The sequence below is a fragment of the Squalius cephalus genome (assembly GCF_949319135.1).
Source record: "Squalius cephalus genome assembly, chromosome: 13".
Classification (NCBI taxonomy): domain Eukaryota; kingdom Metazoa; phylum Chordata; class Actinopteri; order Cypriniformes; family Leuciscidae; genus Squalius; species Squalius cephalus.
In genome coordinates, this window is record NC_137134.1 from 12,066,769 (window position 1) to 12,138,857 (window position 72,089).

Below are 72,089 nucleotides of genomic sequence, written 5' to 3' on the forward strand. Positions count from 1 at the left end.
GTTAAAATGTTTACCCTATTCACGTAAGAAAAAGAATGAATAGGCGTATGAATAGGATATATTTGGGTCTTTTTCGAAACTTTCCCCTAATGGGATTCTTCTGGGCTTTTTATTCCTTACTCAGGACATATTGAGGATACAAAATCAGTTGAGTTTGCTTCTGTTGCAATTTGTTCAAGGTTGACCCCCATTTTGGCTTAAAATGACTGGACTAAAAATGCTTATCAATACTTTTGTTTTTTCCCACATTGACAACTGCAATGCACTTCTTGCTGGGGTTCATAAAACCACACTCAACAAATTGCAATGCGTGCAAAATTCTGCTGCTATGATCTTGACTAGAGTCAGGAGAAATGAACACATCACTCCAATACTGATTTGGCTCCGGGTCAGGTCCAGGTTTTTAAAATCCTTCTGCTCACACATCAGGCACTGCATGGTCTTGCCCCTCAGTATCTGTCTGCGTCATTTGTGCTCCTCTCAAGCTGGTTAGCTTAAAGGTATAGCGGAGGATCTTTCCGAATTTTAGATAAGACCCGCCCTCTCCACTTTTTGAAAAGTTTGATTGATTCACCAGAATGATTGACAATTAGGAGGACCAATAGTATAGGTCACCCACCCGGAAGTAAAAAAATCCTCCGCTATACCTTTAAAGGTGCCGTAGAATGGATTATTTTATTATTTTATAATGTTTCCTGGGGTGCCCTTATAATGTTAGTATGTTTTTTAGATCAAAATTTGTTATAATTTAGAAATAAAAGGCATATTTCCTAGCCTGATTTCATTCCCTGGATTGAACGCTCTGTTTGAAGGGGCGTGTCTGCTGTGAGACTTCAGTGTTGTTGCCCACTGCTGTGATTGGCTGACATGCTTGCATATGAAATATCTGGCATTACATGTAGAGCTATCTGGAAAACTTTTACTATTACAGCTTTTATACGTTTTTACTATTACAGCTATCGGGATTAACGAATCATGAGAAGTTTTTTAAGTATTTAGATCTATTCCAGCATTGAGCAGATGACAGCCCGTTGATCGCGTGAATGAAGATCTTATCACTGCAACGCGATCTACTGATGCATAAACAGTGTTGAACGACTTTGAGAGAAAGATTATCTGTCTGAACTTGAACAATTACACATCAGAAATTCACATAACCCACTGGTTCTCCAGGGCCCAGTTTTTCAAAAGTAATCCAGTGGGATTTCGGATCACGGATTGGATCAAATCTTGGAAATGGGTTTTTCAAAAGCAAAAGAGGGATTCTGAACTAAGATCAGATCATGTAATCCGATCTTAAATTTGATCTGGATCAAACCTGCCCTTTGGGTTTTTCAGAACTTTGAACTCGGTTTGGGATCTATTTGATCCAAAAAAACAGGATTATCCTGATCCCATCAGAAGGGTGGATTCAGTTGTGATTTTTCGAACCAAATAAAACCAGAGAGGTTTTTTTTTTAAGTGAATGATCACAAAATCAATGTTTACTGATGATATATACATTTCTTCATATTTGAAGCATATATGAAGCATGTCACATCTAATGAGATATGGTAAAACAACAAAATCTACAATTTAACATTATAACAAAATAAGGAAAGTAAAATGTTTCTGTTTATTACAGTGTTTCTGTTTCTTAAAATTAAAATAAACAATGGTTATTTGTGGCCACCGGTATTTTGCCAACTGTTGTTCTTTGCTAAGCCAGTAGGCTACACTGTTGGTTCCATTTAAGGCTCTAGTAAACAGGATTTGGTGATCCTGAAAAGTTCCTATCCGGATCAGATTGATCCAATCCGATGTTGCTTTGAAAAACTGGCTCAAAAGTAAGATGGATTACGTGATCACGGATCGCAAAAAAAAGGATTACTAAATCCGGATCAATTTTATCCGGATTAAACCTTTTGAAAAACCGGGCCCAGAGGCTCGGATGAAGGAGCTAAAAAAATACTTTTGTGTTCATTTGTACATCCAAACACTGAGCAACTGCCATCGTTCGCTCGTTTGCAAGCCACGATGTCTCTCGAGGAAAAAACAATATCGCGCTGGATCTAGATAACACAGTGTAAATTATTGTTAATAAAATCACTACTTACCGCTTGCGGGAATATAACGTTAGTTGAAATTGCCCCCTTCGTCCATTTGAGACGCCAAGAGAAGCCTGGCTGCTTGATATATGTTCCAGGTTAGAAAAACAGTCCGTGGTGAAACGGGCAGAGCAACTAACAACTTCGAATTAAACTGTAGCGGTATCAGATTATAGATAGATCTGCCATTTTCCCTATGATCCTCCTCCTGCTTGTTTCTTCACCTGCAGAACTTCTGATGATTCGGCTGCGCAGTTTCGCCTGGCACTGAGCATGGGCTGGCATATGCAAATTTTTAGAGGCGTACATATTAATGATCCCAACTGTTGCGTCACAGTTGGTGTTATGTGGAGATTCGCCTGTTTTTCAGGGGTGTTTTTCAAAAACGAGATTTAAATAAGAAAGGGAAAACTATGGTGTTTGAGACTCACTGTATGTCATGTCCATGTACTGAACTCTTGTTATTTAACTATGCCAAGATAAATTCAATTTCACATTCTAGGGCACCTTTAACTTTTTCTTGATGGCTTTAATTATTTGTATTCCAGTGTTTTCCTTTGTTTTTTAACGCTTTGTATTTCTATCTTTGTATTTTTATTTACTTATTTATTTTTCTCTCTCTGTATTTTATATTGTGTAAAGTGCCTTGAGAAGCTGCTTTAAAGGCACTATATAAATAAAGTTTATTACTATTATTATTATTACAGTTACACATGAGATTCATACTTTTAGCAAGGCATTATCTAAGTGTATGAACGTATAGAATAAAAGACTGCACTTGTGGCCAGTCTAAACTTAACTTTAACTTCCTCTTGATGTGGGTAAAATGAAGCTCTTAGTCTGAGGTGAAGTTCATCTCCAAAGAGGTGTGAAACAAACAAGACTGCATCAGGAAGTGCTCTGGCAGTTGATTAAACAAAACGAGGATTATGCAGCTTCCACTCTGTGAGTATTACAAATAATAAATATCTTTTTATATACTTTGTAATCATGTCACTGTATATTTATGATGTTTTAACAGCCTAATCATTTCATTTTCAAGAATACTCCTAATGTTTTTATATGTATGATTGTTTATTTCCTGCAGATTTACTTGCAGATTGTATATGGTGTCAAGCTGCAGAGACTTTAACAACATAGTTTGCAGATTTGGGTCAAACTTTGACTATAAACTGTGAACTTGGTTTAGATGATGTGACATGGCTGTTGCTATAGAGTACTTGTGATGATTCCATTCCAACCTGTGTTCCCCTGTCTTGTGTGTTCCTGGACTTTTATGTTATTTCCTGTCTTGCTCCATATTTTGTAGTCCTTTGTAGTTTTTCTTGTTGATTAGTTCCTGATTGTTCCCAGTTGTGTCTTTGTCTTTGTATCTCCCCTTGAGTCAGTGTATATATACCCAAGTGTTCCAGTCTTGGTTTGTTGGTTGTTGTCTTGGTACTAGTGATGGTGAAATGAAGCTTTGTGAAGCACTGGGGCTTTCCCCCTCGACTGTATCATAAAATGGTTCATTACTCGAAGCTTTTCAATACGTTGAACACTAACGACATCTTGTGGTCAAAAGGTGGAAAAGCTGCCTTTCTGTCCCAGATGACCAATCCAATTTTTTTATTTTTTATTATTGTTTCATTTAATAAATCACTTTGTGCTCTGTAAACCACAAAGCAATACAATTAATCCTCATAATTGATGTGTTAGTGTTGATGTAGTTCTTATACAATGTATGAACAAACAACTGTATGAATTAATTTATGAAAAATAATAATAAATAGGACTAATTAACTTGTACAGAAACAATTCTTATGAATCTGCTTTGATCAACAAATGCAACCTTATTCACATAAACTTTAGCTTCAGTCATAATCCTACGAGTTCATAGGCAAGGCTCATGTAGGCATATATAATCAAAATAAAAGAAAATTGTTGTGGAATGGTGAAGTGCTTGTGAACTAGGTAATTTGAACATATAATTTGGTAGTAAAAACATAAAGTGTTGCATATTTTATTGGTGCAAAGATGAGTATGGCATGTGTAGGCCTTTTTTGTACAACATTTGCAACTGTTTTTATCACTTAATAAGAAGCACCACAATTTTAAATGTGTGTCTTCTGTTAGTTACATAGCGACTACTGAACAGACATGTAGAAGTTTATTTTAAAATGCAAAGTATTGAAAATATAATAAATAAAAGCTCTGTAAACAATTGCATTTTTTGAAAGACTACAAGTGTTTCCTATCGAGTAATCAAAAGTTAGCCTGACATTATAGGAAGTTCTTTGACTGCATGGCAACCACACCTCAGATGTGTGAAGAAATTGTAACGAGAGCTGCAGATGCTGTGAAGAGAGCTGCTTATGTGTTGTATTGAGAATGGTATGCATGTATATTTGGAATTCATGTTTATTAAAAATAAAGACTACTACACAAATGGATGTTTACAAAATGAATGCCAAGTAGATTGAGCAACGGATTGGACAAAGCAATGAATGGGTAATTAGAAATCTATGGGGGAGTCTATTGCGATCTTTCTGGATGCAGGAATGAAATAGTAAATAAGCATTTACTATGAATACAGATAACGTGTCTAAAGTATCTATCTGTATATTCTGACCCTAGATAAACAGTCTCTACACAAAAAGCAATCTCATATAGCAACAACCTTGGCTTATATTTACGTTTCACATGGTCAGTTGATCAGTGTATCTTTCCGCTCACAGTGGCAGTAGACTGGATTGCTTTCTAACCGTTGAAGAGCCGCACTGAGTACTGGAGGTTTGTTGCTGGTTCTTGTGTAATCCGGAGAACTGTAGGTCAGGCGGTGGTCAATCTGCAGGATCCTTTGCAGGCTAGAGGTTACAAAGGCAAGAGTCGTGCAGGACAGATGTTGAATGTTGAAGTCCTCTGCAGATGCGGTTGGGCTGCTTGAAGGTACGTGCGGTTGAAGGTTTACTTGCGAGAGTATAACCTTGGTCGTGCTGTTGTTCCTTCCCTCGTCAGGTCAGAAACTCAGAACGAGGGTGTGTTTGCTTGGGAAAGCTTTTATTCCTTCCAGTTGGGGAGGGGATTACTAATTCCCGCCTTTCTACTGTAATGCTGTGGTTGGGTCGTAGCATTCCAAGTGTCCGCCCATCAACGTCCCACCTTTCCATCCTGTGGAGCTTGTTGCATTATCCCAAAATACACAGTTAAATAAAACAGTGTCTTTAGAACCTTTCTCAAAGCCCTTGTGGCAGTGTCCTGAACTCGTAGAGTCCAAACTTGATGCAAATTGGTTGAGGTAGATCACCCAGATGTCCATTTCTGTGTCAGTGAGTGAGATTACATTGGCGGTTATTCCAGGAGCGGTTTCCACTGAGTGCGCACAGTTCCCTGGATGAATAAGGAGATGTATATGACATGTTCCTTATAGTTTTCTGTCCTTTTTTGTGGTTTCAAGCCAATGTTAGTATAGAGACTGTATTTATCTTTGGGCCTTTCTTTGTTCTTACTGTGCTCTAGCCAGAAACGGTTAGGTGGCCCTGGGCAGTACATGGTCATTCACACCTTGGTTTCAGGAATGGAGGGCTGAGCTGAACAATGGGCAAATGGTGATGAGATTAGTCTGTGATCAGTGGAAAGTGGATGTCCTCATTCTTGCTATTCACCTCTGACAATCCTGATCAAAATGGTCACTTGTGTCGGCACTGATGGCCTTGTGGGCAGCGCACCGACATATAGCGCTGAACAGCAGAAGTACAATTTCCAAGATGTTCATGTCTTTCTTTCTTCAGTCGATTTTTCACCATATAGTGGACTTCAACAGGGACCAACGGTGTCCTTAACACCAGGATTTCAACACTAGAGATTTCGTCACTGGCAACGGTTTCTCATATTCAAAATATGAGAGTGATGGCGGTCCAAGGCAGCTCTCTGGGCGCGCTCTTCAGATGTTTGCACACAGAAAACTTATTGAAATGTAATTATTGTATCGCCTACCTGTAATAATATCAGCTCTTGCACAGCTGCTATAGTGTGAATATTTATATTATGTTCATTCGATACATTTACTTCATAGACAGCCTTCTCTGACATATCCATTCTACTCTCTGTTTGCTCTGTTGTTGCTGGAGTACAAGTACAAATACACAAGCGCAGTATCGGACCTGATACCGAAGTAACTGGTATCGGTCCATCCCTAATTGAAAGATATAGAAACGAAGCTGTTCAATATATGACATATACATCTATAATGTGCATCTAACACTCACACACAGAGTAATTAATAAAAGTGAAAATGAAAAATGAGTTCAGATCTCGTCTGTGTGGTCGAGGTTTGTGTTTCCACTCACAGTTCGAGATGTGTGAATGATCACATATAGCAGATATTATTCATCTGGATCAGACAATGAAGATCATACAGCTGCAGATCTGTGAGTTTCTCATATCTCATTTGATTGAGTCAGTTTTCTTTTGATTTTATATCTTAATAAATGTGTTTTTCTTTCTCTCATAGATCTGTTCATGTTGTATCAAGCCACAGAGAGTCTAACAAACACACCAGTAACTTTAGGATCTGATGTGATTATAACCTGTGATCTTGATATAAAGGAGATTTACTGGTACAAACTGAAATTACCGGATCCTCCAGTGTTGATCTTACGCACTTATCTTAGCACAGTTGAAGGAAGTGAATATGAAAACAGCAGCTTTAAACAAATACTCAGTGAAAACTAACAGTCGTCTGTTCATCAAAAATATCACCATTGATGAATTAGGAGTTTATTATTGTGTGAAAACTAGTGAACCACTAAAATTCAACAACGGCACCAAAATCTACATCAGCGGTGAGTTATTTTCTTACTTTGATGTTCAATGTTGGAATTTAAAATTACTTATTTTAGTATTTATTATTATACTTACTATATTACATATAAAATTATAAAAATGTTTTAATACTTGTTTTATTGTTTTGGATCAACACTAAATCGATTTTATTATTATTATTATTATTATTATTATTATTATTATTATTATTATTTTGACAGAATTTGTCCACAGGAATCAGACTCCAGAATCCGAGTCACATGACGCTCCACAACAGCAGAAATCCTGGAGGAATCTGACCATCATCATCACATCTGTCCTGCTCAGCACTTATCTCATCATTGCAGTTATTGGTACTTTTTACTTATTTTACTGTTAAGATAAACTGTATATATATCTATACAAATATAACACTTACTACGTGCTTTTTGTTGGCTTTCTTTAGATTAATATCACGTCTTTTGTTGGTCTTACAGTATATAATAATAATCTGCTCATGTTTGATTCATAACTTGTTTAATGAGTCTGTGTGATGTTTAATTCGCTGCTGTTTCAGGTTTGGTGAAGATATGCTCAAACTCAGCATGTAAAGAAAGTAACAGTGGAGACGTGAATGAGACGCAGGTGAGAACAGACATTTATAGAAACGGTAACTTACCGTCATCTCACATCTTCACTGCTGTTTTTAATCGCAAGCGTGGGTTAGTACTTCAGATCATGTGAAAATAATCTATAATTACAACTATGCTGTGCTAACTATAGTTTAACATTAATATCTTATCTCCTTCAGTTTGCTGAAAGCGTCTTGCTGAAGCATCTCAGTGGAAGCAGGTTTAGTCAGACCGAGTGCAGCTTCTCTCTTCTACAGTCAATGACAGATGAAGGAGGATTTACAGAACAATCAGACCATCTCAATGATTTATGATTTATTTATTAACACTTCAGATCTCAATAATGTTAGTAAATGTCCTTTTAGTTGTGCTTTGAAAACATGTTGGCTTGAACAAATTACTTGCTGTTTTAGAAACTGCAGTCGAAGGCTAAACCTCCACTCTAGGTGACAGACTCTGTTCATCACTGGTTGTGAACTGACCAAACCACTGGAACATGTTTCTGGTTTTGGTTTGTGCTTCAGTTGAGTTTAACCACATGGTGTAGCCTTTAAATTATTTAATTAATATAAAATTATTTAAATTATTATTAATTATTGGACGATCACAACTTAAAAACATTAAAAACAGAGTTCTTGTTCTTGTCACATCAACATGAAATCTGAAATATTTTATAAATGGATCTTTTAATTATTAATAATTTTTTTGTAAATTAAACTGCCTGTCCACATATGGAGAGCTGTTGGAGCTGCGTGTCATTTCTTATGAAAATACTGTTTCATCAGGGAAGTAGTGTAATTTACTGTATTGCATTTCTTTCTTTTTTGAGTTATAGTTTGGTCTTGGTTTGTTGTCTTACCTCTGAAGTTGTGTTTTCACTGTTAACAAGAATATTGTCGTCTGTTCTGGTTTTTGCAGGGATGGATTTGACTCTTAAAGGGGACATATCATGCTAAATCCACTTTTTTAGCCCTTAAATGCATTTTGTTGTATATTTGGAGTGTTTAGAAGTACAGAAAAGTTGAAATTATTCTCTTCAGGTGCTTCGTTGATATCTTTATATTCTGTTTTGGTCATATTTTTCAACCTGTTCAGATTTTTCTTTTATCTATGACGTTTTGTGAACTATTACGTCACAGTATTTGCAGCGGAACTGCCAAATAAGGACATTGACTTCCAGCCCAACACTTCGAGCAATCCGCCATTTCTATTTCTCGCTGCAATTTTGTAGTCCAAGCTAAAAGATGCAGAAGTTACGAGAGGGTAAGTTAAAATGTTCGGTTGTTGGATGTAGTAACCCACACGCTTCATTACACCGTCTAATGTAGATGAACTGCAGCGCTTGTGACAGGGCACATGTTTAACTGAAAGAACGAGCAGAGAGAGAGAGACCCGGTCGCGCGCATGCACTCTCTCTCTTTTCGGAGCCAGGCAAAAATGTAAACAAGACACCGTCTCCAAACTAGACGCTGTCTTGCTCTCTCTCCCTCGCACATATTAATCAAAATAAATCGACACGGTGGTAAAAGGTCGGAAGACCAAAGTTTCATGTGTAAATACAGTAACACACCATTGCGATACATCCATATGAAGACGTTGTTCTGCAGGTTTGTCGTCTTCATTTTCATCTCGCTCCGGCTCCGACTCTGGCTCGAACATGTAAGGCTGGCTGGACAAGTCTTCCGTTGTTGACATTTTGTTAATAACGTGTGAATAAAAAGTTTCTGTGCCACTATAATCGTATCTCTGCTATCAAACTACAAAAATGGCCGAACGGGGTGGAGTTGAACCTCTGCATCCTGGAGAGGGGCGGGGTATGAAGTGTCTCAATTGTATTAAAAGAGACCGCACCAAAACGAGTTGCTCTCAGACGCACATCAGAAAAGGGGTAGAAAAGGGGCCTGTGGAGCTATAATAATGAGGAATTCAGACCCAAGCATTGCAGTTCCGCTTTATATAGACTACAAATGTATGATTTATATGTTAAAAGGAACGATTTAAAAGCATGATATGTCTCCTTTAAGGAATTGTTATTTTTCTCACTCAAGTTGGAGTTAGCAGTTTTGTTTGTCCATATAAATTTGGATTCACATTCACAATATTTTAATAGGCTACTGTATATTTAGACATTGTCTTGTTGCTGTAGGTGGCTTGAATTGACTTTAGGCTGACTTACAAATAAGCTAATAAAAAAATTCAACTCAGTATTTCATGTTACCACATTTATTTGGAATGAAACCATAATAAGTGGCGTAATGCAGTCGTTATCCAATTGATGTAAAAATGAAGTAAAAATCAATACGTTTTCTACATGAAATTATTCAACCTATGAAATCATTTGTACTACACACAAGTGTTAGGGGGTAACAGTTTAGGACCCAAGAACCAGATGTTAGAAAGAAGAGCCGGAGTCAGAATTATAATAAATTGAAGAAAAGTTTTACTGAAGATAGTTTGCAGTTTCATCAGCAGAAGTTCAGCTTCAAGACTCACACAGGAGTTCGTAGGCTAAAAAATAGATAAACATATACATTTTCCACACATATACAGATAGACAGAAGCATATCTCCATAGATTAGGCAGCTGACACTCAGACCCTGAAGTTAGACTCGTCGTGACCTTCCAGGTCGCAGATTTGGGTTGCTGGGTGCCAGCATGTCCTGAACAACAACTCAGTCAATCTCCAATAATGGAAGTGGTTCCCTAACCTGTAACCAAGAAGACTAACACACACACCGACACACAGCTTTTCCAAGGTTGGATTTGGCCAAACTCTAACTATAAACAGGAGAGTCCTCTCAAAACATCAAGATAACAAGTTCTTTCTCTCAAGGAGAGCTAAGGTGATGATACACAGGGCAACTTTTTGAGCAATGTTGCTGGGCAATGTTGCCGTCAACGGGCAACCAGATGAGACACAGGGCCCACGACTGATCTAAATTATCCAGATAGAAATGTATTGCCCATTTTCAATGGGAAAGTGCCCAAGCAACAATCGCTCGGCAACATTGCCCAGCAACATTGCTCAAAAAGTTGCCCTGTGTATCATCACCTCTACACTTTAGTCTCACTGGAAAGTAAGGCTTTAACAAAGAAATGGTCCCTTAAACTATTGGCTTCAATGACCCCTGTGTGTTATAACATGTTAAAGACCTTTCTCAAACACAAAACGAGTCCATATTTCATTTCTGGAAGCCAGGCTAAATAAGCAAGCACTGTTACTGCATTCAGATATCAAATACATACATTAAAGAATACATGAAAAGAACATTTCAGTATTCACACTGGTGGCTTCTATAACAAAGTAAAATCTTAAGAAAGTCATTAAACTCATGTGATATTTAGAAGGAAAAACATTGATTAATACCTTGATTATAATCACTCATTACATATAGGCTACATTGAACCTATACACTTTCAGTCTGAGTTAACAGTCAAATAAAATAAGAGTAAAATATTCAATACATTTTTTATCTTATAGATAGTCATTTAAATACATTTGAAAATATATTCATATTAAAAAGCAGATGTTTTTATCAACGACATGAAAATAATTGACCAACAAAATACATTGTATCACTAGAGACACAGCAACAGCAGTCCTGTAATAAAGCAATTGAAACAAGAGTTTTAAAACACCTCACAAAAGATTTTGATATAATTGTTAGATTGCTACATCCTGCCGACTATGCCAATGGATTTCCACATCAGAAATATCAGATCCGATCCCGGACGGCAGATCCTGTCAAATTATATCTGTTTGTGTCCAAAACCAGTGAAACCTGTTAACCCTAAAACAGGCAAGAGTGGAAAATGATCATCAAAAAATTATTTCATGTCACTTTTAATATCATCTGGACTTAAGTAAAACATTTCCAAAGAATTGTTTTTTTTAAATATGTGATATAGTTTGGATTTTATGAATAGTATCTCCCAGGACACGTTGCCCTATTAGGGTATAAAAAAAAGCCCAAGTCATCAATGTTTCTGTTATTTGTTTGATGCAAAAAAAAAAAAGTAATGCTAAATATGCTGAACGTATGACATGTCTAAGTGTCCTAAAATTGAGGCATATATATTTCTTGTATTTTTTCACTGCAGAAGAGTACACTAGCCCTTGAGGTCCTCTGTCTTGCTGGCATTAGCTCCATCCCTAATCAATCATATAATGCGATTTATGATACAACTTTTAATTTTCTAAGTAACCCTGAAGACTTTAGTTAGACTTTTCAGGTGTGTTTGATCAGGGTTGGAGCTCAACTCTGCAGGACAGTAGGACTGGACACCCCTGTTTTACCATAAAATGAGCTGCAGTGAAACATAGCAGAAAATATCTTGTTAAAAATACAAATATGTAGTCAACTAAATGTAATAATATCAGTTTTATTTTAATATTAGAATATTCTATTTTTATATTCCAATTAATCACAATTAAATAGCATCCAAAATAAAAATTTGTGTTAACATAGTGTGTACTGTGTATAATTATTTTGTATATATAAATACACACACATGCATGTATATATTTAAGAAAAATGTGTTATTTATATATAAAATATTTATTTAATTATATAATATAAATGATGTATAAATATACACATGCAAATATTTGTTAAATATATACATACATGTGTGTACACTGTTAGACTTTTCAAGGGTTTTTTACAGTAACTTACTGGTACTGTAATTGTGTAATACAGTGCATTACTGTACAAACGAAGCTAATCAGTACACTACTGTAATTTTTTTTATTTGTACTAAATATAAAATAGATTTCATAATTTTGATATATAATTAATTTTATTTTTATCCTACATAAATACTACTGACATACAAACCAATTAGACAACGTTATCACAAAATACCATTTTTTTATTTAAAGGGGACCTATTATGCAAAATTCACTTTTGTATGGTGTTTGAACATAAATGTGTGTTGGCAGTGTGCGTACACAACCACCCTACAGTGATAAAAATCCTCACTCCTTTTTTTTTTAATCCCCATAAATCATAAGCAGTCTCTCCAAACGACCAGTTTTCAGAATGTGGCTTTAGTGACATCACTAAAGCCACAGGCCCCGCCCACGAGTGTTGACTGACATACCATTATAACTTAGACCCGCCCTGATCGAGTTCACTGCGAGTTGTACACATCAGCCATTGCTGCAACAATACACTCACGAGAAGCGTTGAAGCATCTCCCAAGCGTTGAAGGTGTTGTAGCTGGATGTATTCATTCACATAGCTCTCTCTATTTACTCTTGAAATCTGCCAGCCACTGAAGACGAGGTGGATTCATTTTGTTTTCAAAGAAAAGGTTCCCTCAACTCTACAGAAATGTATGCAAGTTACTTATGCACTTCTTATACTGTTTACTCAGCTCTAATAGTGATTTCCTAAAGAAAAACTGATGCTTTATCTTTTTTGTGACATACAGTAAGTAAGGAATAATTGACGACAGGCCGTTGAATTATTAGAAAAATAATGCACACCCGAGGTGGTAATGCGGTCAAGACGCGAAGCGGAGTGGCCGTACACCTCGGTGTGCATTATTTTTCTAATAATTCAACGGCCTGAAGTCAATTATTCCGCTTACTACAGTTACCACACCTCGAAACATTGTTCAGATTATGTATTTCAAGACGTTTGTAAAGTTTTTGTCATTAAAACGCTCTTGTATGTAGGTCTAATTTCTTACGCATCTAATCCCATGCCTCCGTTACTAATTCCAAAACGTCATTTTAGAGTTAGTAACGGAGGTTTGAGCCACTGATAGCAGACTAATGCTGGGGACACACGACTAGCTGACACATTCTCTGACTGTTTTCATCGACTGCAGCAGATTTTAAACACCGACTTTGAACACAGACTGAACGCGCTGAACACGCGTTTGGGCATGATCAGTCATCAAATTACATTCATAACCGGCCTTAAAGTGTGTCCCCGGCTTTATGCAGTTATTAGAGAGAGATGTTGCAATAATGAGACAGAAAAGCATGTGCGTCAATATTATTATTTATTTATTAATTTAATTCGTTTTAATTAATTCGTTCATTCTTTTTTTTTTTTTTTCATTGACAGATGACAGTAGGCTAGACTAGCCAAATAAATGAAACACAAAGCCCTTTTAACAAGTGGGCCTATCAATAATTATTTATTTGATATTATCTGCAATAAAAATCCATACTGCAGGACTATCCATTTATTTAGCCTATATTCAGTTTAATTTTCTATTGATTATAATATAGATAGGACTATATACTTTATTTATTAAAATTAAACTGCATGTTTCTATTGATTGTGAAGCTAGACATTGAAAATTGTAGATGAAGCGCATGGGGCTAAATGCTTTTTCTTGTTATGAATTGTATCCTATTTTCCGTTATTACAGTTGACTACGCGAAGTGATATGGAACTGTAATGCGGTCGAGACCTGCCTGGAACTACTTTAGCCGTGCGTTTCCCTGAAAATAATGCACACCTTAGAACGTTCGTCAACCAATCAGATTCAAGCATTCAACGGCCCTGTAGTATAAACTTTATTAAACTCATAAGTATATTTTGTGTCATCATTCAGACAATTCAGATCGTCAGACGGAGTCCTACAGCAGGCTTGCATTAATAGTGTATACAAGCAATGCCAAATAGGTTCAGGGTTCTCAAGTTTTATCAAAAGCTTGGAGTGAGATCACATGCAGTTGGGGGAGGAGCCATAATGGAGCCACGCCCCCATCTGTCCCCGCCCCCCAATTTTACCCAGCACAAATTGAAATTATAACAATTGGTAAATCTGATAAATGACAGAGCAATTCATCACATCAAATATACTCTTTAATGTTATATTTCAAAACTACAAATAAGTTATACAAAAATTACAAAAATATAACAAATTTCTCCAAACAGTTTTTGAAAAACAAATATTTTTTGCATTTTGAATGTGTCTAGTCGAAATGGTATAATGATTTATTGTGTGGTGGGACATTGTGAACAAATGACATACTAGAGTATTATTAAGGTGTGTGTGTATGTGTGTGTGTGTGTGTGTGTGTGTGTGTGTGTTTGTGTGTGTACACAAGAGTACACACTCCAGCTTATGAAATGTGTTTTGTGTTGTAAGTGTTTGAAAAATACAAATGCAATGGCAATGATTAATGTATGTTTTGACAGGATATAAAATATTACCCAGAGCACTCTGCTTTAATACATGTAGCCTTAATGTAACTAGAAAGACTATTAATACAGTATCATTTAAAATAAAATAAAATAAACAAATTTAAATGTATTTAAAATAAAATGAAGAAATACATCTTCATTCCTTCCCATACCCACTAACATTTCCCCTTAGTTTCAGATAACGTAAGCTAGCCAAACTGAGCCAAAGCTTCTGGCCTGGTTGCAAAGTAGTTGTAGAGTTTTTGACTGCATCAATAATTATGTATACGATGGGCTATATATTAAATGTTCTAGCATAAACATGTTAGACGAGCTTTCTTCCAACTTACCTTCTCCATCATTCACGAGTGTTCGCGCGATGTTGTTGGTTACCTAGTAACGAACGTACGGCGGCCGAGAATGTTCCGTCAACTTCCGTGTGTTCGCGACTTCGCGCATCTGTGTTGCCTATTAACGAACGCAATCTGGCCGAAATACGTGCTGGCGGCAGAAAACTTCACTTTGTGTGCCCGCGCCTCGTATAAAACGTTATAAAGCTTGCAGGACAACTTGGTTGACATTGCCTTTTTAGCGTGAGAAATACACGGTGTGGCGTGTGAGCGTGTGAACTGGTTGAATTGCGTGTGTCTCACGGCCAATGCGTGAGACTTGAGAACCCTGCTTAGGTTATAATCGTAATTAAACTAAACTATACCTTTTCCAACACCATACAGCATATTCTCTGACTCTGTAGGCATTTTTATGGTCGAAATGAACACCATTACTGTGACTGTCTGTTTTATTATTATCATCTTCCCTGTTCTGTCTCTGATCGCGGCTGCTTAGGCTCCGCCCCCTGTGCCGTGAACCAGCAGCTCATTAGCATTAAAGGAGAAGCAGTAAAACAGTGCGTTTTTCACAGACCCAAAAAATGATGATTTAAACGTGCTGTAAATAAAATTCTGTTGGGTATTTTGAGCTAAAACTTCACATACACACTCTGGGGACATCAGAGACTTATTTTACATCTTGTGAAAAGGGGCATAATAGGTCCCCTTTAAAACATTTCATATATATCAAAAAATAATGTCTGCCAATGCTGGAAATTATGAATGAAATTTTTACACATTAATGGGTGAGTTTAGGGACAACGTTTTTTGTGTTAATTTTAACTCATTCATTGTGTTAAAGATTTTGACAAAGTAAATATGTCAGAAAGGTTAGCACAAAGATGTGTAAACGTGTTAAATTAACATTATGTGATGTCCTTCACTGCACACATTGTTAAAAGCATACATAAAATCATAAACAAAACGTTAGTATTTGACAAAATGAATGTAGAGTCATTGGTTGTTTAGCTTATACAAGTATTATAATGAAGTATCAACCATTACATTCATAAAACTGCAGAATATAAATACAATTTTAAGCAGTCAGAAAGGAAATGTCCAACACGGGACAAAACACAGTTCTTTTCACAATACATGACACATAACCCCACCTTAAAAATAATTTCACTTATTTACAAAAATTTGTTGGATTCATGTACACTGGTGGCCAAAAGAAGTATTTAAGTGTCTTAATGTCATCAAAAGAAGTCTCTTTGATGCTCAAGAAACATTTCTTATTATCAATGTCTGGCTTTCTATCCCTCAGTCTACTTCTACTTCTACTTCTACGAGTAAAAATCATCATCAAAATAATCATTAAAAAGTCAACACAATGTTTTTGTCCACCTTTGCGAATAAATGAACTTCTCCAAAGATTGGTTCCTGTTCAGAACTTGACTGACAACATCAGAATGTTCCCTGGTCTCTATGCGTGTCCACAAACACAAATGTACTTAGTCCTTCAGAGGAGAGAGAGAGAGAGAGAGAATATTAGTGTCAAAATATTTTTAACCTCCTTTACATTTTTATTATTATTTTTACAATAACTTAAGAATATATATTTGTAAACAGCTTGTCAATAGCATATTCAAACATTTCAACTGAACTAAATTAAATTATGGCAGATTAAATTTTAATACTTAAAAATCCTAAATTCTGTCCAAAAATGCTGAGATCCATAGAGAGAAAGACTGAAATCGATGATTTAGCCCATTTCAGCTTGTCACTGCTTGATACTGCTTTACGGCAATCTGAGATTTGCATCTCTTGCTCCTTTGGTGATTTCGCGCTCTACACTTTCTTTTCTCTCGAGGCATCGACAACACAGCTGACACAGGTAAATACACGTGCTAGAAGAGTTTTTGTTTTGTTTGTTTCTGGTCCCGCTTCGGATGCCACGATGCCATCAAGCGGTATCTCTGGTCGTAATCAGTCCTTCACTGACCAATCAGCGTTCATTAGCAGAATGCTAGCGTGTTATGGGCAACAACAACTCAACCTGTAAGAAATCGAAAGGACATAAGTACTCGTTCATTCAACTTTCGACCTATAACCATAGACTGTAAAAAAATATGGACGTAGTATCCGTGACATCACCCGTAGGTTTCTGAAGACCGTTTTTGAAGCCTAAAGTGGGCGGAGCCGGCCGTCGCCATCTTGGCCTCGCGTCACCTCGCGTCACTCCCGGATAACAGAAAATGGGCAAAGAGGCGGGGCGTGAGTGGAGCTCAGGAGCCTGTCTATCTGAAATCACCACCTAGCTCGACGTGATCGAGTTAGCTCATATACTGTCTATGGTTAGCTCAGGCTGGGGAGGTAATGCTATAACGTTATGCTGCTTACAGTACCAAGTCGTGACTACAGTTGATGATGTAAAGCCAATTAAAAGTTCCTATTTTTGCCCTTCGAAATATTATAATAGTTAAAAGACATGGCTACAAGTGAGACTGTGTATCGTGATTCTGTACTATTCTGCTGTTGAAAATGTATTATGCAGTAACTTAAGTTAATATTACTCTTGAGTGTGTGTGTGTGTGTGTGTGTGTGTGTGTGTGTGTGTGTGTGTGTGTGTGTGTGTGTGTGTGTGTGTGTGACAGTGATTTGTGCATACATGTCAGTCACTTTTTTTATAGTCTATGGTCCGTCAGCGCGGCATCGCTCGTCAAGTTCGTAGAGAGCTTATTCAGTACATTTTAAATTCTGATTTTGGCCGCCTCTCAAATGGGTTAAACCATAGATATATTACCTATGAAGTTCAAGTAAATGAGCTAGAAAATCCACGCTCATTCAAGGATGTACATTTATTGCATGGACGGAGAAAGCGCCGACACCTGCATGATTTCATCTGACGGTACATAAGCATATTATAATCCATCTGTTCCGTGAGAGCAGAACGAACGAGCCTTTATTGACGTTTTTAAATCTGAAAACTCCAAAAAGCAACGAAATTGCCAGACATCCATTAGTGCATGTTCACAGAGGAAAACAACAGCGCTGGTTGTTCTCTCGAACGATACTCGACGACAACGACGGAATCCTAAGCCGTGGGCGAAGTAATGGGTGCATTAAATTGAATGAAATAATCCCGACAAAAAGCACAAACACTGCAGAGATGGCAAGTTCAGCAGCAACACTTGCTGAGGTGAAGTGACGGCTAACAGCAGACAAACGGCTAGCATTGACATCAGCGGCAATCCACCTGTCACTGAAGTGGCCACGCCACACCCTTAATTATGCAGAACTTTAAATATTAATCAACTAAACGGATGAGTTATAAAAAAATTCACCCCCCTCACAGTTGTCATGAAGGGCAAACTTAGCTGTATAGACCAAAGCCACATAGAGATCCAGGCTGTAAACACGTTTTTTTCTGCTGTAAAATTTGGCATTTTAACATGGGGGAGATACAGATTTGACTCACTTTTGACAACAGCCTCAAGCGGCTAGTCAATGAATTGCAGTTTAACTCACTTCCGTGTTGGTTTCAAGAGAGAGACAGGGAGGTTGCCGCTTGCCTATAACCCATGTTGAACTTGCAAAACCTACAATCAAATCTGAGATTTCTCAACGGCAATCGGGTGAAAGAGACAAATTTAGCCGTCTAGCCCCATAGACTCCCATTCATTTTGCACTCATGGGCGATCGCCCCCAGTGGAGCTCTGGTGGAACTACAACCAAAATTCGGTACAATAGGACTTAATAGGGAGTGGGCAGACTCTCCGTAGACAGGCTCTGGTGATGCGCTGTTATATTTCTGACGTACGGTACTCCGAGTCCAAGCGCTCGCGCTATTTCTGACAAGGGACAAATGGGTTTGCATTTTGTATTAAAGGCCCGGTCGCTTCAATGTGTCCAATATAGACAGCCTCTGGCTGTTATAGCGTTGTAGACACGCGGTGTAAGAAAATTAGGAAATAAAAAGCACGATGGAATGATGCCATTACGTCAAATACAGTAGTATACAGCAAATTTAAAAAATACAGTAAGTCTCTGTATGTGGTGTTAGACGTCACAGAAAATTCCCATGATGCAATGGGAATCACAGTTATTTACTGTAAAGAGAAATAGCAGTATAATACTGGGGGATTTAAAGTAAATAACTGTAGAAATTACAGAAAAGTCTAAGTGTATTTATATATACAAAATAATTATACACAGTAATTTTTGCAATGGTAGGCCATTTCGATTTGACGTTATTAGCTGCAGAAATTTGATTGGCTGCTGGTGGTAATGCTTTTTAATGTATCCTTGTGATATTAGAGGATATAAATTAGGACATTCACCAAAGATGATGTATACGGACAAGCGGAAAATGTTATATTATACCCACGGCCGGCGGGTCCATATAGGCGAACTAGGCAATTGCCTAGAGCGGCACTTTTGTAAGGGCGGCAAAATGTGTGCCAATCGGGAATGAACAATTCACAAAATAGGATATATGATTTGCTGAGCTGCCGCTGCGCCGCCCCGCCCCCTGCTCTCACGAGTCATGAGTCATGACTGAGTGATGGGAAGTTCGGATCATTTTACTGACTCTCTTGTTCGATATCGTTCATCAAAATGAACGAATCTTTATTTGAGTCATTTCGTTAATTTAAGTGGCTTTAAATGTTACACTTTTAACAGCCAAATTCCCCGATCACATCCACCTACGCATATAGTATATGAATATATTTGCTTCCTCTTGGCCTACTAAAGTGTTCCTGCAACGGGAGTGTTCTCTGGCTAGAGCGCAGAACAGTGGAGTTCCCTTTCGTGGTCACTCCGAGTTACGTCGGATGACGACGATTGGGGTTTCGCTTAGAAAGCCTCTCACCTTCGAGTATATAAAACGAGCCAATGGCAATGAAATGCCATGGGTCTGCGGAATTTGCATAGCGTATCTCCGCCCACCGCAGGGGGTATATAAGGAAGTACGCTGCAATATGCAGATATGTTTTCGCTTCGGAGCCAAGTTCAGTACTTCACTCCACAAGCCTTTTGAGTGTCATCTCAAATCTCTTCGAGACGAGCGGCTCTTCAGTGTGTTTGTGTGACGGCGCTTTCCAGCGAGATCGCATTTCCTGCTGCTGATTTGTGCAGTAATCTGCCGACAGTGAGTGTGTTTCTCCCTGGGCGCTTCAGCACTCTGCTGAGCTTTTCCACTCTCTAAAAGAGCTGCACGCGGCACGTCTTTTTCAAGACGGTTCGCCCGTGTATTTTCTGGATGTGTGTGCGCACTGTGCGGTCATCTGCCTAACGGTCGCGAGCGCTGTTTTGCGTGTTGGGCTTAATCACGCTTGGCAGCGCTCGTTGATGAGTCATGTTTTCATTGCGGGAACATGACCATCGCGATGTTTATAGATCAAGACTCAATGATCTCCATGTGAGTAGAGTCCCCTCTGCCACACCCCAATTTATCTCTTCCTCGAGAAGGGATACTTTGGCTGGTGGCCAGGGTGATCTGAGGGTTTGGTGTGGCACAACAACCGACGAGTCAATTCCTCGGGCCACACCCTCCTCCACATCGCAGACCATGCACTCACAGCATCACAAGGCGGGCTTGATTCTTCTGGAAATGAAGTTTCGACTGCGTTGCCTCCCACGGGAGTGCCATCGTTGCCGGGACCGATCCAGAGCTGTCAGCCATGCTTTCCCGGGCAGCTGAAAGCATCGGCTGGAGTGGCCCCGCCCTCCCCCCGAGCGCTGTAAGCTTCTCCCGGACGTGCATCAGGACGCCTGCGCTGCGCGAGACTCCACGTGACTTTCGCGGCTCGCGGGTGTCCTCCGCCTTCGCTGCTTTCGATCGCACGGCGATCATGGTCTGTATGTTCCCTGTCACTATCGTGGCACGGTCATGCAGTACTGTGTGTCGCCTGCGCCTTCGATGCAGTGCTGTCCCGGGAGTTCTGTCGAACCGGCCGCAGTGGAACGCTAGTCCTTCCCTGGCCAACCCTGGCAGAACGCGGAAAATTTTAACCACGCCCCTATGCTGGGACGCTATGCCTCCCATGCCCGGCCTGGTTGTTCCGCCGCGCACACTACTGACCTCGCTCTCGGGCGACATCGGTACCTGCGTGATCCTGGGTCAGGTGATGTCCACTATGTGGTCCAGACATGGGCTTAGCCAGGTTGATGTGGTAGGGTCTGAGAATTCATTTTCTCAGCTCCCCCATGTCCCAGGCTGAGCTCTTTGGCGGCGTGGCTTCGGCCACCTGAAGCAGACTCAGGTTCTGTACCGATGGTCATCCATCCGTGCGGTCTCCTTAGTCTTCTTCCCGCCAAGGCCCCCTCCATGCGGCTGCTCCCCTCGGGCCTTCACCAGCTCTGAGTAGGAGGAAGTCGCAGGAGGGTGGCGCTGCCCGTCTCCGCCCCTTAGACTGCCACGTCAGCCTAAGCAGCACCCTTGAGGCGGGCAGCCTGGTCGGCGGTGTGGTTGAGGACTGCGCCCAACAGTCTTCGATCACTCCAGAAGCGGACTGAGGCTCTGCACTGACGGTCATCCGTTGGTGTGGTCTGCTTAGTCCGCTTCCCGCCGACGCCACCTCCATGCGGCTCCTTCCCTCGAGCCTTCACCGGTCCGAGCACGAGGAGGTCGCTGGAGGCTGGCACCGCCTGTCTCTGCCCCTTAGCCGGCTAACACCTGGCTAAGCAGCACTCCTGAGATGGGCAGCTTGGAGTTAGGGCTCAGTTCTTCGGGGAGTTGGGAGCAGGACCACTCCTTCCCCCAGTGGAGGGCTGGGGGAGAATCTTGTTCTAAAAGAACTGATGCTCTTTCTCTGAGCTTTAAGAGGCAGTGGATGACAGCACGCGCCGCCCACGGGCCACGCTCCTCTCATCCCCCCTCTGTCGCCAGACCCCTGCCAGAGCACGCCCCCGTGGGACGCGCGCCCTCCCCTGGCCTCCTCTGGCAGGACGCGGTTTATGACCGTGCCCCCGCACAGGGCCGCTATGCCACCCTCGCCGGTGCCGGTCATTCCGCCTCGCTGCCCCACCGACGGTACGTCTGTGGTTCGTATGACCCCGCTGGTGCACTTTCTGGAGGCCTGGCTTGCCTCGAGTTGCTGGCTGTGCGTCTCGCCCTGCACCGCTTCCGTGCGCTGCTCAGGGGTCAGCACGTACTAGTCCGATCAGACAATACCGCGACAGTAGCGTACATCAACCATCAAGGTGGTCTACGCTTCCGCCGTATGTCGCAACTCGCTCGCCACCTCCTCATATGGAGTCAGAAGCATCTGAGGTCGCTTCGAGCCATTTATATCCCGGGACACCTGAACCAGGCGGCCGACGAGCTGTCTCGAGTTCGGCCTCTCGCTGGAGAATGGCGGCTCCATCCCCAGACGGTCCAGCTGATTTGGGATCAGTTCGGCGACGCACAGGTAGACCTGTTTGCCTCCCACGACTCGTCCCATTGCGACCTGTTTTATTCCCTGACCGAGGGCACGCTCGGCACGGATGCACTGGCGCACAGCTGGCCGCGGGGCCTACGCAAGTATGCGTTTCCCCCAGTGAGCCTTCTTGCGCAGACCTTGCGCAAGATCAGGGAGGACGAGGAGCAGGTCATTTCGGTTGCCCCGTATTGGCACAACCGGACCTGGTTCTCCGAACTAGTACTCCTCGCGACAGCACCTCCCTGGCCAATTCCTCTGAGGAAGGACCTCCTTTCTCAGGGACGGGGCACCCTTTGGCACCCTCGTCCCGATCTTTGGAACCTCCACGTGTGGCTCCTGGACGGGACGAGGCAGGTTTGAGTACCCTACCATCTGCGGTGGTGGCTACCATCACTTCCGCTAGAGCACCGTCCACGAGACATGCCTATGCGTTGAAGTGGAACCTCTTCGTCAACTGGTGTTCTTCTAAACATCAAGAACCCACGAAATGCCGATCAGTGTCGTGCTTTCCTTCCTGCAAGAAGGGTTGGAGCGAAGGCTGTCTCCCTCCACCCTGAAAGTGTATGTTGCCGCCATTGCCGCACATCACGAAGCAGTTGATGGTAAGTCTCTGGGTAAGCACGACCTGATCGTCAGGTTCCTGAGGGGAGCGAGGAGACTAAATCCTCCTCGTCCTCCCCTCGCACCCTCTTGGGACCTCTCAGTGGTTCTAACTGCCCTGCAGAGTGCTCCATTTGAGCCTTTACAGTCAGTGGAGCTTAAGTTCCTGTCAATGAAGACAGCGCTCCTGGTTGCATTGGCCTCCATCAAGAGGGTAGGGGACCTGCAGGCATTTTCGGTTGACGAAGCGTGCCTGGAATTCGGGCCGGCTAACTCTCACGTGATCCTGAGACCCCGGCTTGGATACGTGCCCAAGGTTCCTACCACACCCTTTCGAGACCAGGTAGTGAACCTGCAAGCGCTGCCCTTGGAGGAGGCAGACCCAGCCTTGGCACTGCTCTGTCCAGTACGCGCCCTTCGTGCTTACGTAGACAGAACGCGGTGTTTCAGGACCTCAGACCAGCTCTTTGTCTGTTATGGTGGGAAGCTGAAGGGAAAGGCTCTCTCAAAGCAAAGGTTATCTCACTGGATAGTGGATACCATTGCTTTGGCATACCAGCAGCAAGGTCGTCAATGCCCCCTTGGTGTGAAAGCCCACTCCACTCGTAGTGTGGCTTCCTCTTGGGCTCTAGCGCATGGCACCTCGCTAACAGACATTTGTAGAGCTGCAGGCTGGGCGACACCCAACACATTCGCGAGATTCTATAATCTCCGAGTAGAGCCAGTTTCTTCTCATGTACTCGCTTCAACCAGCCGGTACTAGATTCTGCTCAGGTGTCTTCGCTTGCTCGCCATTCCTCTCCACGGACGGGATACGTGCGATCATCTTCTCAGGTGAGTCTGATAAGCTCTGAGTTCCTCCAGCACTGGTTACGTCAACGCCTGAGTTATGCCAATCTGCCATAACACAGCTCTTGCGCTTGACTAGGTGCCTCCATGTGCATGGTCCCCCCTTTGGGCGACCCCCACATGTGTATTCCACTGTAAGTCTCTTTTGAGCGTGTGTCTTTCCCTTGGCAAGCCACCTTGCCACCCCTGGGGTTTAAATATTCCACCTGCGGCTGGACACCTCAGTGATACCCCATATGCATCCCTCTGGGTCATATGTGTCTCTCAAGTCCCCCCCTTAATGGTTGGGCATAATTGCATATTTCTCCTGAGATATGCTTCCCAGTGTACCTTGGTATTCCTGTGTTAAGTAGGACTCCTTCGTTCGTGCTATTCTCACAACAGGGAGCTCAGACTTACGCAGGGCACTGGATGACAGCCGAGGTGGCGTGATTAGACTGGAACCCCAATCGTCGTCATCCGACGTAACTCGGAGTGACCACGAAAGGGAACGTCTCGGTTACGGATGTAACCCTCGTTCCCTGAGTAGGGAACGGAGACGTTACGTCTTCCTGCCACTTCCGCTGTATCGCTGAAAAACGCCTGAGTTCAGTCTCGGCTCCTCAGCGAAGACATATCTGCATATTGCAGCGTACTTCCTTATATACCCCCTGCGGTGGGCGGAGATACGCTATGCAAATTCCGCAGACCCATGGCATTTCATTGCCATTGGCTCGTTTTATATACTCGAAGGTGAGAGGCTTTCTAAGCGAAACCCCAATCGTCGTCATCCGACGTAACGTCTCCGTTCCCTACTCAGGGAACGAGGGTTACATCCGTAACCGAGACGTTTGTATGGACAGAAGTGCATGCCTGAGCTTGTGTTTTGGGTTAAGCTGCGTTGCTTTGACATTGTAGCCTTTTTACATCAATCTAAATTAATCTCGTTTTTAATTTAACTTAATTTCGTTTTTTTCTTTATTTAAATTTCGTTTTTCATTTAAATTTCATTTTTTCTTTACTTAAATTTCGTTTTTTCTTTATTTAAATTTTAAATTTTGTTTTTTCTTTATTTAATTTTTTTTCTTTATTTAAATTTCGTTTTTTCTTTATTTAAATTTCGTTTTTCTTTATTTAAATTTCGTTTTTTCTTTACTTAAATTTCGTTTTTTCTTTACTTAAATTTCGTTTTTTCTTTATTTAAATTTTAAATTTTGTTTTTTTCTTTATTTAATTTTTTTTCTTTATTTAAAAAATTTCGTTTTTTCTTTATTTAAATTTTGTTTTTTCTTTATTTAAATTTTGTTTTTCTTTATTTAAATTTCGTTTTTTCTTTATATACATTTTTCTGTATTTAAATTTTGTTTTTCTTTATTTAAATCTACCCTTTACAGACTACCTTAAAGTATTGCTTAATTTAACAGACCTGTGTGTGTGCGTTTTATATCACTATAGTGCAGTCCGTTCTGCGTGAGGCGCACCGCTTCCCGCTCGCGCTGTTCTGTAGTTTACTAAAAGTTTATTAATTCTGAACGTCTCACGTGTCCATCTATATTGCACCAAATGCAACACTGCACTCCCTTGTGAAGTCGATTGGATGAACGGTTCTCGAAATAATCAAAATGCAAACGGACATACAGACACATAGAGATTCCAGCCTTTATTAGAGAGAAGAATATGTTCAGCACCCTCTCGAAGCTTTGAATATTCGATGTTCATTACTACCGAAGCTTCGAAGCTCAAAAAATGGTAGCGGGCGGCAGAATTGTTTTTCGCCTAGAGCGGCAGAAGTGCACTCGCTGGCCCTGATTATACCAGAGATATACATTTTGCTCCCTACATGTGACAACTACAGTATTTCCCATATTCTTCATCTGTCTGGCTGTGAGATGCAAGCCTTTTCTGATTACAGAAAAACCCTTCAAGCCTGGCTAAACTTTGCAAAAACATATAAGCTATCCAGTCTCCAAAACCATGTGGAAAAGTGTGTTCAGATCTGATGAGACCAAGATTGAACTTTTTGGTCAAAATTACAAAAGGTATGTTTGCACGATCAAAACGTCCCCGTTCACAGAGGAGTGGGAAAATATTCCCAAATCAAGATGTGACTCCTATCCAAACAGACTGCTGTAATAAAATAAAATGTAAATGTATTATGCAGTTAGTTTTTTCTCTCTCTGTCACTATGGCATAATGGTAGGTTGTAGTTTTTACATTAAATGGGCAAACGTTCTGATATTATTTATTTTATGACAAAAATCAGCTGTTTTAAGAGGGATGAGTAGACTTTTTATCTACTAGCTTGAAAGCTGAAGGAGGAGATACTATTCAGAAATGTCTCAGAAGAAGAACAAGAAGTTTAAATAGTGAAATAGTGAGCACACTCTGAGCATGTATTTACTATCAGTGTAAAGGCATCCTTCTCCAGCCCCTCCTTCTTCTGTTCGGGCTTGGGACCGGCACATGCAATTCCATAAAATGTCCTGTGGCGAAGTTCTGGAACACATACATCATTGCAATATTTAATTAGAAACTGCAGCCTACTTACAATATGAGGTTCATGTTGATCATGCATGCTGAATGTACTTACAGCTAAAGAAAAGAAGCCAATACAAAGAATGGAAATAATGATTACAGTCATCTCAGGTTGTGGTTTTGTTCCCTGGCTGAAGCTATCTCTTATTGGTTGTTTCTCTGTCATTAGAAAAGTTCAAAAGAAAAACAACATGAAAACATGAATGCATCCTTGAATGTTGCTCCATAAGAGAGTATGCTGACATATAACTAGTGTGGTCATGCAATTATAGCATTAAGATCCTGTTACTCTTTGAGAGAAAAAAAAAAAAACTGTGTCAATCATTTTGTTTTTACATACCTTTAATGCTAAGATAGGCATCCCGCATTATTGATTCCTTTATGATAAAGCATGTATACTCTCCTCCATCACTGTTTCGTATACTGTTGAGTTTGAGCGAGAAGTTTCCGTTCAGATATTCTTTAGGAAAGGTTTCAGCTCTGTTCTTGAATGCTGGATCCTGCCCCTCTACTGATCCTGTACCATTAATTATGTCATACACTTTCAGGCTGCTTTGTCTCCAATGCACAGTGATGTCTTGAATTGAAGGCTGACGCTCTTCAGAAGAACAAGGAATAACAATGGAGCCACCAATAAAACCCACAATGGTCTCTGAGCACACTAAAACAGAGAGAAGACGAAATAAATTAAACAGGCAAGAGAGGTAAAAAGAGGTAAAATAAAAAAAAATAAAAAACAAAGATCTTAAAACCCACGAAAACAGGATTTTAAAAAATTAGAATATTACATGAAATCACAGTAATTACACAGTGATACTATGGTCATTGAACCAGGTTCTGGTTATTTTGGCAGTGTGGGCAGGTGCAAATCCTGCTGGAAAATGAAGTCAGCATCTCCATAAAGCTTGTCTGCTGAAGGAAGCATGAAGTGCTCTGGAAATGTCCTGGTGGACGGCTGCGTTGAGTGGACAACACAGTGGACCAACACCAGCCGATGACATGGCTCCCCAAACCAACACAGACTGTGGAAACTTCACACTGGATTTCAAGCATCTTGGATTGTGTGCCTCTCCATTCTTCCTCCAGACTCTGGGACCTTGGTTTCCAAATGAGATGCAAAATTTGCTCTCATCAGAAAAGAGGACTTTGGTCCACTGTGCTTTATTAAATCCAGAGTCAACGCAGCCGTCTACCAGGACATGTTCAGAACACTTCATGCTTCCTTCATTCTCCAGCAGGATTTGCACCTGCCCACACTGCCAAAAGAACCAAAACCTGGTTCAATGACCATGGTATCACTGTGTAATTACTGTGGGATTTCATGTAATATTCTAATTTTTTGAAATCCTGTTTTCGTGGGTTTTATGAGCTGTAAGCCCAAATTATGTACAAATAAACAACTAAATACTTGAAATCGTTTAAGTTGTGGGCCCTGAATCTATAATCTATGGAAGTTTAACGTTTTGAATGGAATTATGGAAATAAATAAACTTTTACATGATATTCACATTTTTTGGAAAGGGTCTGATATATATATATATATATATATATATATATATATATATATATATATATATATATACACATACATACATATATAGAATGACTGTTAAACTTTAATGCTCACCTTGAATTGTCCAGAGGACCGTCAGATGAAAGAAAATTATCGCTGAACTTTAAACACAAAAAAAGTTTAAATTTACATTCATCAACACATAATCCAATGAAACACGGGTCAAGGTAATGGAAACTTTCCTAGGATAAACCAAAGGCAGAGCAAAAATGGGTCATTTTCCAAACAGATGAATAAAATAATTTAATAACAATAATAGTTATAATAAACATCTTCTTATAATCACACTATAACTTTATTTAGTTAAAATTATGATTAAGCTAATTGCAAGTTTCCATGGTTAATTGTAGCCGATTTCCTAATTTTCCGTCACCCTATAGTTGCATATCATAAAGCTTGTCTTAAATGAAACGTTAAACTGATTCGTCAGTTTCTGAATGTTATATTTACGACGCAAGGTTGTAAAACTTGGAATAGTGATTTGTGCATTTTGAAGTGGATTTACTTAATGTAAATGTAACGAAAGTTATCACGAGGACTGTGATGTTTAAAGCAGATGACTTAACCCTTTCACGCATAGTGGTCACTACAGTGGACAGCTATTAAAAAAGCTTTTTCTTGAATTTGCACGGGTTTTTATGGCAAAGTTGCACATCAATCTCTTCATTGGACCCTGGTGCATCATCCTATACATTGCAACCAAGTGGCAAGCCTTTGTGTTTCGATTTTTTCCCCCTTCAAACCAAGATGGCCAAGGGTCAGTCAGACATGCCAAGTTGCTCCAGAATATCCACCCATTCCTTCTATCCTAGGAGACTCTTGTAGGTAAAAAAAATATTGCAGCATAAAGCAATATCTAATGAGTCATATCACAGTAAAATTTTCCAAGTTTTGATTTTAGATTGAGAGAAAACTCTGATTAATCACATGTCCACTGTAGTGGACGTCATGCATGCAATGGCTATATTTCAGCTACAATTCATAATTATAATGTGAATATTGTTTTTGAAATTTAAAACTTAAAAACTTAATATGCATTGACTTTTTCTACTGTAAATAAATGTATTTGTATTATTAGAATGTAATTTTCATTGACATCGAAAAAAGTCATGTGATTACATAATGTATGACACTTGTAATGCATTACTTTACTTGTTAGATCAAAAAGTAATCTGATTTTATAATGCATGTTATTGTAATGCGTTTTTTTACAAATAACATCAAAAAGTAATCTGATTGATTACGTAATGCATGTTACTTTTAATGCGTTTCTTTACTCATAACATCAAAAAGTAATCAGATTACATAATGCATGTTACTTGTAATGCGTTTCCTTTCTCATAACATCAAAAAGTAATCTGATTATGTAATGTGCGTTATTGTAATGCGTTTTTTTACTCATAACATCAAAAAGTAATCTGATTACGTAATGTATGTTACTTGTAATGCGTTTCTTTACTCTTTACATCAAAAAGTAATCTGATTAGGTAATGCACATTACTTGTAGTTAATTACTTGTTAGATCAAAAAGTAATCTGATTAGGTAATGCATGTTACTTGTAACACATTACTTTACTTGTAACATCAAAAAAGTCATCTGAATGGGTTATGCATGTTACTTGTAATGCATTACCCCCAACACTGATCATTTCAGATGAGATTAAAAAAACGTATCGCTAGGTTTTCTCAGAGGAGGGCTATGATAGAAATGTGCATGTCCATCTTGAACATAATCAGAATTATCAGCTAATAAGGGTAAATCTCCATACTCTGGTGCACTGGAGGGAGCATCTGAGTGGTTTCCACAGTTGTAGCTTGACAGGCTGTAGAAAATTCTGATGGAATCACGTCCTCATGTTCTGATATCAAAGATACGCGATGTGCAACTTGTATGAAGTTGTATGAAGCCATTGCAATATTTTGCATTTATATTTTTTGTATATATTTTATAGTTTTCACATTATTTGATATAATTGCATTGATTAGTTTGTTAAATTCACATACTTTATCTGTTTGATTATTGTCTTATATTTAATACAGTATATCTTCAGTTTAAACCAACCGCATGCTGTCCACTCAAGTGGACATCTGAAGATCTCTTTGAAAAATTTGTAAAAAAAATAAAATAAAAATCAATTCTTGTTTTTCATGCCCTAAGAGCAATAAAAACACATAGGAAAAAAATCCTGACTGAGGTTATCATAATTCATGCATGAAAGGGTTAAATGTCAGTCGACCGGGAAGATTTTAAAACGAGCCGTTCATTAATAAACACGCAGAACCGCTGTGAAAATACAGACCGAAAGTCAAAAGAAAAGGGGCGGGGCTACATAAGGTAGAAAAGAGGAGGAAAAGATTGGCACGTAATTGTTTTTTTGTCATACGCACACTGCACAAATATTTGTTTTAAACAGCAGACTTAAAATCCGTCTCTGGTCATAATTTTGAGACAATATGAACCGTTTTGCCGTGCAGCTTATATTTATCACGCAGTAAAAATGTCGATGAGAGCAATATGGCGGTTGTCCTGCAGCATAGACTGTAAAAAAATAGTTCTGCAGACGCAGAGTGAAAGGAGAATTTTAGAATGACTGGAAAAACAGTTTCGAATCCATATTCAATTTACCCTAACACTGACCCAGAATAGATTAAAACCATAGACTGTAAAACACTAAATAGCGTTATGACGTAGCGATGTTATGCTTGGCATTTTCTTGGCAGTCAGCCAAGTTTTTTGTTTTGTTTTTAGCATTACCCTGTCCCTTAGCTTCCGGGAAAACAGGTTATGCAAGAGAAATATTCAGACAAACATACCAGATTGCCATCATGACCAACCGAACCTGCAGGCTAGGCAACTTAAGTAAAACACAGTTCTATTACGATACCCTAAATGTTGATTGCTGCTTCTTCCTGTGGGCACATATTATGTGATCACGCAAGCCCAGCTGACTGCGACTATAGAGCCGCGTCCGAAATCGCATACTTCCCTACTATATAGTAGACTAAAAATAGTATGTGACAAAAAGCAGAATGTCCAAATTCACATTACTGATAAAATAGTAGACAAAAAAAGTACCTGATGACCTTATACTTCCAGCGAGATTCTGGTGTGTAAATGATACTATATAGAACATACTTTTTTTTAGCAGCCCTGAAGTTAACTCAAATTCTAGTAACGTTATGCGATTTCGGACGCAGCGAATGCTGTAGCACTTTACTATCGACAGTGTCCAATTTAAATGAGACGAAACGAACATTTATTGTACATAATATTTGCAATACTTTATTAAATTTAAAAACAGAACTTTGAACAAATACAAATACAATATTGTAGTGTGCAGTAGTTTTACACTTAGCTAGCCTACATGCTTAGCAGACAGCATACAATTCAATTCACATGGAGCTGGGAACATTTTCTCGCAGATCAAATCAAGCTTAATACAAAACGTTACACATTAATATATCAATCACGGACAAATAAATATGTCGCACGGGGATTTCTCTCTGAAGTATCCTGTTGGGCTCTCTCATATCACCAGCGCCACGTGCTCAGTTTAAGTGTCCACAGAAAACATTTTGTTTGCAAAAATATCGGAGACGATTATCACGTTCGAGGAACAGCCGTCATTTTTGCGAGGTTAACGTTAATCCGAAAAAGGAGCTTGTTGATGGCGCCAGTCTGAAATAAACTGAACCGTTTTTGTAGCACTAGCATCGGAATAGCCTATTGTTCCAGTAGCACCTCACTACAGTACACGAGTAGTATGGCTCACTAAAATCAAGTGGGCGTTTTCGAAACACTGCTTCATGAAGCTTCAAGATCTTTATGAATCTTTTGTTTCGAATCAGTAGTTCGGAGCGCGTATCAAGTCACGTGATTTCAGTAAACGAGGGGAGCGATCATCTGTGAACCCATTAATCAAGTCTTTTACCCTTGGCTGATCTCTGATCAGTTTTATACATTTGTAGACGTTTTAAATAGACATAGTGTAATTAAAAGGAATAATAGTAGTTAAGTCTCTTATTGACCTATTTAGCTGAGCCATGGAACAAACAAAACAAGCCCTGACACATATTATACAGACACTTGATATTTAATTGTATTAGCTGATTTAACTAACTATAGTTTATTGCATTTTATAGATTTTACTTCCAATAAAACGTTTGCTATGTGTTTGCAATACGTGTTTTTCTCGTTTTTCTGCACTTTGGCCTGAGTTTTTGTTGCATTCACACTGTTCTGGCCAGCAGGGGTCACCAGCGTGTGGCGTTTCTAACGCTTTAAAACAGTGAATCATTTTGCGAAGCAATTGGTTCAATTGATTCGAAGCTTTGAAAAGCTTCATTTCACTACTGAACCATACAGTGTGGTTCATAGCAGGTGAGGACGACAGCGCCAGCCTAACAGTCTGGTGCCGGAAGTGGGCGCGGCAAGGCATTGTTTTGTAACGTTTTAAAGTTTAAAACAACGTTATTATAAAGACTTTGTTTTAAACGATTTAATTGAAAAGATATAATTAAATGCATTCATAGATATGAAATATTATAATAACAAAATACAAATACACAAATATATAATTCTTTGTGTTTTGTTAGCTCAAGTTTCAGTGTGCATTGTTTTTGCAACCTTTAGATGTTAATGAAGATAAATTAATGTGTTATGGTTAAATCATGCAGAAAACCATCTAATTCCAAAGGGACTACTATTAAATATGTGTACCTTGAAATGCAATGCAATTCGCTTTGGATAAAAGTGTCTGCCAAATGCATAAAAGTAAAATAATATCTATTGCCACTGTATATTAAAAAATAACTCCAGATGTTCATACCTCCATGAACAACAGCCTTTTTGAAGTGGATTTTAAAATTATTGTTCAATTTGTCCCGTCTTGTTGGTTTAAAAATATGATGATTCTAGCATTTATTGCTGAGGACTGAGGAGTGTTGGCTCGTCATGTCCCACCTTCTTCCTGTAGTATGTGCTGTCTTCAATGTTGCCAAGTTTCGCTAGAGAAAGTGACGTAGTCTAAAAAATTGACTGGTAAAAAAAAAAAAAAAAACTTACAGTCAGTTATTATGCTTATGCAGCTGTGATACTATAGCGCAGTTTTGGCGCAGCCTTACATGCCTCTGACACCACAACGCTAATTCAAACAGAGAGATCAGCGATATTGCCATGGCATTAACAGCATCAAACACTAAATAACTAATAGGTTAATAGTCGATTACACTAAACGGACATGGCAAATCTGGCTCCCTTTTAACCAAGAACTCAGTGAGGAAAGTCAGTCAGTCAGTCAGTCAGTCAGTCAGTCATCTTCATTTATATAGCGCTTTTAACAATGTAGATTGTTTCAAACCAGCTTTACAAAGATAAACGTATAATTTAAGGTAACAGAGATTGTTTTGGCTTTATAGCGGTTCTTTAATAAAGTTATTTTCCAGCTAAAGTTAGTTTTGATTGATTCGCTTCCGTCGCAATGATCATTTGTTATTAAATTTGGGGCCGCTAAGACGACACCATTCCCTCTACACAGACTTTAAACGCGAACCTGTGAGAAACGCTGATGGCGTTCACATGCGCATTAAGAATTGGTTCTATAGTTATGTGCGTTTGAATATATGTGCGCAGGTTTGGAATTCCCTACAAACCAAGCCTAAACAAAGTACTGGCGTTTCCTTAAAATAAAATAAAATTCTGTATCAAAAATTATATCAATTCGGGGTAGGTACGCGAATTGAGTTTCCCGACAATGCTTTATCTGGAGTGGTAAAGGGATCCTCCATAGGGAGAGACTAGTTGGCACTTCAGCACTGCGTTGGATCGGGTCCAGGCGAAGGTCCTTCATCAGATCTGGATACGGCCTGGATCCGGCAGGCTGCGGGAAAACCTCGGGATAAACAAAGACACTAAAATTAGCGTAGATGCCATTCTTCTTATGATGTAACAAGTACATCAGGATTTATGGGAAGTGTTCCCGGTTCCAGCTGACCTAATCTATGCAGCCTAACATTGAATTATAGAAGTCTATAATGTATTATGTGAATGCTATGTCAAAGAGATGTGTCTTTAGTCTAGCTTTGAACTGACAGAGTGTGTCTGCTTCCCGGACAATGGTAGGAAGACTGTTCCAGAGTTTTGGTGCTAAATAGGAGAAGGATCTACCGCCAGCAGTCGATTTTGATATTCTAGGTATTATCAACTGGACGGAATTTTGAGATCGCAATAGACGTGAAGGACTATAATGCGTTAAGAGCTCGCTCAAGTACTGCGGAGCTAAACCATTTAGTGCTTTGTAAGTGATCAGCAATATTTTAAAATTTATGCGATGTTTAATAGGGAGCCAATGCAGTTTTGACAGAACCGGGCTAATATGGTCATACTTCCTGGTTCTGGTAAGAACTCGAGCTGCTGCATTTTGGACTAGCTGTAGTTTGTTTATTAAGCGTGCAGGACAACCACCCAGTAGAGCATTACAATAATCTAGCCTTGAGGTCATGAACGCATGAACTAATTGTTCCGCATTTGTCAATGAGAGCATATGGCGTAATTTAGATATATTTTTAAGATGGAAAAATGCAGTTTTACAGATACTAGACACGTGACTTTCAAATGAAAGATTGTGTGAGACAACAGGTCTTCGCAGGCCCACTGTCCGGCAAAAAATTGAGTTCGCAAAAAAAAAAAAAAATGATGATGGCAATACTCGCAGTGATGTTGGTATAAAGTGCTATTTATTTACAGTGCTCGAGAAGTGATACAGTCCCAAAAAGGAAATGACCAAAGCTATGTACAAAAGTAACAAATAAGTAAAAAGAATGGTGCACAAAAAGAACAAAGAAAAGATATGAATCTATACACACAAATACTTCAAGTAAGGAATTGCTCACGGCACTACAATTGCCCGCTCGTTCGCCAGGTTAACTGACACCCTACATGAGTTTGGGGCTCCTTTTTATAGTCCAAGCCCCGCCCCTTTAGTTAAAACCATTACAAAACCTTTATGAGGTAAGTATATAGTTCAGTATATACATTTTCCAATATATATGTATAGTATATATTATATATATATATATATATATATATATATATATATATATATATATATATACACACATTAACAAAAACAGAAACAAAAAGGCATACAAAATAACAAATACAAATAATAAACTCATAATAATAATGCCACATTTACATAATCCCCCCCTGTTAACACAAACAATGGACGAGCCGACTGCCGGTATTTATCCAGGCCACTAGGTGGTGCTCGGGTCTGGCCAGCCGATAGACACAACACAACACGAAAGACCGGCAACGCAGACGCTGACAAACACTGAAAACATGTAAGTGTTAAAGTAATAAACTAAACGAAAAACAATAGACAACTTAGATGTGTGCGTATATGTATAGCAGGGATTTCTGTCAGGGATGGAAATGGAGTGGATATGTTTGTGTGTGTGAAAACCAGCGTGCTAATGGCGTGTGTGTGCACCCACATCGCCCCAGCAGGGAACGGAGGAACGAGGTAAGATGAAGTGTGTATGTGTGTGTGTATAAGTGCTGCGCTAACCCACAGGGACAGGTCACTCTGTCACATCACCTCCCCCTCTCCAGGCCGCGAACTGACCGGATTCCGAGACAGGTAGTCGGCTATTTTGTTTTGGGGTCCAGGTCGATGTCTGACCTTAAACTGGTAAGGTTGCAGGGAGAGATACCATCTGGTCACACGAGAATTATGATCTTTCATCGTGTGAATCCACGTCAGGGCTCTGTGATCTGTCTCTAAGGTAAACTCTCTCCCTAGCAGGTAGTATCGGAGGCTCTCTAAGGTCCACTTGATTGCCAGACCTTCCCTCTCCACTGTGGAGTACCGGGCTTCTCTTGGCAGCAACTTCCTGCTCAGGAATGCAATGGGCCTCTCTTCACCCGCATCTACCTGGGCCAGGACGGCACCTATTCCCACAGCAGAGGCATCTACCTGAACGATGAACTCCTTTGTAAAATCTGGACTTTTGAGGACTGGGCCAGAACACATCTGCTCCTTTAGTGTGTTGAAGGCTGCTTCACACTCCTCAGTCCAGATAATTGGGTTCTTGACGTTCTTGCAGAGCAGGTTTGTCAACGGGACTGCGGTGGAAGAGAAGTTGGGGACGAAGCGTCGATACCACCCCACCAGTCCCAAGAAGGATCGGACTTCCTTCTTTGTCTTTGGTCTTGGGCTGCGTCGAACAGCTTCTACCTTGTCCACTTGAGGTTTTAGCTCTCCATTTCCCAGGTGGTAACCAAGGTAGTTGGTCTCTGACTTCGCCCACTCACATTTAGCCACGTTTAACGACAGCCCAGCCTCTTGAATCTTGCTCAGGGTCTTTTTGAGGTGTAGAAGATGGTCCTCTCAGGTCACACTGTATATAACAACATCATCCAGGTATGCTGCTGACCACTCCTCACAGCCTTGGAGGACTTGGTCCATCAGTCGTTGGAACGTTGCAGGTGCCCCATGCAGCCTGAATGGTAGGACTGTAAACTGGTATAGCCCCAGCGGGGTACGGAATGCAGTGTAAGGTCTGGACGCCTCCTTCAGGGGTACTTGCCAATACCCTTTACATAAGTCCAAGGTTGTAATGTACCTGGCTTGGCCGATCCTCTCTAGAAGATCGTCAATGCGTGGCATTGGATATGCATCAAATCTTGACTGAGCATTCAGCTTTCTGAAGTCAATGCAGATGCGCAAGGTGTCATCTTTCTTCGGAACAATAACAATTGGGCTGCTCCACTCACTCTTGGAAGGTTCAATAACTCCCAACTCCAGCATCATCTCGATTTCTGCCTTCAGGGGTGCCACCAGCCTTTTAGGAATACGATATGGCCGTTGTCGTGAAGGTGTTTGATCCAGAAGGTAGATTTGGTGCTGTACCAGGTTAGTCCGCCCAGGCCTCTGACGGAACAACAAGGGATACCACCCCAGAAGGTGGTGCAGCTCAGCCTGTTTGGATTCTTCCAGATGAAGCAGATCAACGCCTGCTGGCTGTGCTGACTCTCCCACCTTCGTTTCTGGTTGTTCATCCCCCTGATCCTCTTCCACTTCACGAATCAACAGCGATGTTTCCTGCTTGCTGGGTTGCTCTTTCCATTCCTTCAGCAGATTAATGTGGTAAGTCTGTGTAGCCTTGCCCTTGTCGGGGTGATGAATCTCATACGTCACTGGTCCCATCTTGCGAACGACTCTGTAGGGTCCTTGCCACTTCATCAGCAGTTTGTTCGTAGATGTTGGGAGCAGTAACAAAACCTTTTTTCCAGGTTGCAGTCCTCGGGATCTTGCATGTTGGTCATACCAAGTCTTTTGTGCCTTTTGTGCCAGTCGGAGGTTCTCCTGGGCCTTCTCCCTGTAACTCTTTAGGCGGTCTCTCATCTCAAGGACGAACTGGACAATGCCCTTCTCATCTTCTATCAAAGAGCACACCCAGGTTCCTAACCGACGACGAAGACTCGACAGAGCAGCCATCAAGTGTTAGACAGTATTCTAGGTTATTACGTGAGGAAGTTTTTTGTCCAATAATTAGAATCTCTGTTTTTTCAGAATTAAGTAGTAGGAAATTACGAGTCATCCAATTTTTTATATTAGCTACACTGTAAAAAATTCCTGTAAATTTACATGGAAATTTAACAGCAAATTGCTGTTTCCATGTAATAACAGCATTTTGCTTTTTTTTACAATGCATTATGGGAAGACTTGTTCACTTCGGGTTGTGTGGTCGATCAACAACAAATTGTCACTGTTATTTAACAGTATTATACCCTATTTTCATCCAATGTGCACAAGGCGACATTTTGGATTATCTGAATGAGGTAGGTTTTCAACGATTTATTATTTTATTATCTTTAAATGACCTATTACTTTAAAATATAACATCTTAAACATCTAATGAAGCTTCTGTGATTTAAATAAGATGGCTCCATTAAATGATGTGTTTTAACTATAGGCAAATAATTGGTCAACGGAGTGAGATTGAGCCCAGACTGCCATACAGCCATTTTATCACACACACAGGTAAGAATACCTAATTTTCATTCAACCTGCATTACCAAACTTTATCCAAGTAATAGATGAATGGAATGAACGAAATATATATATTTTTTCTTCTTGTGTGGCAAGTTAACATGCACATTCAGTCCATGAGAGACATTATCTAGAGACAGACAAATTATCTGCTGGTGTAACTTAATTTGCCGCTCTGCGCTTATTTTAAATGCCCTGTTATAGGCCTATATTATAAAATAACAATATATATAAAGATCCAGTGAATCCGGTTAGTGAATGGGTAAGATTTGCACGCACACTCATAACGCGTTTGTACTGTCAAGCATGCAAGGGAATTATAAAGTTTGAGTTTTGAATTATAAGTGTTTATGAAACATGTTCAAATCTTTTTTGTCAGTAAATGGTAGTGAGGTATGAACAACATTTTAAATTCTTGTCTTATATACTTTAAATGTGTCTAATGGACAATGGGATCCTCAAGCCATCCTAGGTGTATATTACTTTCTTCTTTGAGCCGAACACAGTCAGAGTTATATAAAATAATATACTGGCTTCCCAGCTTTGCAATGGCATTAAATAGATCCCGAGTTTTTGAAGCTTAAAAATATCCATGTTTATAACTTTTATAAACTATAATCACTGGCTTCCGGAAACAGCCGTACATGAGTTTATGATAGAGTCGAGTTGCGGCAGAAGAATGACCTCTGACCCGACATATGAAATCTTATATCAAAGTCCTTTTCTTTCAAAACGTCTCTTTTTAGACTTCTAATTCATGACCGGCATTTTGTTTTACTCTATCCTCTGCACTTCCGCATTCGTCAGTTCCAACCTAATCTTTCGCTACGTCTTCACTATACGTCAGGTCAGAGGTCACCCTTCCACCAGAACTCAACTCAATCATGAACACACATACGGCCATGCCAGAAGCCAGTGATTATATTTTATAAAGTTATAAAATACAGATATCTTTCTTACAAAAATGCATGGCTTTTCTTCAGAAGACATTTATTAACCCCACTGGATTCATATCGATTACTCTTATGATTGATTGATGCATTTATGGGAGCTTCAAAAACTTGGCATTGTTCAGTGCCATTACAAAGCTGGGAAGGATGTTATCTAATATAACTCTATTTGTGTTTGGCTGAAAGAAGAAAGCCATATACACTTTGAGATTGAGTAAATTGTGGGATAAATTCTTGTTTTGGGTGAACTATTCCTTTTAAATCATTGTTCACTGAAGATATTCTCCTCTTATTTTTCAGACGTTTTGTTGGAATTAATCCAGAAAAGGGGACCAAGGCTGCAAGGGGAAAAGTGATGTCCAAAAAATCTGGGAAAACCGTGCAGAAGAAGACCATAACCGTCAGTACCAAAGTATCAAATCTTTTAAAAAGACTTATGTACTTCAAGTGGCACTTCATTTAAAATGTAGCTGACACTCCCTACACATGCAGTTTGTTTTCAGAAACATGGTGGCCTGGTGTTATTATTTTGTTTATACATAGTTCTTTAGATATTAAAAAGGGCTGGTGTTTTTAAAGCCTGATTTAAGAGGTTATTTTTTAATGATTTAATTATTTTAAATAATTACTTTGTTTTAGTGCAACTGTTTTTGGGCTAATGTTTGCTAAAACCTCATTTGAGACTAGATTTGTATTTTATATACAGGTAAGTCAATTCTATATATTGTGTATTTGTTTGCTTTTTCTTAAGCCATTTTTGCATTTTGATGGGTGCTTATTTCTATGCACTGAATATTACTTGACTACTATATTACTATATTTTTTTATTTGCCTGTTTTAGTTCACAATAATTGAGCAGAATTGATCTGGTGTTGTATCAGAATAATAAAAAAAAATCTTGGCTTTATTCCTTTTTTGTAATCCATGACAAAAATAATGTGCAGGGTTATAATAGCATTTAGAATTGAAATTATTGGGGTGTCATTGTAAAAAATGATACTGTAAAAAAATGGTAAACTACTGGCAGCTGTGGTTGCCATTATCATACTGTTAAAATACGATGTGTTACTGTTTTTGAAATTAACAGCTAAATACCGTTTTGACAACTACAGCATATAGCTGTTAAATACCGGGCTGTAAAATTACAGTTTTATACTGTAGTTGTCAAAACGGTATTTAGCTGTTAATTTCAAAAACAGTAACACACCGTATTTTAACAGTATGATAATGGGAACCACAGCTGCCAGTAGTTTACTGTTTTTTTACAGGATTATTTTTTACAGTGTATGCATTCTGTTAATTTTGTGAATTGGTAAGTTTCGTTAGGTTTTGAAGAAATATACAGCTGAGTATCGTCGGCATAACAGTGAAAGCTAATGCCATGCTTCCTAATGATATCTCCTAATGGTAGCATGTACAGAGTGAACAGCAGCAGTCCTAGTACTGAGCCTTGTGGTACGCCATACTGAACTTGTGATCGATGAGACATCTCTTCATTTACTGCTACAAACTGATAACGGTCAGACAAGTATGATTTAAACCATTCTAGTGCAATTCCACTAATGCCAACATAATTTTCAAGTCTAAAAAGTTTTCCGTTTTAAAACCATGCTAGAAGTCAGACGGGTGCCTTAGTTTCAAAACCCCTGGTGGTCTAATCTAATCCATTCACTTTTTAATTTGTATGTGTAGTATTTTTTAGCTGTGACTATTAATAAGTTTGAATGTAGAATGTTTCCTTAAAAAGTTTGGTATGTTATGTGTTCTGTATATACTGTAATCCTGTTGAAACGTAAGAGTAAAAAAAGTATTTTGGGGCCTAACAGTTAGTTTAGTTTACCATGACAAACTACATTTTTAAATAATAAATATTTTCCAATAAGGTTTCTGTCATTTTAGGTAGTTTTTATCACGCAGATGTAAGTTCAAGTATGAAGTTCAACGAGGAAACTAGGGGGGCGTTTACATGACACCATTTTCAACTTAAAACGGAAAACTTTTTAGAGTGGGGGTTCAATCTTCAGCTGGCTGGCAGGAGCCGCCACTGGTATGTCACGTGACCTATCAGTGGCTGGCTGGCAACTGCAAGTCGTGATCACGGCCATTTGACTGTTTTAATTGGGATAACTGGCCCCAAAACATAAATCATACAAAAGAATAGGGGCATGAGATTATATTCATAATAAGAAAACAATTTATTTCCTTATAGCGAGAGTGTCAGGCAACGCGTTATACTCTCAGTTCAGCCGCGCTGACTGGATTGAGTGTCCACCAAAGCGTCAATAAACTGCCAGTCTGATCACGGCCATTTGACTGGTTTAATTTGCGATAACCATGCCCAAAACATCACTCATACTAAAGAATAGATGCATGAGATTAATTTCTCTAAAACGGCAATCATGCAAAACAACATAATCATATCAACAGATGCATAATAAATGAGCTAGAGAGGGAGGAACACAAAACACAAAAATTGCCCAAAAATCAATGGTTTCTGAAACTTGCCAAAGGCAGACTGCCAGACAACTAGCCAGCCACTGACAGGTCACGTGACATGCCAGTGGCGGCTCCTGCCAGCCAGCTGAAGATTGAACCCCTACTGACTGTTTATGTGTTTTTGCTGTTCATTTGCATGACAACAGCGTTTTGGGGGTCTAAGAAAACACAAGCTTTTGACGATACCATTGTCGCCTTCACAACGGAAAAGTTACATTTATCCTACCGTGCTACTGTAAAAGTTGCGGCAGTATGTGAGTTATGCTTAACAATCATAAAAGTATAACTCAATTTCAGCCGCATTCTGAGTCTGACAATGTCATTCGTTTTTATCCAAGGCCATAGCAAGTGTTATTAGCTTGGGGAAATACATCTAGTGAAAGGAAACTTTAAGTCCATGTCCAGCTCTAAATTGTAAGGAATTTATATCTTTGATTTCATAGTACACTTTACAATAAGGTTCATTTGTTTATTATCCATATTAACTAACAATAACTAATCATGAGCAAAACATTTGTTAGGCTACTGTAGGCCTATTTGTTAATCTTGGTTATTAATAATACAACTTTTAATTGTTTGTTCATGTTATGTCACAGTCAGTGCATTAACTAATGTTAACAAATACAACTTTTTTGATTTTAATAGTTTTAGTAAATAATATTAACTAAGATTAATAAATGGTGTAGAAGTGCAGTTCATTATTAGTTCATGTTAACAAATTAACTAATGAAACCTTATTGTAAAGTGTTACTGATTTCATGATAGCTAACACTTTAATGCATACATACATAAAATTTATAACATCAACATAACTAAACATGAATTCCTCATAATTACCTTCTTAATTCTCTGTTTTGTTTGGTAAAGTAAATAATATTTAGTAATATTATCAACATTTCCCAATTTATTTATTTTTTTATTTTTTGTTTGATGTGTTATGCATTCTAATTGTATCAACATCTTTTCATTGGTAATGAAGAGAGGCTCTCTGACTCTGCTGCTCTCCATCGAGCGAGATATTCCAAATAATTGAGGAAGTCATTAAAATATATAAAAACACAACAGACAGACGGGTACTGCTTTAAATACAGGTGAGTTATTTAAAAAATAAATGTTTTTTTTTTAAAGTGCCCTTTTTGGTCCTTCCGCCCCTGCCCCTGACTGAGGAGGTCTGTGCACGCCACTGCCTTCATGTAATCTACAAAATCCAGAATTTGTGAAAGCGGTGATGTCATGCGCATGTGTATTATATGTTCAGTTTAAAGGTGCGTAGTGTTTCTTTACAAAGTGACATCGCCATCTACTGGCCTGGCATGAATGATACAGCTTTTTTAGTCATTTTCGTGCATCCTTGTGAATGGGATCATTTTTACAATGTTTTCGTCTGTACGCAAAAAAAAAGCAAAGCAAAAACTTTTCAGTTTTTAGTACATCGTTGTCGTGTAAATGTACCCAAAGTCAACACACACATGCAGGGAACCGAAACAATAAAACCAAACCAAAACCGAATATACAGTACATGTCATAGACTATAAACAGACTCCTCAAAGTTAACACTGGCACCTCTCTGCCTGTTTCAGATCAGTTGTGTAATAATCTCCTTCATTTTTTCAGTTCTAAAATTGACAATGTCCATAACCTAATTCATGCCACACCTGTTTCCTCTTCAACACTCTGCTTGCCTAGTTTCTCTGGCACATCTTTTACTGTTTTTACCTCAAATTGACTTAGAGTTGCTTACTAGGAAGGTGTCACATATGAAAGCCACCACTTGCTCGCTTGATTCGTGCAAAATTCTGCTGCTAGGATCTTGACTGGAGTCAGGATAAATGAACACATCATGGCTCCGGGTCAGGTCCAGGATTTTAAAATACTTCTGCTCACATCAGGCACTGCATGGTCTTGCCCCTCAGTATCTGTCTGCGCTCCTAACTATATAAATTCCCAAGCGTTATTTGTGCTCCTCTCAAGCTGGTTAGCTTAACTTTTCCTTGATGGTTTTAATTATTTTGTATTCCAGTGTGTTCTTCTGTTTGTTTGTTTGTTTGTTTGTTTGTTTGTTTGTTTTTTACGTTTTGTATTTCTATCTTTTTATTTTTATTTGTTTTTCTCTCTTTGTATTTTTTTATTGTGTAAAGTGCCTTGAGAAGCTGCTTTTAAGGTGCTATTTATAATAAAGTTTATTACTATTATTATTACAGTTACACATGAGATTCATACTTTCAGCAAGGCAAGAGATTATATGCATTATCTAAGTGTATGAACGTATAGAATAAAAGACTGCACTTGTGGACAGTCTAAACTTGACTTTAACTTCCTCTTGATGTGGGTAAAATGAAGCTCTTAGTCTGAGGTGAAGTTCATCTCCAAAGAGGTGTGAAACAAACAAGACAGCATCATCAGGAAGTGCTCTGCCAGTTGATTAAACAAAATGAGGATTATGCAACTTCCACTCTGTGAGTCTTACAAATGATAAATATATTTTATATACTTTGTAATCATGTCACTGTATATTTATGATGTTTTAACACCCTAATAATTATGTGTATGATTGTTTATTTCCTGCAGATTTACTTATATGGTGTCAAGCTGCAGAGACTTTGACGACACAGTTTACAGATTTGGGTCAAACTGTGACTATAAACTGTGAACTTGGTTTAGAAGAGGTGACATGGCTGTTGCTGAATCTACCAGATCCTCCGGTTATGATAGTACGCTCCTTCTCAAACCCACCAAACCCACCAACAGCGTTTTACTACAACAAAATATTAAAACAGAAATATTCTGTGCAATCAAATCGTCTGATCATAAATAACATGACTATCGATGAGTTAGGTGTTTATTACTGCACGAACTCAGACAGAACAAGATTCAGCGGCGGCACCAGACTGCACATCACTGGTGAGAGATCTTTCAATTATCGCTTCATACTTGTTATCCATTGCATACCTTTTTTAGACACTTAAGATTCTCAATAGTTGCTCTAAACTGATTTTTATTTACAGCCCCAACTCAATTAACCGAGTTAACTGAGTGTCAGAATCACACCGTGGTGAAGTACGTTCAGCAGAATCACACAGAGCTGAAGTACGTTCAGCAGAATCAGACACCATGGAGGACATTTACTATCATCTCTGCTCTGCTGAATGCTGTTCTGGTCATTGTGGTTATTGGTGAGTTTGTTTTCCTAAACTTAAGTTACAACAGTGTGACTCCATAAAAATACAAATATAATAAGCCTCTACAGTGGATTGGTTAAAGGGGATGTCTAATGCTGTTTCATGCATGCATTCTGACTTATTTACACTGTTAAAGAGTTGGATTCTCACGCTAAACATGGTCAAAGTTAAAAAAAAACGAGTTGGACATATGACGGAGTATTTCTTTGCCAAATACACTCATTCGGGGTCGTATATGGGCCTTTCCAAATACCCACGCACACTTGCGGTCTTTGCACTTGACCACTTGTCTATTTACATGATGTATTTCCTGTATTTGGCCTCAGTGTTCAAGTGGGCTTGAAGACGGCAAGTGTTTGTAGAACTTTTGATTACCCGATGGGACACACTTATAGTATTGCAAAAATTCCAGGGTTTACAGAGCTTTATTTTGATTTTCAATACTTTGCATTTTAAAATAAACTTCTACATGTCTGTTTAGTAGTCACTATATAACAGATGCACAATTTAAAATTGTGGTACTTCTAATTAAGTGATAAAAAGCAGTTTTTAAATACACACACACACACACAGTAAAAAATACACACACACACACACACACACACATACACATATATATAGAGAGAGAGAGCGAGAGAGAGAGAGTTCAACATCTCTTGGGGCCCTATCTTGCACCCAGCGCAATTGACTTTGTACACCGACGCATGTATCATTCCTATTTTGCACCCGCGCAAAGCGCGTTTTTTCCTCCACAGAAGCACGTCGGTAAACTAGGGAATGAACTTGCGCTCCCTGGGCGGTTCAGCGCAAAAAAGGAGGCGTGTTCCAGCGCAAACGTTCCTTCATGCTATTTTGCAGGTTTAGAAAACAGTTGCGCCACTAACCAGGAAAAAATGGTTTAAAGTCAGTGGCGCGTTGCGCATGTTATTCATATGCTATTTTAAGGGCGCATGCTTGGCCATAATCAATGTAGCGTGTGCACAACGCGCATACACTTTGATTCTCTCATCTACACAGAAGCAGCAGTTTTCATTTTTGCAAATTATACATTATTACGATAGATAGATAGATAGATAGATATACAATTTATTATAAAAGCATACATCTAGCTTACACATTTACCCAAATTATCATACGCCTTTTTAACCGAAGTTAATTTGGGTGGGTTTCTCCATCCCCAACGTCCCTGACGAGAGCGTTGCTCTCCTTGGCTGTGAACCACTCCTGGCGCGCGCCTGGCAAATCCGCCGTTATAATAGGAATCCGCTTTAGAACAAGCGCGCCTGCTCTTAAAGGGAATGTGAGATGACGCTCTGATTGGTTTATTTCACGTTACGCCCAAACCACACCTATGAATAATGAAGCTACTTCAGACCAACCCATTTTAGATTTGCGCCTGGCGCAAGAGTCATTTATCCCGCCGGGAAAATAGCAACAGCGCCAAGACCCGCCCACAAAGTTACTTGCGCTTTGCGCTTTGACACTTGCGTTTCAGATCGTTAAAATAGGGCCCTTGGTGTTTCCTTGTCCAAATACCCAAACTTGCGGTCTTGGCCACTTGAGAGCGCGTGCACGTGACAGGAAGTAAGTGCGCAAGACTGTCCCGTGTCTTAAAAATGCCAAAGTGCAGAGTCCTTAATGCACACTATCTCAAATACCGCTCCGAAGCTAAGCGTATCCCATCATGCACTATGTTCAGGAACTCATGTGCCCTGAAAATCGCTAGATATCGAGGAAAACATTCCACTGTAATTTAAATTAATTAGATACATATAATTTGGTAGTAAAAACATAAAGTGTTGCACATTTTATTGGTGCAAAGATGAGTATAGCATGTGTAGGCCTATTTTGTACAACATTTGCAACTGTTCACTTAATAAGAAGCACCACAATTTTAAATGTGTGTCTTCTGTTAGTTACATAGCGACTACTGAACAGACATGTAGAAGTTTATTTTAAAATGCAAAGTATTGAAAATGTAATAAATAAAATCTCTGTAAACAATTGCATTTTTTGCAAGACTACAAGTGTTTCCCATCGAGTAATCAAAAGTTCTACACACACTTGCAGTCTTTACGCCTGCTTGAACACTTGGGCCAAACAGAGGAATTGCGTCATGCAACAAGTGGTCAAGTGCAAAGACCACAAGTGTGTGTATTTGGACAAGGCATGTGTGTTTAGTGTGCGTTCAAGGCACTGCGCTTTGGCATTTTTTAGACAGTCGGTGACGAATGTTTTATAAACAAGGCCCAGTTCGACGCTGGATTTGCAGATCCTTTGAAACTGAAAGATGGTCATGAGTCGGAACCACATGCGGCAAGTAAGGCTGCATCAAATGTCTGTGTTTTGTTGTCAATCAGTGCGCAAGTGCATATAATGTAAACAACACGAACGTATAGTGAATCAAAAGTTATTTGGTTATGATGCGATGATGTATTGTGCGTGACTCTTTAGCTCCGCCCACAGCACCCCTTTAGGAGCTCGGCTGTTTTTGGAAAGAAGCGCTACAGCTGTATCTGTATTTTATAAATCTGATAAAACTAAAGACTCTTCAGAGATATGAAGGATGCAATACTACTCTATAGGTACTCAAGATTAACATGAGATTGGCAGAAACTGTGTGTGTATGTCCCCTTTAAGTTCTAATTTGTTGAGATTGTGTCACATATTTTGTTACTAAACTGAATTCACCGTTAGGGCTGTTAAAGGTGTTTGCTGTTGGAAATAAAATACCTGGAGGACGATTACAAGAACTTCATACCACTGATCTACAGCAAACACAAGAAACACAAGAAGTTCAACCTCAAGAATCACACCAACCACTGGTAAATTACATGTAACATCTCTCATTTCCAAAAAACAAGAAAACAAAAAAGTTGGTACTTATAGATTCATTTTCTCTATTACACTTTAAAATGAAGAGTTGATGGTTCCATGAAGAACCTTTAACATCCATGCAATAATTTCATCATAGAAAATGTTCTTTAGGGTTGAAAAGTGAAGAATTTTTACATGTTCTTCACACTAAGAAAAACAATATATTTTAGGAACTGTTCATTAAAAGGTTCTTAGGGGAACAAAAATGGCTCGTCTATCTATGAAATCACTGCAAATCCCCTCTTTTTAGTACCTTTAATTTCAAGAGTGTACAAGACAACTGCAATGTGTTTTCTTATTTTTACAATTTTTAATACTATTTTCCTCATTGCTCTTTCAGTATGCTGACGTGAACTTCTCAAAGGTGCGTAAAACGTTCAGGCCCAGTCAAGTCGACTGCACGTATGCTGCTGTAAAACTGCCAAAATCCTAAGTGTGTTACACACTATCCAGTTTCAAGAGACTTCAATAAAAAGAAATTCAGAGGGACAGATTTATTACTGCATTACTGCATCAGTATAATGTATTACTAAATTGTCATTGTTTTTGCAAAGTTTTTTTAGCAACATTACTCATGCTTATGCGATTTTGCTTAAATATGGCTTATATTTTATTTCACTGCCCGCTTCCCTTTCACTTCTGATGCATGATTTTGTCATATAATTTAAAAGACTATAGGTTTAAACAGGGTTTTTTTTTTTCTGATGTAATTGACCTTTGTTTTGTAAGTGTAGCCGGACATAATAGGAAGTTCTTTGACTGCATGGAAAGCACACCTCAGACGTGTGAAGAAATTGTAATGAGAGCTGCAGATGTTGTGAAGAGAGCTGCTTATGTGTTATGTGAGAATTGTATGCAAGTATATTTGGAATTCATGTTTATTTAAAGTTCAAAATAAAGATAAAATGGTGATAAAGCATTGAAAGTAGGGGTGCACTGAAACCACTTTTTTCAGAACATACTGATACTTTAATTTTTAGTACTTGCCTATACCGAGTACCTGTTTTTTGTTTTTCATTTTGACTGGGTGTGATAGTCTCGGCTGGTCCCTGGAGCGTACGATCACAAAGGTGTGACTATAACATTCAGTGCATCACATGATCAACTGCTAAATTCAAATGTGGTTTTGGGCTTTGGCTGTTCAGTGTTCTCAACCATATAATCTTTATTTTAGGTTTCAGACATTTAAATATACTGTTGTGATTTATGGTCTTAAATATTAAAATTTAGTATTAATATTGAGTTTTTGGTCGTACGTCACCTAAGGTGAGTGTAAGAGTGTCAGATGATTCCTTCATATATTATGAGGCACCAGGCAAGGAATTTCACCTTGACAATAAAGAACAATCATGGAAGATTGTTGACTAAATTAGAATTAAATAAATTGTTGTAAGTTTGTCATCTGATCAATCTGAAGGATTTAGTGAGATTATGTCGCGCTTGTAGAGCCTCTGATTATCAACACAAGAATGACACAGTTTGCAATAAAAAATAATTTATTAACAAAAAGATATGCAAGAGTAAAATATCACACACTAAATACTACTAAGGAAAATAACTAAACTACTAAGAAAATTTAATCAATAATCAAACAGAAACTACTACACAAATGGACGTTTACCAAATGAATGCCAAGTAGATGAGCAACGGATTGGACAAAGCAATGAATGGGTAATTAGAAGTCTATGGGGTGTCAATTGCAATCTTTCTGGATGCTGGAATGAAATAGTAAATAAGCATTTACTATGAATACAGATAACGTGTCTAAAGTATCTGTATATTCTGACCCTAGATAAACAGTCTCTACACAAAAAGCAATCTCATAAAGCAACAAACTTGGCTTATATTTACGTTTCAGGTGGTCAGTTGATCAGTGTATCTTTCCGCTCACAGTGGGAGTAGACTGGATCGCTTTCTAACCGTTGAAGAGCCGCACTGAGTACTGGAGGTTCGTTGCTGGTTCTTGTGTAATCCGGAGAACTGTAGGTCAGGCGGTGGTCAATCTGCAGGATCCTTTGCAGGCTAGAGGTTACAAAGGCAAGAGTCGTGCAGGACAGATGTTGAATGTTGGAGTCCTCTGCAGATGCGGTTGGGCTGCTTGAAGGTACGTGCGGTTGAAGGTTTACTTGCGAGAGTATAACCTCGGTCGTGCTGTTGTTCCTTCCCTCGTCAGGTCAGAAACTCAGAACGAGGGTGTGTTTGCTTGGGAAAGCTTTTATTCCTTCCAGTTGGGGAGGGGATTACTAATTCCCGCCTTTCTACTGTAATGCTGTGGTTGGGTCGTAGCATTCCAAGTGTCCGCCCATCAACGTCCCACCTTTCCATCCTGTGGAGCTTGTTGCATTATCCCAAAATACACAGTTAAATAAAACAGTGTCTTTAGAACCTTGGAAATGCTTTATTTATTTTCCAAACCCTTCTCAAAGCCCTTGTGGCAGTGTCCTGAACTCGTAGAGTCCAAACTTAATGCAGATTGGTTGAGGTAGATCACCCAGATGTCTGTGTCAGTGGGTGAGATTACATTGGCGTTATTCCAGGAGCGGTTTCCACTGAGTGCGCACAGTTCCCTGGATGAATAAGGAGAAGGTATATGACATGTTCCTTACAGTTTTCTGTCCTTTTTTGTGGTTTCAAGCCAATGTTAGTATAGAGATTGTATTTATCTTTGGGCCTTTCTTTGTTCTTACTGTGCTCTAGCCAGAACCGATTAGGTGGCCCTTGGCAGTACATGGTCATTCACACCTTGGTTTCAGGAATGGAGAGCTGAGCTGAACAATGGGCAAATGGTGATGAGATTAGTCTGTGATCAGTGGGAAGTGGATGTCCTCATTTTTGCTATTCACCTCTGACAATCCTGATCAAAATGGTCACTTGTGTCAGCACTGATAGCCTTGTGGGCAGTGCACCGGCATATAGCGCTGTTGCGCTTCGGGCGACACGAGTTCGAATCCCGGTTCGTGGACTTTTCCTGATCCTGTCCCCCGTCTCTCTTCCACCTCGCTTCCTGTCCACTCTGTACTATCCTATCACAATAAAAAATAAATCTTTTAATAAAAAAATGATCACTTGTTTGTGGTATTCCTTTGTATAGGGTATTATCACACCCTTTTGACTTTTCATCAAAGTGGGACAAAGGGACTCCTGTTGTGACGTGGGGCCATCTGGGCCATCTTGTCTGCTGTTCACATACAACACATTTATAGTTTGTAAAATACACACTGTCTATGGGAGCGCAATAACAATCTTTGTTGTTGTGTTGTCATACAGTGCTATTGTGACAAGCATGATGCATCACCATGGAAATAATAAGGGGATCCGTCCTAAAATAACAGTCGCCCTAACTCACGCTGGGGGGATCATCTGCAATATTTTAAACTTGCGTGTGAAAGGGTTAAAAATATTGGGCAGAGAAACCAAAAGAATATGAATCAATTTTGTTGGCTTAGCAAATATAAATTTTCTTCAGTTATTTTCATGCCAAATAATGTCTGTTAAAATGTATTGTAGGAGCTACTGTTACTTTCACTGGTCCTATTATTGCTCTACATATAATTTCAAAGCAGCTTTACAGAAAATGCATGTGTCAACATTACAATTTAGAGTGATTTGTTATCAGAGGTGACTGTGTCAAGTTATGTATTTCAGAAATATACATATACAAATCACTCAGTTAGCTAACAGTGTATTAAAGGGGGGGGTACCATGGTGTTTCATGTATTCAGAGTTGTTTACAGTGTTAAAGAGATGGATTCTCGTGTTAAACATGGGCAAAGTTTTAAAAAAATATTTTGGACGAATAACGGAGAATTTCTGTGCCGAAAATCTTACTTCCGGGTTGGTAGAAGTTTCGGCTGGTTTTTTTTCGACCGTGGATCTAATGACGTAGACCAGAATGGAACTCCTTATATGAGCATTTCTCTCGGAAAAGCGCGCCCGCGAGCACGTCGACCAGAGGAGAGCGAGACCGCGCACATCAACGCGCTTCAACAGGAAATCATCGGCAGCCAGCGCTGGCGCTGCATAGGATTTGTTCAAGAATGTCTCCAAAAAAGTGTGTTTTTGGATGTGAGGGAAAGCTTACCGTGTCCAGCTTTCCAAAGAACCCAGTGTTACAGGAACAGTGGATGCTGTTTGTTTTTCCGGGGCAGCAACGGAGTGTAGGAAGTGCGGTTGTGTGTTCTGGCCATTTCAGTGACGAATGTTTTATTAACAAGGCCCAGGTCGACGCTGGATTTGCAAATCGTTTGCTATTAAAACGTGGAGCGGTCCCAGTGATAAAAGACCCCATTCATGTAAGTACAACTGGATCAGATTTCTGTCTTTTGCTGGAAAGTTACCGCTTGACTCTATAGCTCCGCCTCCAGGACCTCGGCTTTTTCCGGAGAGAATCGGAAAGCTGTATTTTTCTTTTATAAATTTAATAAAACTAAACACTTTTTTGAGATATTAAGGATGCACTACTACTCTATAGGTACTCAAGATTAACATGAGATTAGGTGAAACTGTGCATGTTATGTACCCTTTAAGTTCAGGCAGTAACAATGAGCTCACTGAAGTAATGAATACACATTGTTAACAAATGATTAGGATATATAGAAAAATTAAGCATTGGCACATGTTGATTCAGAGTTGGTGTATATAAATGTATTAAATAAATCTAGATTAATCATTATTAAAGTTACAAAAGTCATTCAGTCAAGAGCAGCGAGTGATTTTTCTCTGTCTTTTGTTGTTAGATTAACATTGAGAACAAAGACAGCAGTAAGTTTATCAGGCTGCTGTCACTTTAAGAGCTGCATGTATCCAACACACTGTTACATGCGCGTTTTCTTTCTCAACTGTTCACGTTCACTTAAAGGATTAGTTCACTTCAGAAGTAAAATTTTCTGATAATTCCACATCATCCAAGATGTTCATGTCTTTCTTTCTTCAGTCGAAAAGAAATTAAGGTTTTTGAGGAAAACATTTCAGGATTTTTCACCATATAGTGGACTTCAACAGGGACCAACGGGTTGAAGGTCCAAATTGCAGCTTCAATGGAAATCGTGTAGAGCCCTTTGAAGCTGCATTGAAACTGCAATTTGGACCTTCAACCCATTAGACCCAAGCGTACCGCACGAGTCCTGAAAAGTGAAGCCAAAGCGTCTTGATCGCCCCCCCAGTGGTTGGTCTCAGTATAGGTCATAAACCCCACTCTCTCCATGTAGTCTAATGGACGTGATGGAAACTAAACAATCAAATTACACTTCAAATAAATTGTTTCTGAAGATGTTTTATGTCATTTTAGGTAGTTTTTATCACCCTGATGTAAGTTTAAGTGTTTGACAGCTTCTCTAAAGGAAGTAGTCACTGAGGCACCAACTGACTTTTTGGGGGATTTTTTTTATTGGAGCTTCAACTTAAATTTCTACATGTCGGTAATTGTTTATTTACACCGACATAATGAGTTGTTCTGCAGTAACGGTTTCTGCGAGAGTGATGGCGGGACTTTGATATTGTGGCTTTATTTCCGGCTCACTACTGCGCAAACTTTGGGTCCCAAATCTGGGCAAGATGTCATCGCCATATTAGGACTTTGGCGGCTTCACTTTTCACCGATGGAAGAGAGTGAAGGGGCGTCATCCATCTTTTTTTACAGTCTATGGTTGAACCCCACTGAAATCCACTATGTGGAGAAAAATCCTGGGATGTTTTCTTTAAAAAACTTCATTTCTTTTTGACTTAAAGGCAGGGTAGGCAGGTTTTTTCTAAAAAACTTTTTCCCAAATTTGTTTAAACTGTCTTTATATACCAATACATAATTAAAATGTAAGTTCTCTGAAAAAGAGAGTATAAAAATCGAGTGTCTGTAGTCCTCTCAGGGCTGCAATAAACACAGCTCATTATTTCCATTCGGAACGAATGAAATGATTGGCTGGGTGACTGTCACTCTCCCTCGCTACCATGGCTACCACCCCTGCTGCTACAGGAGCTGCCCACATGCGCGCACCCATTTGACTCGAGGAGGGGAAGAGGCACGGAAGCTAGGAATAATCACAATTATGGCACAGAAAGAGCAGTCAAAATTCCCAGTACCTGCATATACAGTCAGCGAAGGCAAACAAGGCAAAGAAAGGAAGACAGTAGAAGAAGTGGTGCAAACAAAGCCTACTATGGCTTGGCTTGGCTTATGAATATTTAAACTTTACCAGTATCGATATGCTAGCTTGATAGTGAGTACTAATAGCCTTGTTAGTTGTTTATATTCATAATGATAAAGTTAGGTATTTTATTATATGTGATTCTGACATGATGTCACTACATGCACTGCGCTCCTCTCCGCTCGGCGCTGGCAAACGCGTCCTACAGCTGAGCGGTCGCGTGTTCATGTGTTTTGGGGGCGTGGCTTTGGAAGGAGCCCAGAAGGGATGGGGTAGGAGTGAATGGAATAAGTAGCTGTGTTTATTGCAGCCCTGAGAGGACTACAGACACTCAATTTTTATACTCTCTTTTTCAGAGTACTTACATTTTAATTATGTATTGGTATATAAAGAAAGAAAGAAAGAGCCTTTAAGAAAGAAAGACATTAACATCTTGGATGGCATGGGGGTGAGTAAATTGTCAGGAAATTTTAATTCTGAAGTGAACTAATCCTTTTAAGACATAACCAACCGTTTCAATTCAATACATTTACTTCATAGACAGCCTTCTCTGACATATCCATTCTGCTCTCTGTTTGCTCTGTTGTTGCTGGAGTACAAGTACAAATACACAAGCGCAGTATCGGACCTGATACCGAAGTAACTGGTATCGGTCCATCCCTAATTGAAAGATATAGTAACAAAGCTGTTCAATATATGACATATACATCTATGATGTGCATCTAACACTCACACACAAATTAATTAATGCTCGATGGTGTTTTTAGCCCCCAGTGGCTCCTTCCAGGCAGCTAACCCTAACCTCAACCTTAAACCTTCCCATCCCCTCGCTGCCTGGAAGGCGCCGTTGGGGGCTAAAAACACCAAACACCTGAATGAATAAAAGTGAAAGTGAAAAATGAGTTCAGATCTTGTCTGTGTGGTCGAGGTTTGTGTTTCCACTCACAGTTTGAGATGTGTGAATGATCACAGTATAGCAGATATTATTCATCTGGATCAGACCATGAAGATCATACAGCTGCAGATCTGTGAGTTTCTCATGTCACATTTGATTGAGTCAGTTTTCTTTTGATTTTATATCTTAATAAATGTGTTTTTCTTTCTCTCATAGATCTGTTCATGTTGTATCAAACCACAGAGAGTCTAACAGACACACCAGTAACTTTAGGATCTGATGTGATTATAACCTGTGATCTTGATATAAAGGAGATTTACTGGTACAAACTGAAATTACCGGATCCTACAGTGTTGATCTTACGCAATTACATATGAAAGAGCTAAATATGAAAACAGCAGTTTTAAACACAAAAACAGTTCTGTTAATCAAAAATAACACCATTGATGAATTAGGAGTTTATTGTGTGAAAAGTAACAATATCAGCAACAGCATCAAAATCTACATCAGCATTAGTTACTTTCATACTTTGATGTGCAATGTAATTTATAATGATCTGTTTTAGGAGGCTATGTATTAGGGTTGCCAACTCTTATGAGTTTGTGTGAGACACGCTTTCAGGCTCTGTCTCACGCTCTCACGCTGCCCAAGTAAATCCCACGGCAAATTAAAAAAAGCAAACGTGTGCTGCACAGACCATTTGGCGTTTGACATCAAGAATCGCGAGAGCAATTCAAAAGCTGTGCTTTCAAGTTGCTCTCGCTGTACTTTGATGTCTTGCGCCATTCGGTATGTGCAGCGCCGCATGAAGTCAAACACACATATTGACAAGGGCTGGGTCTGAAATCGCCCCCTACACCCTTAAAGGAGAACTCCGGTCAATTTTAACATTGAGCTCATTTTTTGTACATTTGGAGTGCTGTCAGTACAGAGAACAACGACAAAAATCGGTGTTGCCTACACCGTGTTATCCTCTTTTTAAAATTTGCACCCTGTTGACTTCAATGGGGCAAGTTTTAAACCTGCTTTTAGCCTCTTAACATCCTTGATGTGTCATTACAAGTGCACAGCCATGTGAGTGATTCCTTCAGAGTGAACACGCGGTGAATCTGACTGCAGTAGATGTGAAAGATATGAATAAAAGTGATGTTAATTCAGCCACATCTACTGCAGTCAGATTAACCCGCGTTCACCCCGAAGGAATCACTCACGACCTGTGCACTTGTAATGACACATCAAGGATGTTAAGAGGCTAAAAGCAGGTTTAAAACCTGCCCCATTGAAGTCAACAGGGTGCAAATTTTAAAAAGAGGATAACACGGTGTAGGCAACACCGATTTTTGTCGTTGTTCTCTGTACTGACAGCACTCCAAATTTACAAAAAAATTAGCTCAATGTTAAAATTGACCGGAGTTCTCCTTTAAAAAGGGCACTATTTGAGGGGACGGCCATTTTTAGTGTTGTCCAAATGCACTGACTGCACTCATTCAATCCCACAATGCACCGCAATAACGAGTTGTAATAACAACCGATGTACGCTCAACAGCTAGAGAATACCCATAATGCACTGAGAGTCACGTGTCGAATGGATTCCCGCCTCTGGCCAGAATATGGCGCAGGTATCCATTTCTTTTAATTGATTATTGTTTAACTAACATTTATACATGCTAGTTTCCATGACAGAGTTGGAAACCCAGATGTAGGGAATAGTGAATGAGGGTATATGGGCGATTTCGGACACAGCCAAGGTATGGGTTTTAATTAAACCAATTAAGACCTGCAGCCTCTTGATTGGACCAGTCTGTACCAATTACATTTTCCCCACACCGTGTATATAAGCTGCTGACCCCCACCTGTGCAACGATCACCGGAGAGTTTAGGTGGCAATGTGAAACTTAGTATTTGTGCACACAAAGTAGATTTAAGATAACTAAGATAACTATTATTAATTTGAGTTGTTAATTATAATCTTTAATAATAATACCAGCTGACAGGGCTCCATGTATGTTTACAGCTTCAGTTGAAAGATTTTCTTTAATGAGAAAAATGTACATACTGTGCCTGATTTTTATCCAAATTAATCGATGTTATTGAATCAAGATCAGAGTCGCAAGCTTATGAATTGAAATCGTGAAATTTGTGTCAAGCACTAATAAAAACACTATACTATCAGTTATTGTAGCATGTAAACATTGTAGCATGTTGTCACTAAACTTAATGAAACTGTTTAGTTACCAAATGTTTTGACAATCACAATATACTTACTGTGACGCAAAGTTTTTTTTTTTTTTTTTTTTTTTTGTTGTTGCCTTTTTTGTTTCAGGTTTGGTGAAGAGATTTGCAGACTCAACTACAGCATGTAAAGAAAGTAACAGTGGAGACGTGAATGAGACGCAGGTGAGAACAGACATTTAATACATAGAAACAGTAACTTACCGTCATCTCACATCTTCACTGCTGTTTTTAATCGCAAGCGTGGGTTAGTACTTCAGATCATGTGAAAATAATCTATAATTACAACTATGCTGTGCTTATTATTGACAGAGTTGTTGTTCGGGACATGCTGACACCCAGCAACCCAAATCTGCAACCTGGAAGGTCACGACGTGCCTAACTTCAGGGTCCGAGTGTCAGCTGCATAATCTATGAAGATATGCTTCAGTCTATCTGTATATGTGTGGAAAATTACTATGTTTATCTATTTCTTAGCCAATGAGAAGCATTCAACCTGAAGCAAGGACGTAGCTTAGACCTTGGTGTGAAGGGTATAACTGCTGTGATCTTTGTAACTGTTAGCGGGGCGGCCTACAAACTCCATTGAGTCTTGAAGCTGACTTCTGCTGATGAAACTGCAAACTATCTTCAGTAAAACTTTTCTTTAATTTATTATAATTTTGACTCCGGGTCTTCATTCATCATATCTGCTTCTGGGTCTCTGACTGTAAAACCCCTTACAGTATCTATTGTAACATTATTGCGTCATTCATGTTCTGGTTGAGATTTCCTTTAAAGCCTGATAGAATATATTAATAGTAATGCATGCTTTAAATAATGATACTTTTTAAAAAACAATATACTTATATAAAAGCCTTTAAGAAAATATGAATTGTTATCTTACGTTCAATCGTATGAAGATGATTTAGAATGCGACATCTGTTTTCAGTATTAAAAAAACAAAACAAATCCACCTGTATTTTCAATTGTACTACTGTCATTTTTTGAGGAATATCAAATAACTGCATACTATTTTATGACTCTTTTTGTTTTCAGAATAAAAATATTACAGGCTACACCATGTGATTATACTCAACTGAAGCACAAACCAAAACCAGAAACATGTTCCAGTGGTTTGGTTAGTTAACTGGAGGGTTAACCTTCGACTGCAGTTTCTAAAACCACTTTATTTTTTCAGTTTTTCACCTCGAATGCAAGTAATTTGTTCAAGCCAACATGTTTTTAAAGCACAAATGAAATGACATTTCATAACATGTTTATTTAGATCTGAAGTGTTGCTCATAAATCATTGAGATGGTCTGATTGTTCTGTAAATCCTCCTTCATCTGTTATTGACTGTAGAAGAGAGAAGCTGCACTCGGTCTGACAAAACCTGCTTCCACTGAGATGCTTCAGCAAGACGCTTTCAGCAAACTGAAGGAGACAAGATATTAATGTTAAACTATAGTTAGCACAGCATAGTTGTAATTATAGATTATTTTCACATGATCTGAAGTACTAACCCACGCTTGCGATTAAAAACAGCAGTGAAGATGTGAGATGACGGTAAGTTACTGTTTCTATGTATTAAATGTCTGTTCTCACCTGCGTCTCATTCACGTCTCTACTGTTACTTTCTTTACATGTTGTAGTTGACTCTGCAAATTTGTTCACCAAACCTGAAACAAAAAAGGCAACAACAACAAAACAAAACAAAAAAAACACAAAAACACACGCTTTTATTTTTTATATTTTCAATACTTTGCATGTTAAAATAAACTTCTACATGTCTGTTCAGTAGTCACTATGTAACTAACAGAAGACACAAATTTCAAATTGTGGTGCTTCTTATTAAAGCAACACTAAGGAACTTTTCCTCTTCGGTCGCCCTACAGGTTGGAAGCGGAATTGTCCATTACCGCTGTCGTAAATAATTTCGCCGCCCGCAACCTACCGTCGCATGCACGCTCGAAGTTTATCTAGCACCAGCTTTGGAATGAATGATGTCCACAGACAAGGTAGAGTATGTTGCATGATTTCATGAAAGTATGATGTATTGCGACATCAAAAACGAAGAAAAACTAAATAATGACTATTGTAACGCTTGACGTAAAGCAAGTCAAATTTGTAGTTTTCTTATGTCTCATTCGAACTACAGAAACGCGACCCGGTTTGGCAAACTTGCATAGTGCGGTTATAGCAGATATAGGGCTGCAAAGCGAATCCAGAAGTGCCTTTCACCCTGTTACGACTTGATGAACCACTGAAACGATTTTGGAAACATTATTTTAAGGTAAAAAATTATCTTTAGTGTTGCTTTACGTGATAAAAACAGTTGCAAATGTTGTACAAAATAGGCCTACACATGCCATACTCATCTTTGCACCAATAAAATGTGCAACACTTTATGTTTTTACTACCAAATTATATGTATCTAATTCATTTAAATTACAGTGGAATGTTTTCCTCGATATCTAGCGATTTCGAGGCACATGAGTTCCAGAACATAATGCATGATGGGATACGCTTAGCTTCGGAGCGGTATTCGAGATAGTGTGTGCATTTAATAATTAAACTTATGGCGGATCCAGAATGTTTCAAACGACAATCACCAGTGACAACTGGAGATTCACCAGTTGTAAAACCCAAGACTTCGGAGAGGCTAGAGAAGAAAAGAGACTGCAACCGGCCCATGCGAAAACAAGGATAAACATCGGCAGGGCTTTTGAAAGATGGCGTGATCTCCATGTTTTAAAGGGGTTCAAAACGGACGCAGAGACGGCTTTTTTTTTGCTAGACAGGTAAGACATTTCAATAGTTCAATTACGTAACAGTAGCGCACTCATTCGCTTGATTTACACAGTTACGGAGTTTCCTTTGTTGTGCCTTTCTCGATATATAATGTGAATTATTTTGTGCAAGCTATGAGAGGGAGCAATTCACCTCTACTCCAAGAAAATCAAATACGCCTCCTCCGTTGTCAAGTATTGGATCTGTATCAGATCAGTAAAGTGAAAATTTTCCTGACGTAAGATATTATGTTATATTATAACACGTTTATGCATAACAGGGATTCCCTTCATACACCGTTTATTTCATAGTACTATGATTGTTATTTGTTTGTACAAAATAACTGCTCTTCTATGATTTGCACGGTTTGACATATGATAAGTGATCGTTAGATTTAATCAGCGCGATTTACTGCAATGCTTTTTTTCCCTTAGTTGATCAGAACAAAAGTGGATGTTACTTACTTGTTCAGATGTCATTTTCCGTTGAAAATTCTAATATTGGTCATACTTCCAAAAAGTATATTCTGTGATTCTGAATGCCCGTATCCACACCGGCGCGATGATTGACCGCCGCACACTCACCTCAAAACATTGGATTGATGGATTCATCCGCGCTGTTTCATGCCGATGTACAACCCACGTAAAGTTGATAATTACGCAAATAACTGCAATTGCAGATTTCGAACAGAGATGGCGACAAAGAGGAAAAGCTACGGACTACAGCTTTAACTGAATGAATTGAGAATATCACCTGAAAATCTGATAACATCAGCAATTTTCATTCAAGCAGCTGATTTCTGTAAATGAATGTAAAACTAAATGTATATTGCAGCACAGGGTGAAGTCAGTATACATTAAAGGTGCTCTAGGTAACTTTTTAACCTTAACTGAACAGCTTCGAAGTCAGTGGAATGGTTATATTACTTATTTCGGATTGAATGGTGGTGGTTTCGCACCCCCCTGGTGCCCGAGAGCGGAAAAAACTCACTTGCAACTTTGGGACGCGGGTCGGTGTCAGGAAGTATCGCGTGATATCAGGTCTCGCGATGTAACGAATTGCTTGACGGCACTGCACACGTACACGCCCCTATTCAAGCACCGGCGGGCTAGCTATAAGCAAAGGGCAACGATAGATTGAGTTATGGCTGAGGCTGAGCCTGTAAAAAAGAAGCAGAAAGCTAGGAAATCTTTGTCGGAGGACCAACGAAAGAGGAAACGGGAGACTGACCGAGCAAGAAGTCAGACTCGAGTAAATATATCGGACCGGCTTTTTCAGAATGGTGAGAACTGAGAGAAACAGAAGCCTGCAAAACGGATGCTGACCTGGCTGCTGTTGCACTTGTAAGTATCTTTGGAATAAACTGTGTTTAATATTTAAATTTCAAGTAATTGCGACCTCAGGATGTTTGCTATTGTCTGTAAAGGTTTTTATTATGATCGCTGTCTGTTACGGGCTTACTAGTACGCTAGATACTATAACTTTGATGTTAGCATTGTCATAGCAAACACGTTTGATTTCTGTAGTTGTTTGGCCGTTCCTCTGTCGGTTTTATTTGTGTAACTTACACTTTTATTTTATGTCACTAAGTCAACGCGTCTGATAGTAGGCAATATCAGACGCGCAAAATGTTGCACATATCATGATCGAGCTAGAAAAAACGTTCTGATGTTTTCTTAGACAAGCAAAGGTAAACCATCATTCTACCAGATGAACTTATAGACCTTGCTAATATAACTTTAGACAAATATTAGCCTCCGATATATATATTTTTTATGCTCATGCCCATTCTCCCAAAAACAAACAAACAAACAAACACGAAAGCAGTAGTTCGCCTCGTTCATATCGTTCGTTCCCGGTAAAAATACTAGTATGCATGACAACACAATAAATAAAAAAATCGCCATCAGTTGGAAAGAAAGTATTGCTTTACTTGCCTCGGTAGACATAACTGGTTTTGAAGTAGCCGGTTCCTCTGCTCAGCTGGGTTGACAGCTGATCAGCTGGGTTGCTCGTGGCAAGGGGGGGAGGGACAACAGTTTGTTTTTACGACAGAGTGTTTGAAAGCATTATACTACCAGACACTAGGGGGAGCTCGTAGAGAAAAAACACTCAGACTTGCATAGTGTCCCTTTAACTTCGATTTGAGACAAATAATTGTAAATGTAATATAAAACCATGTAAATGGTGCTCTGTGTCACGGCAGGATTTTGAACACGGTCCTGAGCCGTTGCTGGGCGCCGCGGACAGACGCCGAATGGCGTCGCCGGTGTGTGGACACCATAGACTGTAAAAAAAGATGGACGACGCCCCTTCGCTCTCTTCCATTGATGAGAACTGAAGCCGCCAGAGTCCCGATATGGCGCTGACATATTGGAACTTGAGTCTGCGCAGTAGCGATCTCGGGACCAGACCTGCGCAGTCGTGAGCAGGAAGTAAAGCCGCGAAATCAACGCTCCGCCCTCACTCTCGCAGGGAAAGTGCATTCTGCACACTTTTTAAAAAATTGATTGCAGTACGACAAGAGGCTTGTTAAAATAAAGTAAATGCAATCACCTCAGTCCTCCGAAGATCCCGAAAAAAATGTCCGTTGGTGCTTCAGTGACTACTTCGCTCAGAGAACCTGTCAATCACAGCTGTCAATCATGACGTTACACCACCGCATCACGTAACTAACTAAAAAACAACTTATTTTTGAAACAGACACTTGAACTTACATCAGCGTGATGAAAACGACAGCAAATGAAAGAAACCACCTTTGGAAAAAAGATATTTGAAGTGTAATTTAATTGTTTAGTTGGTCTCGCGTCCCGTTGAATAACACGGGGAGGAGGGGCTTATGACCTATACTAGGACCAGTCACCGGGGGGCGATCGAGACGTTTTGGCTTCACTTTTCAGGGCTTGTGCGGCACGCTTGGTGGACACTCATAGAGAATAATGTGTTTGAATTTTAAAGACGTGGCGCTGCGCTTCTTGTCTGGTGTGCGACCCCCTTGAGCGTAGGCTATCCCATCATGCATTAGGTTTAGGAAATCACGTGCCCCGAAATCGCGAGATAGTGAGAAAAACATTCCACTGTAAGTTTAATGTAATTTGGTAGTAAAACAAATTATTAAAGTGTAATTGTATTGATGCAAAGATGAGAACCGTTACGTGTAGTGATGTTACGTATGACACTGAAGCTTAACAATTTCTAGTGAAGCCCGTATCGGGGTGTGTATTGGTTTACTAGAGTCACGTGATCGACGACAAATGAAGCCTAACTTTCTGTCCAATCACGTGCACGTTTCGCTTTGGGTGTCAGAAGGCTGGAAGCCCAGATCTTATTTAATGAGTCATTGTTGGCTCAGTCTGATTGATGGGTTTGTGAGGAGAGAAAATGTATTTATTTAATGAACAAATCAAACACAAATATGTAAGGCTTTTATTTGTACACATAACATTGAAACTATGGAGTGTGTTGTGGTTGCTTCATCTGCCAGAGCTTCTAACACAGGGTTCTGGCTGCTTTATTTTAAATAAGCACCAGATGGCGCTGTTCCCGACACTCTTGAAGCTTTGAATCTTTTCCTGGAACAGTCAGGGGAAAGCCTCAGTGATTCATGAGGCTTCATTTACCCATCCCTAGTAAGCAGGGATGAAGAGAGGTGTGAATCCAGTTGCAGCAGTATTTATTGAAAATGAAAACAAAGATAATCCAACTAGAGGGTCGAAACATGAAACATGATAAAAGAGCAGGAACACAACAGCTTCACACAATGTGCCAAGACAACAACCAACAAACCAAGACTGAAACACTTGGGTATATATACACTCAAGGGGAGATTGGCAAACAAGACACAACTGGGAACAATCAGGAACTAATCAACAAGAAAAACTACAAAGGACTACAAAACATGGAGCAAGACAGGAAATAACATAAAAGTCCAGGAACACACAAGACAGGGGAACACAAGTTGGAATCATCATCATATATATATATATATATATATATATATATATATATATATATATATATATATATATATATATATATATAAATTGATTATATATATATATATATATATATATATATATATATATATATATATATATATATATATATATATATACAGTACAGGCCAAAAGTTTGGACACATTACTATTTTTAATGTTTTTGAAAGAAGTTTCTTCTGCTCATCAAGCCTGCATTTATTTGATCAAAAATACAGAAAAAAAATGTGATATTCTGTGATGCAAAGCTGAATTTTCAGCATCATTACTCCAGTCTTCAGTGTCTCATGTGACATCCAGTCTATCACATGATCCTTTAGAAATCATTCTAATATTCTGATTTATTATGAGTGTTGGAAACAGTTCTGCTGCCTAATATATTTGATGAATAAAAGGTTAAAAAGAACTGCATTTATTCAAAATAAAAAAATATTTTCTAATAATATAAATCTTCTTTACTATCACTTTTTATCAATTTAACACATCCTTGCTGAATAAAAGTATTGATTTATTTCAAAAAAAGAAAGAAAAAAAATTACTGACCAGTAGTGTATATTGTTGTTACAAAAGATTTCTATTTTTAAAACATTTGCTTCTTTTTTTTTCTTTTCTTTTTTTTTACTTTTTATTCATCAAAGTATCATAAAAAAGTATCACAGGTTATGAAAAAATATTAAGCAGCAGAACTGTTTCCAACTTTGATAATGAATCATCATATTAGAATGATTTCTAAAGGATCATGTGATAGACTGGAGTAATGATCCTGAAAATTCAGCTTTGCATCACAGAAATAAATGATAATTTAAAGTATAATAAATTGAAAACCAATTATTTTAAACTGTAATAATATATCACAATATTACTTTTTTTCTGTATTTTTGATCAAATAAATGCAGGCTTGATGAGCAGAAGAAACTTCTTTCAAAAACATTAAAAATAGTAATGTGTCCAAACTTTTGGCCTGTACTGTATATATATACTGTATATATATATAGCGTACTTGTGATATATATGTGTGTGTGTGTGTGTGTATTTTTTACATTTGCAACTGCTTTTTATCACTTAATTAGACGTACCACAATTTTAAATTGTGCCTTCTGTTTATAGTGACTACTAAACAGACATGTAGAAGTTTATTTTAAAATGCAAAGTACTGAAAATCAAAATAAAGCTCTGTAAACACTTGCATTTTTGCAATACTATAAGTGTGTCCCATCAGGTAATCAAAAGATCTACACACACTTGCCGTCTTCAAGCCCACTTGAACACTTGGGCCAAGTACAGGAAATACATCATGTAAATAGACAAGGGGTCAAGTGCAAAGACCGCAAGTGTGCGTGGGTATTTGGAAAGGCCCATTTACGAACCCTGAATGAGTGTATTTGGCAAAGAAATACTCCGTCATATGTCCAACTCGTCTTTTGAAACTTTGGCCATGTTTAGCATGAGAATCCAACTCTTTAACAGTGTAAATAAGTCAGAATGCATGCATGAAATAGCATTAGACATCCCCTTTAACCAATCCACTGTAGAAGCTTATTATATTTGTATTTTTATGGAGTCACACTGTTGTAACTTAAGTTTAGGAAAACAAACTCACCAATAACCACAATGACCAGAACAGCATTCAGCAGAGCAGAGATGATGAAGTCTGCCCGACATGGTTGGCTCAGTGAAATGATGTCTTCTAGACCTGAGGCTGAGGTAGCGAGAGTTAGCAGGCCGGCCTTGAGGAATTATGCGCATTGCGTAATTTAGGTGGCCCTAGGAGAGTAAGCAAATCACACTTGCTGCAATAGTTAGCTTCTAGCACATTTGATGCGATTTTGATTATGCAATCTATTTTCTCTTAGGGGAGAGAAGCTTGGAATTTGACAGAGTCTAGAAGGATTCCGAGGAATTCCAAGAATGTAGATGTGCCCTCGGTTTTATTTTAGGAGAGGGGAGCTCCTAGTTTGGAGAACACTAGGTCTCATTCACTAAGCATGCGAACGCACAAATTTGTGTGTGAAATGTGCGTGCAATGTGTGTGCAAACGATTTTAAGAACAAATCATGATTCACCAAAAATGTAAAATAAATTCAAAAAATAAGAACAACTGAAACCACATACGCAAAAAGCACTCGCACTGTACAACCTTATAATCATGTTAAGAAGTTATATTTCATTCTAACAAGACTATAATTATATTGAAGTATGTTGCAATAATTGTATTATATAATCCATATATAAAATTATATAATTAAACTATAAGTTTGACGAGCATGACAAAAGGCTTTAAGGAAAAGCCCTCAGTTTGGGCATGTTTTATGGGAATGTCTAACCTCGTGCATGCGGCAACTTTTTTAAAATACTCCAAATTCACTTACATCACAACCATGTTAAGAACAAATTCATGTGCGTACGAATGTGTTGTGAATTAGGCGGAGATTTTTCATGAGAAGTTCTCTTGTGTGTACAAATACAAAATAATCCACACAGTTATAAGTGAACGAGACTCACTGTTTGGATGACAAGTTAGGTGTTTTGCTGCAGGAAAATGACTTGGTGAAATGACGAGGAAGTCGTTGAGGAGATGGATGAGGAATGGGATTGCATGATTGTTTTGTAGGATACAGCAGAGCCCTTCGGAAAGCATGTCAAATATTTTGAGTTAAAGTTAGACGGACTGCAAAGTAGATTTTTTCGTACCAACAAATGCCAAACAGATGCCAGAAATCTGGGTGAATGGGCATGTTATTTTGTCAACCTTTGCTAACCAGGCTCCAAAACCAGCGTTTTTTATTATAAAGGCATGGTAGTGCAGGGAGAATTCATCTAATGGAATTAAACTATTACTGGGTTGGGAATTTCCATGAGGAGAGGAGAGATCAATGATGGATTTTTTTGCCAGAAAATATTCTGGTGGCTACTCCAATTGAAGAATAATTCAAAAGGCAGAGAATCAAAAGAACCATTTTGATGGGGGCTTCCACCATGTCGGGTTCGGCTGTCGCAGATTGCAAGTTATTGCAGATAAAGCTGGAATCAGGTGTACTTTCCAGACCGGGGTCAAAACCTTGGGAACTGGGTGTTTTTGTCTCATTGGTTGTCCAGAAGACACAAAAATTGGAGAAGAGAGATACTTTCGAATCTTTTTTATTAAGGTTAGCAGAGGAGCGGCGTACAGGGCAAATGGAAAGGGCATGAGCTCCGCCACAGAAATTTACATACGTGGAGGCATTGTTTTCTGTTGCTGCCTGATGTACTAAAGCTGTTACACACTTGTCTGCCTGAAACTGAAGTGAAAATCTGGTTACGGTCACTCCTTGGTGTGAGTGAGGGACATATGCAGTAGATATTTGAGCTTGGGATGTTACTGGATGGGTTGGATGTTAACAGCGGCAATGACGGCTACATTAGTATACTGTTTGCGTGAGTCTCGACAGTTACAAATAAAGCCACAATAAGCTCATGTAGCGAACTTGTCAGTCATCTTGATGGATTACGAAAAGGAAACGCTGACCAATAAGAGGACAGTTGTACTCGCATGTGACTTGCGTGAACACATTGGTACGCTTTGAAAGGTTGCCTTGTGAAAATAAACCGCACTAGGAAGAAAATGCAACATTGTAACAAATTAAGTACCTGTTTCGGAACAAAACAAACAATCTGTATGTGTGAAAACGCTCTTAGACTCTCTGTGGCTTGAGACCACATGAACAGATCTATGAGAGTAAGAAAAACACATAAGGATGTAAAATCAAAAGAAAACTGACTCAATCAAATGTGACGTGAGAAACTCACAGATCTGCAGCTGTATGATCTTCATTGTCTCATCCAGATGAATAATATCTGCTATAGTGATCATTCACACATCTCGAACTGTGAGCGGAAACATCAGCCGCTTTAGATTAAACCAAGACCACACAGACCAGAGAGGGACTCATTTTCACTGCATTTTTATTCATTCTCTTTTTTTGTGTTAGATGCATATCATATATATATATATATATTTCTCATAAAAATTTATATTGTACAGCTTCTTTACTATATCTTTCAATGCTTTATCACCATTTTATCTTTAGATTGAACTTTTAATAAACCTGAATTACATATATTACCATGTACCATTCTCAATACAAAACATAAGCAGCTCTCTTTACAATTTCTTCACACATCTGAGCTGAGGTTGCCATGCAGTCAAAGAACTTTCCATTATGTCAGGCTACACTTACAAAACAAATGTCAATTACATCAACAAAACCAGTTTAAACCAGTCATTTCAGGTATATAACAAAACCATGCATAAGGAGTGAAAGGGAAAGTGGGACCTTATGAGTACAATATGGTTCTTAAAATATAGGTTATATTTAAGCAAAAAAGCAAGAGTAATGTTGCACTAAAAATATTCCAAAAAAACTTGGTAACGTTTGTACTCCAAAAACAATGACTATATAGTAATACATGACCCTGATGTAGTAATACAGTAATACATCTGTCCCTCTGAATTTCTTTTTATTGATGATCCTTGAAACTGTATAATATGTAACATACTTGCGTTTGGGATTTTGCCAGCTTTACAGCAGCAAAGGTGCTGTCGACTTGACTGGGCCTGAACGTTTTATCCACCTTTGAAAAGTTGTACTGAAAGAGCAATGAGGAAAATAATATTAGAAATTGTAAACACTGGTAAATAACACATTGCAGTTGTCTTGTACACTCTTAAAAATAGAGGTTCCAAAAGTAGGTTTTTGCAGTGATTCCATAGAAGAGCCATTTCTGTCAGGACCACTATCGTCAAATACTACTGACGATTAGCATACAGTTAGGATTGGCCGTATGGTTCTGTTCTGGGCAAGAACTCCCTGCGCATCCATGCAGCAATAACCCCCCTTAGTGTAAACAGAACCAACATGAATGTATTGCAGATATCATTAATTCGAGATTTTAAAGTACAACATGATTCAAGAATTTATTCTGATTCAAGGGGAATCAGAATGCCAAATCCTGACTGGACGAGAGGAGGAGCTGGGGATGGAGGAGGGTAATGAGCTCCTGAGAAACGCAATAGCTGCTGATAATACTGAAGGAGCTTATATATGTATACAGTGATAGGCGTCGTATTCCTATAGGTAGACGTGGATCAGCTGAGAGTCAGCTGATGCGAGCTTGACTAACGTGACCTGCCAGAACTGATGCTACGCTTGATATTTGTTCCCCTAAAAACCTTTCAATGAACAGTTCCTAAAACAGGGGTATTCAATTAAAGTTCCAAGAGGTCTGGTCTCTATATTTCCTTCCCAGCAGAGGTCTGGACAATGCATTTTTGGTACTGTTATTATTATTATTATTACTACAGCCGTAGTACTTAGTACTTGTAGAAAAAAAACCTAAACACTCAAAATAGTCATCAAAGATGAGAATATTGGGCCCAGAGAGCCAAAGTAGTGATGTCTAAGAATGTTTACAAAAAAGTCAATATTTCTCCCAATTGGATATGAATATAAAAAGGTTAGATCAGGCTTTATCAGGCTTTTTTATTATTACTTATTTAGACACCTACGTGTACGGAACATAGAAGGCCTTGTGACTAAGAAAACAGGGTTTACCTCTTTTTTTAGACTATTTTTTATATTTTGCACAAAGTAATAAACTACTAAAAACAAAAACACGTACATAATCTAATAATCAAAACTCTCATCATGAGGATAAAACAAAGTTAACTAGTAATTTCCAAGTTTTTTGTCTTCCCTTGCCATCTTTAAATAATTTTCCAATAACATTGTTTATTATGTAAAATACTCTTAAAATGCTGATTAATAATGCTGAATGTATGAACAAATCTAAAGGCACCACAAAATAATTTGTCACAAACCTGGTTTAGTTAAACGGTCTGATTCATCTTTATGACAGATAAAAATAATTGTATTTGCTGCATTCTCATTCTCTGCAGTGTTTTAGTTAAAGTATCTATTTTGCTGCTCACGGTATTTCTGCTACTGTTGTTAAAAAATAACCGTGTCATCCGCAGCTCCTTATATAGCACTTTACATCTTAGCAGGAGAGAGAACCCATGCGCATGGAGTGGAAAGGGCTTTAATGAAGCACATTTGGCTCTAGATGAAAATATTAGAGGATGTAGCACCGAAAGATGTTACCATATTACCGTACATTACCGTAAACGACCCTAAGCACTTGTGGTGTGAACTGCTCTGTTGTTTTGATGCGCAGCTCACTTTATCACCTTTTTTTTTTCTTAGTGTGAAGAACATTTAAAAATCTAAATAACAATTTAACCATGAAGTCCTTTTTCTGTGATAAAATAATTGCATGGATGTTAAAGGTTCTTCATGGAACAATCAAATCTTCATTTTAAAAAGAGTAATAGAGAAAATGAATCTATAAGTACCAACTTTTTTGTTTGCTTGTTTGTTTGTTTTTGGAAATGAGAGATGTCACATGTAATTTACCAGTGGTTGGTGTGATTCTTGAGGTTGAACTGCTTGTGTTTCTTGTGTTTGCTGTAGATCAGTGGTATGAAGTTCTTGTAATCGTCCTCCAGGTATTTTATTTCCAACAGCAAACACCTTTAACAGCCCTAATGGTGAATTCAGTTTAGTAACAAAATATGTGACACAATCTCAACAAATTAGAACTGTATAAGCTTATTATATTTGTGTTTTTTACAGATGGAGTCACATAGTTGTAACTTAAACAAACTCACCAATAACCACAATGACCAGAACAGCATTCAGCAGAGCAGAGATGATAGTAAATGTCCTCCATGGTGTCTGATTCTGCTGAATGTCCTTCACTGCGGTGTGACTCTGACACTCAGTTAACTCGGTTAATTGAGTTGGGGCTGTAAATAAAAAGCTGTTTAGAGCAACTATTGAGAATCTTAAGTGTCTAAAAAAAGTATGCAATGGATAACAAGTATGAAGCAATAATTGAAAGATCTCTAACCAGTGATGTGCAGTCTGGTGCCGCCGCTGAATCTTGTTCTGTCTGAGTTCGTGCAGTAATAAACACCTAACTCATCGATAGTCATGTTATTTATGATCAGACGATTTGATTGCAAAGAATATTTCTGTTTTAATATTTTGTTGAAGTAAAATGCTGTTGCTGGGTTTGAGAAGGAGCGTACTATCATAACCGGAGGATCTGGTAGATTCAGCAACATCCATGTCACCTCTTCTAAACCAAGTTCACAGTTTATAGTCACAGTTTGACCCAAATCTGTGAACTGTGTCGTTAAAGTCTCTGCAGCTTGACACCATATAAGTAAATCTGCAGGAAATAAACAATCATACACATAAAACATTGAAATTATTAGGCTGTTAAAACATCATAAATATACAGTGACACAAAGTATATAAAAAGATATTTATAATTTGTAATACTCACAGAGTGGAAGTTGTATAATCCTCATTTTGTTAAAACGACTGGCAGAGCACTTCCTGATGCAGTCTTGTTTGTTTCACACCTCTTTGGAGATGAACTTCACCTCAGACTAAGAGCTTCATTATACTCACATCAAGAGGAAGTTAAAGTCAAGTTTAGACTGTCCACAAGTGCAGTCTTTTATTCTATACGTTCATACACTTAGATAATGTATATAATCTCTTGCCTCGCTAAAATGTGTAACTGTAATAACAAAATTAAACTTTATTTTATATTGCGCCTTAAAAGCAGCTTCTCAAGGCACTTCACACAATAAAAAAATACAAAGAGAGAAACATAAATAAAAATACAAAGATAGAAATACAAAGCGTAAAAAAAAAATAAAAGAACACACTGGAATACAACATAATTAAAACCCATCAAGAAAAAGTTAACCTAACCAGCTTGAGAGGAGCACAAATGACACTTGGGAATTTATATAGTTAACCCATTTGTGTCCAAATTTTTCTGAATGGTTTCATGCATATAATCCTGTTAATAGTGTCCTATGTGAACATGTTCTGCATTTATTTTCCCCAGGTTTTTTTTTTATTTCTTGAAAATCATATTTGAATGTGCGGCAACTATAGTTGCCGGTGGACAAATATGTTGTATGCACCCCTTCAATGTAAAATATGAATAGGAGGAGAACATTTGGCATTTATCTCAAAATAACTGCTTTCAACAGATCAATCTTTATTCATAAACAAATTTATTATGTATAAAAGTCGAAAAACATTCGATGCAGACCCAAAAAAAACTGCATCTATCTTATAATCTCTTGAATATGAAAACACAACAAACAACAAATCCATTTGCCTTAACCATTGTGCACTGTTCAGGGTCTTTTTGACCCACATTTCTGACTTTCATTCATGGGGATAACATGGACAATTTGACATGGTTAAATGTTTTTAAAAGATTTTTGCCCATCTTTTGGAAAATGCTGTTCTAAAAGTAACAATTTATCACTTTAACCAGTAGATGGCTGCAGAGCACCACTATTTGCTATTTGCTTTTTGACTAACTGAAAGACATCTTTTCACAAGTTTTTCCAGTTGTACTCATATCTACATATAATGAAATCACAATTATAATAATAAAAGTTACTTTTTGTACTGAA

The 72,089-nt window shown here is 38.8% G+C and overlaps 2 protein-coding genes across 6 annotated transcripts; one reads left to right on the plus strand and one right to left on the minus strand.

Annotated features, from left to right (window-relative positions):
* Positions 1-11,106: 11,106 nt before the first annotated feature.
* Positions 11,107-30,912, minus strand: LOC307169139 (CD276 antigen homolog). 5 transcript variants are annotated; one of them, XM_079889585.1, is made up of 6 exons: positions 30,762-30,858; positions 28,002-28,048; positions 26,715-27,035; positions 26,430-26,533; positions 26,241-26,335; positions 11,107-11,292 (listed from the first exon to the last, which is right to left on the minus strand). In XM_079889585.1, the coding sequence occupies exons 1-5, from the start codon at positions 30,773-30,775 to the stop codon at positions 26,243-26,245; spliced, it is 579 nt and encodes a 192-aa protein (XP_079745711.1). In that variant the 5' UTR covers positions 30,776-30,858; the 3' UTR covers positions 11,107-11,292; positions 26,241-26,242. The 5 variants fall into 5 exon arrangements, with proteins under 5 accessions (XP_079745711.1, XP_079745715.1, XP_079745712.1 ...); XM_079889586.1 differs by lacking the exon at positions 11,107-11,292 and adding an exon at positions 14,315-16,501 and having other exon boundaries at positions 30,762-30,912; XM_079889587.1 differs by lacking the exon at positions 11,107-11,292 and adding an exon at positions 14,315-16,501 and having other exon boundaries at positions 26,475-26,533.
* A 12,901-nt stretch (positions 30,913-43,813) lies between these two features.
* On the plus strand, positions 43,814-48,429 carry LOC307169137 (uncharacterized protein). The gene is made up of 5 exons (XM_079889584.1): positions 43,814-43,907; positions 44,020-44,352; positions 44,457-44,624; positions 47,328-47,455; positions 47,848-48,429. The coding sequence occupies exons 1-5, from the start codon at positions 43,883-43,885 to the stop codon at positions 47,938-47,940; spliced, it is 747 nt and encodes a 248-aa protein (XP_079745710.1). The 5' UTR covers positions 43,814-43,882; the 3' UTR covers positions 47,941-48,429.
* The last annotated feature ends 23,660 nt before the right edge of the window (positions 48,430-72,089 follow it).

Coding starts and splice junctions, on each gene's coding strand:
- LOC307169139 (XM_079889585.1), bottom strand. Junction 27,036..28,001: donor GGTCCTCTGGACAATTCAAG/GTGAGCATTAAA, acceptor TCTCTGTTTTAG/TGTGCTCAGAGACCATTGTG. Junction 26,534..26,714: donor TGCCTATCTTAGCATTAAAG/GTATGTAAAAAC, acceptor TTCTAATGACAG/AGAAACAACCAATAAGAGAT.
- LOC307169137 (XM_079889584.1), top strand. CDS start 43,883: ATGAGGATTATGCAACTTCCACTCT. Junction 44,353..44,456: donor CACCAGACTGCACATCACTG/GTGAGAGATCTT, acceptor TTTTATTTACAG/CCCCAACTCAATTAACCGAG. Junction 47,456..47,847: donor AAGAATCACACCAACCACTG/GTAAATTACATG, acceptor TTGCTCTTTCAG/TATGCTGACGTGAACTTCTC.